We start from the raw sequence: 72,089 nt of genomic DNA, 5'->3' as shown, positions 1-72,089 counted from the left end.
ATCCCCACTCCTCCTTTCTTTCTTATTTTTCTTGTAATTATTGCAATGACATACTTTTTTAGAAAGCTTTTATTTAATAAATATAAATTTCATAAGTACAGCTTTTGGAATATAGCAGTTCTTCCCCCCATACCTGCCCTCCCACTGCTACTCCTGTCTGACCTCCTAGTCCCTCTCCCTTCCCATTCTTCATTAGGATTCATTTTTAATTAACTTCATATATAAAAGATCCACTGTATACTAAGTAAAGATTTCAACAGTTTGCATCCACACAGACTCACAAAGTAGAGAGTAATGTTTGAAAACAAGTTTACCATTAGTTCTCATAGTACAACTCTTTGGCAGAAGTCCTACATGGGGAGTAAGTGCACAGTGTCTCCCATTGTTGATTTAACAATTGACACTCTTATTTATGACGTCAGTGATCACCCAAAGCTGTTATCATGAGCTGCCAAGGCTATGGAAACCTTTTGAGTCCACAAATTCCATGACATACTTTCAATTTACTTTATAATTACAAATTTAACCCTCCACTAAGTAAAGAAATCAACAAATATGTAGGAAAAAACACTGTTCCTCGGGAGAATTTGAAAGGCAGAGCAACAGAGACAGGCAGACACAAAAAGAGATTTTCCATCCTTTGGTTCACTCCCAAACGGCTGTGATGTTTGGGGCTGGGCCAGGTCAAAGCCAGGAGCCAGGAACTCCATCCAGGTATCCCTTTGATGGCAGGGATCCAAGCACTGGGGATATCTTCCACTGCTTTCCCAGGCACATTAACAAGGATCTAGATAAGAAGAATATCCAGGACTCCAACTGGTGCCCATATACGATCTGGTGTCAGAGACAGCTACTTAATCTGCTGTGCCACAGCACCCACCCTTATATTTTTCAAAACATTTGATTAGCGTGTCATACTTAGAACATTTTATGGGACACAGTGCAAAATTTAACAGACAAATACAGCATAAACAGATAGAATCAATCAGCCACCTAACCTCCCCTACGCTTCTCTGGGATTTTTTTAACTTTTATTTAATGAATATAAATTTCCAAAGTACAGCTTATGGATTACAATGGCTTCCCCCCCAATAACTTCCCTCCCACCCGCAACCCTCCCCTTTCCCACTCCCTCTCCCCTTCCATTCACATCAAGATTCATTTTCAATTCTCTTTATATACAGAAGATCAGTTTAGCATATATTAAGTAAAGGTTTCAACAGTTTGCACCCACATAGAAACACAAAGTGAAAAGTACTGTTTGAGTACTAGTTATAGCATTAAATTACAATGTACAGCACATTAAAGACAGAGATCCCACATGAGGAGTAAGTGCACAGTGACTCCTGTTGTTGACTTAACAAATTGACACTCTTGTTTATGGCATCAGTAATCACCCTAGGCTCTTGTCATGAGTTGCCAAGGCTATGGAAGACTTTTGAGTTCACCAACTCTGATCATATTTAGACAAGGCCATGGTCAAAGTGGAAGTTCTCTCCTCCCTTCAGAGAAAGGTACCTCCTTCTTTGATGACCTGTTCTTTTCACTGGGATCTCACTTGCGGAGATCTTTCATTTAGGTCATTTTTGGTTTTTTGCCAGAATGTCTTGGCTTTCCATGCCTGAAATACTCTCATGGGCTCTTTAGCCTGATCCAAATGCTTTAAGGGCTGATTCTGAGGCCAGAGTACTGTTTAGGACATCTGCCATTCTATGAGTCTGCTGTGTATCTCACTTCCCATGTTGGATCATTCTCTCCCTTTTTTATTCTATCAGCCAGTATTTGCAGACACTAGTCTTGTTTATGTGATCCCTTTGACTCTTAGTCCTATCATTATGATCAATTGTAAACAGAAATTGATCACTTGGACTAGTCAGATGGCATTGGTACATTCCACCTTGATGGGATTGAATTGGAATCCCGTGGTATGTTTCTAACTCTACTGTTTGGGGCAAGTCAGCTTGAGCATGTCCCAAATTGCACATCTCTTCCCTCTCTTACTCCCACTCTTATATTTAACAGCGATCACTTTCCAGTTAAGTTTCAACACTTAAGAATAACTGTGTATTGATTACAGAATTCAACCAAAAGTATTAAGTAGAACAAACAAACAAACAAATACTAAGAGGGATAACGTATTAAGTTGCTCATCAACAGTCAGGGTGAGGGCTGATCAAGTCACCATTTCTCTTAGTGTTCATTTCACTTTAACAGGTTTCCTTTTTGGTGCTCAGTTAGTTGTCACCAATCAGGGAGAACATATTTTGTCCCTTTGGGACTGGCTTATTTCACTCAGCATAATGTTTTCCAGAATCCTAACAGGTATCACTTTTCAGTTAAAATTTAAACACCTAAGAATAATTGTGTGTTAATTACAGAGTTCAACCAATAATACTAGAACAAAAAAAAAATACTAAAATGGATAAAGTATTACAGTGTACATCAACAGTCAGGACAAGAGCTGATCAAGGCACTGTTTCTCATAGTGTCCATTTCACTGCAACAGGTTTCCCCTTTGGTGTTCAGTTAGTTGTTGCCCATCATGGAGAACATATGATATTTGTCCCTTTGGGACTGGCTTAATTCAATCTGCATAATGTTTTCCAGATTCCTCCATCTTGTTGCAAATGACCAGGTTTCATGTTTTTGACTGCTGTATAGTATTCAATAGAGTACATGTCCCATAATTTCTTTATCCAGTATACTATTGATGGGCATTTAGGTTGGTTCCAGGTCTTAGCTATTGTGAATTGAGCTGCAATAAACATTAATGTGAAGGCAGCTTTTTTGTTTGCCAATTTCATTTCCTTTGGGTAAATTCCAAGGAGTGGTATGGCTGGGTTGAATGGTAGGGTTATATTCAGGTTACTGAGGAATCTCCAGACTGACTTCCATAGTGGCTTGACCAGTTTGCATTCCCACCAACAGTGGGTTAGTGTCCCTTTTCCCCACATCCTCGCCAGCATTTGTTGTTGGTAGATTTCTGAATGTGAGCCATTCTAACCGGGGTGAGGTGAAACCTCATTGTGGTTTTGATTTGCATTTCCCTGATTGCTAGTGATCTTGAACATTTTTTCATGTGTCTGTTTTCCCTTTGGATTTCCTCTTTTGAAAAATGTCTATTGAGGTCCTTGGCCCATCTCTTAAGTGGGTTGTTTGTTTTGATGTTGTGGAGTTTCTTGATTTCTTTGTAGATTCTGGTTATCAACCATTTATCTGTTGCATAGTTTGCAAATATTTTTTCCCATTCTGTCACTTGCTTCTTCACTCCCCTGACTGTTTCTTTTTCAGTACAGAAACTTCTCAATTTGATGCAATCCCAAATGTTATTTTGGCTTTGCCTGCCTGTGCTTCTGGGGTCTTTTCCAAGAAGTCTTTGCCAGTACCTATATCTTGCAGGGCTTCTCCAATGTTCTCTAATAATTTGATGGTGTCGGGTCGTAGATTTAAGTCTTTAATCCATGTTGAGTGGATTTTTGTGTAAGGTGAAAGGTAGGGGTCTTGCGTCATGCTTCTGCAGGTGGAAATCCAATTTTCCCAGCACCACTTATTGAATAGACTGTCCTTACCCCAGGGATTGTTTCTGTTTTGAACCTACCAAATCCTGTTCTCCAGCTCCTCATGGAGTGTGTGACAGATTACCATGGTCTGTATTCACCCCACTGTGCTGTGGAGCACCAGAACCCAGTACTCTTGACTGTTTGGGTACCTGTGTTCTGACTTCACTCTATCTCTTCTCTCGCGCTTCCCATTCTCAGAATTTGCTTTCTAAGTTCAGATAGATTTTGTATTTCAATGAATGTGATGGAACATGTGGTATGATTTGTATAAACAGTGTGAGCTAAAAGCTTCCTGCTAAGAATGCTCAATAGTTAGAGATTCTCCTCCTAGCAAATGTCTTTAGATTATTTGAAAAGAGGTCCAATGATGGTGTTAATAAAGTTTGAGAAGGTCACCTCCCCTGTTTGTCTGATCTCAGTAACATGTCCCCGGTAAAGGGAGTGACTAGAGCTCAAAACAGCTGCTTTAACTCTTTTCTCTCTTACTTTAAATCAAAATGAGTGGCCTTTTTCTTAGGTAGAAAAACAAAACTAAAACTAAATACTGTAAATGAAGACATAGATAAAGGTTGTCCTTCTGCAAATCTGGGTTTATTCTATTTTCCAATATCCTTTTAATTAATACTTTATTTTTGAAACACAGGCAAAATGCTTAAATTTGTAAAGTTAACATCTGTTCATTAAAAAGCTTCAGATAATACAAAGCAATCATTGAAGAAAAAAATCACATCTAATCCTGCATTTCTTTGATAAAATATTAGAATTTAGATGTATATTTTTCAAAATAAATAATTTTATATTACATGTGCTGTTAGGTAGTTTTTTAAAATTAATAATATTGTTTACATATTTTATAATATATGTCAAATTCAAAATTTTCCTTGTGATGTTTTTAAATTTCAAACCAAAACATTTCCAAATGCAGGGTGATAGGGGCCAGGGTGTGGTGCAAAAAGTTTAAGCACCACTTGCAATGCCAGCTTCCCATACCAGATTGCCAATTCAAGTCCCAGATACTCTGTTTCTGATCCAGCTTCCTGCTAATGTACGTGGAAAAACAGCAGAATATGATCCAAGTACTTGGGCCCCTGTCACCTATGTAGGAAACCAGGACGGAGTGCCTGGCATCTGACTTTGGTCTGGTCCAGCCCTGGATGTTTTGCCCATTTACTAGATGAACCAGCAGATGGACAATCTCTCTCTCTCCCCTTCTCACTCCCCCACCAACTATCTTTCCTTCTCTTGCTCTGAGTAGAATATTGTGTCCCATAATTTTTAGGAGTTTATCAACATTGTAAATCACCATTTTTAATGACAAAGCTTATATTTTTCTATATTCAAAGGATAAAAATTTTAATTATGTGAAGAATATGAGGAAAATAAAGCTGTGTTATCCAATATGCTAACCATTTCCTTATGTGGCTACTTACATCTGAGTTAATGAAAATGAAATACATAATTCAGCTCCATTGTTGCAGTAGCCACATTTCAAGTTCTCAATAGCCACATGTTGCTATTAGCTGCAGTATTTTCACAGATTTAAAAAATTCCATCATCACAAAAAGTTTTGTCAGTGAGTGCTGAAGTAGAGTTCTGAATATGTCAAAATTTAAGTTTAATTTATAAAGTACCAAGTACGTGTCAGATATCATGTTAGGCACTTTTCACTTTTCCAAATGTTTATTTATATTCACAAAAAGGTTGTGGGATGAATATTATAACATCCATATTGCAGGGGTTTTTTTTTATTGGCAGTCATGGAAATGAAATTTGATTGGAAGTATGAGAAGTGAGCTGTCCAATCTCCTGACACTGTAGCTTTTCATCCTATCAGTGGGGACACTGTCCTCGTGGTACATAGAACTCTGAGTTCTGCTGTCAGAGCCTCAAGGACACCTGACCCTTTTCATTTTATGCTGGTGATGATGTCTTAGAGAGAAGCAGTTCTCTTCACTCAGTTCTTTATGGCCACATCCCCTTAATTTGCTTAGGTTCTTGAAATTGGGCCTTCAACTGCTTCTCTGAAGTCAGAATATAAAGTTCTAGCTCCTCAATATTGCTCAGAATATTGCCCCCTGCATCATCTTTTATCATTCTTTACTTCCCAGTATGGATGTCAGGCTTGTCAAGTTGAATTGTAACTCCACAAGGAGACATCATGTTGACCCCTACTCATGTGTATATTGACCCCAAAATATCTTTTACCTCTTTTGATCTGATATTTCTTAATGAGTTTTTAAAAACTATTGATCTTTTGAAAGGCATATTCACACAAAGAGAGAATTGGAGAGGAATAGGAGGGAAGATAGGGAAAGAAAGAACTATCTATCTATCTATCTATCTTACTCCCCAATAACTGCAATGGCCAAGGCTGTCCCAGGCTGAAGCCAGGACTCTGGAACTCCATCCAAGTCTCCATGTGGGATCAGGAGCTGATCTTCCACTGCTTTCTCAGCTGCATTAACAGGGAACTGGTTTGGTAGTGAGGAACTAGAACTCATATTGGTGTTCATATGGGATACTGGCATCTCCAGTGGGGACTTAACCTGCAGCACCACAACTCTAGCCCCTCTTGTTGGCTTTTTATAACTCAACTCACAGGATGCCTCATTTTAACTGCACAATAATTTAGGAATCCCCTAGTGTGTGCTTATAGTGCCTTGTTCTGTCTTGCATAAAGCATGCTTGGCATACAGTAATCAGTAATTAATTTGGTATTCATTCATTGACTATACTCACCTTGAAAACAGGACCTAAGTGTTAATCTGTCACAGTACCAGTCAATGGAACAACTTTATTTTCCAGATAGGAGTTGTCGTACTACCTGAAGATAGGAAGTATAAAAAAGGAATCTTTCTCAGGCCAAGTCAGTCTCAATGAATCAGAGAATGCTCATCTTTTGCCTGTAACTCCATCTGTTCATCTTCCCCCCAAACAGGTGAGGACAGGCGCCCGTCTTCGTGTGGTCCTGATTTTTTAAATGATTTATTTATTTATTTATTTGAAAAACAGAGTTAGAGAGAAAGAGAGAGAGAGTGATCTTCCATCCACTGGTTCACTCTCCAAATGGCTACAACTGCTGGAGCTGGGCCAGTCCAAAGCCAGGAGCTTCATCTGGGTCTCCCACATGGATGCTGGGACCCAAGCACCTGGGGCATCTCCTGCTGCCTTCCCAGTTGCATTAACAGGGAGCTGAATTAGAAGTGGAGCAGCTGGAACTGAAACTGATGCCCATATGGGATTTTGGTGCCACAGGCGGCAGCTTTACCCTGTATTCCACAGTGCCAGTCCTGGTAGCGCTGATATTAAAATGATCCTTTGAACACCTTGGCTATTCACTTCAGAATATCAGGGGAAAGAGGAAAATCCCCTTACAGAAGCATCTGTAAGTGGCCCAAGAAGTTGGGAGCATCAGGCTTCTTGGTTAATGTCATCCTTTTCTGAGGCTGTACGTTCTTAGGAGAAAGCCTTCGATTTTCTCCCCCACCAGCTCCCAGCCTGCTGCTTGAATCTTTTAAGATGTACCCCCACTCCTTCATTAGCGCTCCTCTGTGCCAGCGAGAGCTGCTTCCTGTGACACCTGCCATAATGTGTCACAAGCTGACAGGCAATCACCTCGTGAAGGATACTGCTTGGCCACAGGACACGCATCAGACTGACATACTGCTTCTCCTTGATGGGCAGAGAAATTCTTACACATCCTTAGGTAGAAAAAACTGGCATAAAATTCCAGGCTTCTGTAGCAATATGATATGAATAGAGACATTATAAATACAGGAGTTTTGTAACAGCCAATCACCCTCCTGGCCTTGAAATGTGTGACACATGGTTATGGTAATCACTTGCCCTGTTTCCCAGCATGTTGGTTCATTTATCTGTGCATTTATTCATTTATGCATTGAACACGTTTTCAGGGTACTTTCTAAGATACAGGTACTTGCAGGAAGTGCCAAGGAGACCTAGGGGTAAACAAAACAGGGTCCCTGCCATTAAGAACATTTTATTGCATATGGAGACACAAGAATAAAAACATGAATATAATGCAATGGGACAGAAGTTTGAGGGGCAGATACAAAACACTGCCAGGGGAGAACAGTGGAAGGGGGCACTCCTTATGCCTGAGGGAGTCACACAAAGTTTCATTTCCATGGAGAATGAAATAAAAGCTGATTTTTGAAGGCCAGTGGTATTTACTTGGTCTGAGTAGCGAGGAAGTCAATTCGGCAGGGGCAATAGCAGGTGCACAAGAGGCGAGGGTAAAGGATGGGCTGTGGTGTTCCATTGCTGGAGTGCAAAATGAGCACACGAGGGTCACTTGTTTTACATCAGGCAAGAGGGGAGCGTATTGTGCAAGGCCTTGAAAGCCTTACTTATCTGTTTAGACTTTCTCATACTGAAGATGGAGAATCAGCAGCTAATTAGACAAGGTTGAGCACACTCAGGAATTTTAATGTGAATGCATCCCAACTTTAAGGAGCTAGTTGCACTAATAATAAGCTTTTTAAGCTTCTGTATTTTTCCTGTATTTATTTCAATCCTTCCTTGTCTGTGTTTTCATAATGGTTAAATACTCTAAAACACATACTTAAAAGGCTTGTTGATTTATGCTTGTGAGTAGCATGGAAAGAGTTAGGCTTGGAGGGGGTGGGGCAGATGCTGTGACATAGCAGATAAACCTGTCACTTGTGGCAACAGCATCCCATACAGGTGCCAGTTTGAGTACTGGCTGCTTTACTTCCTATCTAGCTCCTTGCTAATACACCTTGGGAAAGCAGTGAAAGATGATCCAAGTGCTTGGATTCCTGCACCCATGTGGGAGACCTGGAAGAAGCTTTTGGGTCCTGGCTTTGGCCTGGCCCAGCCCTGGGAGTTGTAGCCAATTGGGGAGGGAACCAGCAGAAGATTCTCTCTCTCTCTTTTCTCTCTCTCTCTCTCTCCCTCTCTCTTTCTCTGTAACTTTGTCTTTCAAATAAATAAATAAATATTTTTTAAAAAAAGAAAGAGTAAGCCTTGGGAAACTGACTTACTTGGTATAAGTTATGGCAGGTCATAAATACATAATAGACAAAAGGAAAGAAACCTGAACATCTTGGGGTTTGTTCACTAAGGAAAAGAAGGGGCTCATAGGTACCAGTTTGGAACAGAGAAGTGTTAAGCAGACTTTTGGTTTAATTGCCCACTCCCCCTTTTAAGTGAAGATAGGTTTGGTGCCATGGGACTATTGCAGAGCAAGGTTCTGGGGGACAAACACACTTCAGGAAAGAGCCACAGGGTGAGGCTGGAAGACAGGGCAATACCACAATGGCGGATGTCTCAATGCAGACAAAGGTCGATGTGTTGTTGACGGTGTATTTGATTAGGCAACATGTGTCCATTAAAACTTGTTAGTGGGGATAGAGGCAGATGAGAAACACACTGACAAATAGATGGTTATGTGTGTCTTTGTTTTGTCTCCTAAAGGAGATGATGGACCCTAAAATGCAGGGATAGTGTCCAAGATTACATTGTGTAGTAAACAGCACAGCTGTTGGGTCCAGCCAAATCAAACTACTCTTTTATTATTTAACAAGCAGAGAGACCATTTCTATTTGCTGGTTCACTCCCCAAATTCATATAACAGTCATGGTGGGGCCAGAGGCCAAAACTGGGAGTTAGGAACTCAAACAGGTCTTCCATGTAGGTGGCAGGAATCCAATAACGTGAACTATCACTGCTGCCTCCAAGATCTAATTTGATAGGAAGCTGGAATCTGGAGGCAGAGCAAAATATCAAACCCAGAAATTCTGATGGAAATTCTGATGTGAGATGTGGTATCTCACTTTGATCTTACCCAGATCTACCTTTGAATCCCTGTTCTCCTGTTCACTGCTTCTGTGATTCCTGGAAAATTATAATCGTCAACTGTTTGTGTATCATCACTTATAAATCTGCATTAAAAAAAGAGGACTAACAGAATTAATGAGTATGAAATGTGTAACTAGTTTGAGGAATTCAAAGAAGGGTGCCTTTTGCCCTACATAGTTTTTATATTTTGTATATAATGAAGTGCTGGATATTCTACAAACTTGGAAATATTCTTTGGTGACTTCTCTTTGCTGCCAAGTGCAGTAGGATGTTAAATTAATCTTTTGCAACTATAAGACATATTAAGAGTTATCACCAATTGGTATTGAAGGGGATAGTGATTTGTCAGTAATATTGATTCAAGGAAAACCAGTCAAGTGTAAGAGGCATCATTTTGAAATGATGTGACAAATGAATCTCCATCATTCGAATGAGGAGATAGAAACAGGGTCACTGGATCTTGTGGGCCTGCTCTGACATCTAGTGAAGTAGTCATTATAATCCCAAGAATCAGGACTTGTTAGTTGTTTGTGTGAGCTAAGAGTTGGAAGCATGGTCTATAGTAAAAATGGATATAAAATTTGTGTATCACATCAAGCATCAAAGCCAGAGACAGAATGACAATTTGAGACTACTTGAGAAATAAACACAAGGGGTCAAAAATGCCATAAAAAATGTGTTAATGTTTCAAAAACAATATTAGTACATTTTACAATATTTCTTTGAATATGCATATTACTCATTTGTTAGAATTATTCAGTCATAAGCCTTAAGTGCTCATCTCCAAAGGCCAGGAAATTTTATTTAAATTTAACCAAAAGCAGGGGAAATTTTGACATGCTGCTATTACTCCTTTGGCACTCAGGCTTATGTTTAATTCAGTGTTTCATAATTTGTTATGAAATAAACTTCTTCATGCTATGAAAAATTTACAAAATGTGAAGCAAAGGGAGTATATGTCAGGTGCACAATGACATTACTCACTGCTCAAAATTGTTTATGTGCCATTAACTTATACTTGTGTGTTGGAAAAGAATATAGAACTTAACATCTAGATGCTATAGAAACAGAAAGGTTTATATTTAATTTCTACATAGAGCGGGCATTGTGGTACAGTGAATTAAGCTCCAGCCTGCAGCACTGGCATCCTATATGGGAGCCAGTTTGTGTCTTGGCTGCTCCACTTCCAATCCAGCTCTGAGCTCATGCACCTGGGAGGCTAACGGAGAATGGCCCAGGTACTTGGCCCCTACACCCATGTGAGAGACCCAGAAGAGCTCCTGGCTCTGGACAAGCCCAGCTACAGCAGTTGTGGCCATTTGTGTTGTGAACTAGCGGGTGGAAGACAGATATCTCTCTCTCCTCATCCCTCTCCTCTCTCTGACTCTGCCTTTCAAATAGATACATTAAAAAATTCTTTAAAAAAATTTCCAGGTCACAATATACAAGTTCATTTTTCATTGCCTGCCCAACATTTTTCCAGAGACTATGAGAACCTCCAATCTGGTTTTTCCTGACTCTGGCCTCTTATCATGCCACCACATTTATGTGTGAAATACCTTTATAAAGGGAGCAGCATTCCAACTTCAGATGCTTCAGTTAGAGGTCTTTCTCCATCCTACCTCTCCACCCTGTAGCACTGGGATTTTGTGACTCCCATGGCTTTTGTAGTTTCTAGCAGGAGTTGCAATGGTTTACAGACAATGCCTGTCTGCACTTACAGAGAAGTCAGTGGTTCCCAGAGAAGCATTTGCATGCAAAGCTGTGGTGGCCTCCACCACTACCATCAGTAATAAGGGCTCTCATTACGTGGTTTGTAAATATTATTTCCTCTTTTTTGTTCCCATAATCCTAGGAACTTCCCTGTAGTTTTAAATTTCTGTTTAATCTCACCTTTGTTGTCCTCCTTCAATTATTCAAACACCTTTGAAAGAAGTACCCTCTGATAAAATACCTGTTTGGAATACATAGTGTAGCTTCTAATTTTTTGATTAGTCTCTGATTGATTTAAAATTGCAATAGCCTGTGAAGATAGGTGGGGTCAGAGTAGCAATAATCCACTTTGTTTCTCCCAGTGTCTGTTTAAAACAGCTTAGCTACCTGCAACATTCATTTTGCTCAAGTGAACAGGGAGTCCATAGGAAGATCTTCTATGTGCCAGTGAAACTGGACAGCTGCACTTCATTGATCCGTCTTGAGTATCTGCCACTTCGTATCATGCATTACTGTCTCCATTGTGCTCTACTGCAGCTTGCCTGGTTCCCACTGCTGGGCATGTCTGTCTATACCTCATCTTATCTTTTCATCTGGGACCCAAAGCAACATTACTTGTGTCACTGGCAACCAGTGTCCATCATAAAAATGCTCTTTCAACTCTCAGCTGTAAGTCCCATATTAGAATATAAGCAAGACCAATATGCCAAAAAGCTTCCAGCGCATGATTTCTTCAGCAGTGTAGAGGTTTATTTCTGTTGATGTGTTTTCTAAAAGTAAGCAGCCCTGGGCTGATGGTGATGGTTCTCTTTTACCCAGGTTGTTGGACTAGCTCCACCATCCTCAAAATATATCTTTTATCTATCTAATACAACATGGCTACTCCATTATTGCCATTTCCCAGACAGAAAAAAAAAAAAAAAAAAGAAGAGAATACCCAGGACAATGTCACTTGGCTTACAGAAATGATCAAAAGCTGTTACAGACATCATTTCTGCATATATTGCACCAACTATGACTAATTCACATAAAGACACCTATTGCAACAGAAGTTGAAAACTTTGTCTCTAGTTGTCCAACCAAATATTCAGTTAAAGCCACAGGGTTCAAGATACCATGTACAAATGTGTAATGTGATGTGGTTTGAACAAGAGCACCTTTTAGGAGAGCCTAGGTGGTGCCTAACCCATGCTTTACCTACCAAGCCATGAATCCCAGTCCATCTCTTCTTTACACAAAATCTCTACTGGTCAAATCATGTGCCCATAAGGTTATTTCTGCATCTCCCCCCGCCACCCCCCGCCGCCCGAAGCACCTTGTGCTACTGTATGCATAGCAACTACTCACCGTAGTATAGTTCTGAAGGCTGCTATTGAAAGATATCAGCAATATATGCCACAGATTCTTCTCTTGAAGGTTTATATCTATATCATGGTAGCTGAGGAAGGAGGGGAGAGGGTGGGAACAGATAACATCCTTTGACCTTCAGTTTTCCCTCTCAATTATTTAACCTTGATGGAAAAATCTCTGTTCCAACCCACAATAGACTTTTTATAAAATTATCTTGCAAGCTACCCATATCCCAGGTATTTCCCACTAATTCCTTTACCTCCTTTATCGCCACCAATAGTCTAAGTAAAACTATTATTCATAAGTGACACATAAGGAAAGTGAGACTCAGAGAGATGGGGTAAATGGTCGAAGGTCGCACAGCTAATAAACCAGTAAGCAATTAGATACAAATTTGAATCCAGCTCTTTATGACTCCAAAGCCATTGTTCTTATTATATCACATTGCCTATTATGTTAAAAGCACTGGTACCTCATGATAAAAAATGAACTACTTGTAATATGAACCCTTTCAGTAGAGAAGTTCTAAGAAACAGGACATCACCAGGACCACACTGTCATTGTGGTTTATACTTCCCATGAACTCTTTCCAATAAACATTTCATTTAAATTTAATAAAGCAGTTAATAAAGCCATAAAGGTTAATTACTAGTTAAGGGAAAAATATGATTTCACTTTGGTGAACATGTGAAAAATGAATCAACTCTGTTTTCGGTTAACCCAGAATTATACAGGCCATAAAGCATGATTATGGATTTAACATGTTAATTCCCAGTAGATTTAATAGCAGTGCTGTGAAATACATGACCAATCGCTAACCGATCTGACAAGGCTTCCGACGGCCCTAATCAAGATTAAATCACTTGGCCCACATGTGGATGCAATATATCTTTCAAGATGAAATGACCGTAATTTTTCATCATGGAGGTAGTATAAATGCCTGGATATAGGATGAGGCAGAGAGAAGGGAAAAGTGGAGAACACAGACTGTGATTTCAATCCAACACCACACTTTGGAAACTATCTTTGAAGAAAATAACCTTTAGCTAATTTCTGTAGTTGAAGATCCTCTCCAGGATATTATTGCTGTAATGATACATGATTTACCTTTAATTGTTGGCATAAAGTAAAACATCTACATCCTTTAAAATATTTGGCTGCCCGGGCCGGCGCCGTGGCTCAATAGGCTAATCCTCCACCTTGCGGCGCCGGCACACCGGGTTCTAGTCCCGGTCGGGGCGCCGGATTCTGTCCCAGTTGCCCCTCTTCCAGGCCAGCTCTCTGCTATGGCCAGGGAGTGCAGTGGAGGATGGCCCAGGTGCTTGGGCCCTGCACCCCATGGGAGACCAGGAAAAGCACCTGGCTCCTGGCTCCTGCCATCGGATCAGCGCGGTGCGCCGGCTGCAGCGGCGGCCATTGGAGGGTGAACCAACGGCAAAGGAAGACCTTTCTCTCTCTGTCTCTCTCTCTCACTGTCCACTCTGCCTATCAAAAAAATAATAAAAAAAAAAATATTTGGCTGCCCAACAATAGAGCAATGGCAGCCAGCCCTCTGTCATTGTGGTATTGGATTGCTCAAAGCTCTAGGCTTCATAACTGTAACTTTGTTCTTCAGAAACAGAAACCTAAGTGATGTTATATTTCCTTTCTCGTGAAATGTACCACCTGGTAGCAACAAAAGAAAAGTGCTATTTTCTTTTGATTACTTGAAGACAAGAGGCCTGAAAACTATGTATCATGGTCCAAATCTGGCCCACTACCTGCATTTGTAAATAAAGTTTTATTAGTACATAGGCAGACCCTTTCATTTTTGGTTCTGTTCATTTTATAGCAGCAGGGGTGACTGGTAATGACAGAGACTGTATTCCCACAAAGTCTGAAATCATTATCTGACCTTTTATGGAAAAAAGTATTCTGACTACTGGTTGAAAGCTTCATTTTCTCTGAATTCTAATTTAAAGGCATCATGGTTATTTCAGGGTCTCTCTCCTATTCATATAATTACTTTTTCTCAATTTTCTGAAGACTTACAGCAACACTCCCGCCTACTTGGTGTTACAGTGGTGAAAACTACACGTGGGAGCTGGACTCTGCTGCACAACCAGTGCTCAAAAACAAACTCACTGCCCTCTCACCAACATCTTGTTATTTTACAAATACAGTAAATGATGTATGACGTAAGTGAGTGAGATGATGATAACCACAGGCACTATCTCTGTGCTGCTTAGGGTCAGAGGCCAGCTCTGCCATTGTTAGCCATATGACCTTGAACAAATTCTAAAGTCCTCTGTGCCTCAAATTCTTCGTCTATAAAATTGAGATCATGATAATGATAATATACCCACCTCATATGGTTCTTGGTAAGATTAAAAGAGGTAAGATAACCAATATGTTTAGAACAGTGATTGGCACACTGTGAGCACTACACCTGTGCTGGCCGCCATTACCCCCATCTCATTGTCATCCTTATTGTCGTTGTTAGCACTGTCATCATCATCATCATTAAAAGGGTGTTTAGGTCATATTGGAAAGGATTAGCCCATTTCTCACTGGCTAGATCTAAAAGTGCATTTATATTAGGTAAGAAGAAAGTGTAATATTATAAAAATTTAATCAGTTCTATGCTCAAGTCAAGGTCTTCCACCTTCCATTTATTTTGATCTCCAATAATTTGGTTTGCTTCTCTGAGTCTCAGTCTCTGCTTGTATAATATGTAGTTGGTGATGCAGATCTCATCAATGAATTTGGGATTAAGCCCGTTAAAATATGTAAAGGCTGTGGTCGCTGTTCTTGGTACATTGTGTGTGTTCAGTAACTGATGCTTCCCTCCTCTTCCCTCCTGTTTCTCTTAAGTAGCCTGACCCTCCTGAAAGTCTCTTGCTTCCTGGTTTCATTCTCTAAGCACTAATCAGGTACATTCCCATCACCATTGCACAGTTGTCTTCCTCTGTTTTATTCCTCTTTGTGATGGCAAATCTTGGGCATCAGCCCAGATAGCTGATAAAATATTATCTCTGGGTGTGTCTGTGAGGGTTTTGTTTTTTTAAGATTCTTTATTCATTTGACAGGTAGAGTTACAGACAGTGAGAGAGAGAAACAGAGAGAAAGATCTTCCTTCCATTGGTTCACTCCCCAAATGGCTACAACGGCTGGAGCTACACCAATCCGAAGCCAGGAGCCAGGTGCCTCTTCCCAGTCTCCCATGCGGGTGCAGGGGCCCCAGTACTTTGGCCATCTTCTGCTGCTTTCCCAGGCCACAGCAGAGAGCTGGACTGGAAGAGGAGCAGCTAGGACTAGAACCAGTGCCCATAAGGGATGCCTGCGCCACAAGCAGAGGATTAAGCTAGTGTACCACAACTCTGGCCCCGTGAAGGGGTTTCTGAAAGTGATTAGCATTTGTATCAGTAAACAGAGTAGAAGATCCCCCTCACATCTCAAGGGTACACTCTCTCCCCTCACTAAGCTAGGATATCCTTTTTGTTTGTTTGTTTGTTTTTTGGCCAATGGAATGAGAGTTTCTGGTCCTCTGACCTTCAGACTCTGGGACATATGCTAACCCCCTCCCTCCTCCCTACCACCCTTTCGGGTCTTTGGTCTGGACTGGGAGTTACACCACCATCTTCTCTTCTTGCCAGGCTCTTGAACTTTGAATTGAAGCACACCATTTGTTCCCTGGGTCTCTAGCTTTTAGATGGCATTCCTATAATAAATCTCTTATAGATGAGATACTCAAAAAGTTCATGAACAAATGCATATGATGAAAAATGATAAATGGATTTCAAAATATTGGCACCCAAAATGGACTTTTCTTTTAATATTTTTCATTGTTGTGGGGAGCAGCACTCCCAAATTATGTTGTGGGGATGGAGAGCCCTGGCAGACTCAGAGATCCCCAACTAGACTTAGTTCAGATTCTTGTATTCCCTTATGTTAGAGTAGAACCAAGAGTCATAGACAGAGGTGAGCAGAAAGTCAGGATTTATTGAAAGGCAGAGAGATAGTATACAGTGAAGGGAAGACTGGGTCCAGATAAGTAAGATAAATATGACAAAAAAAAATTTCTGCTATTACAATAGAATTTTGGAGGCACAAAAGAAAAAATTGTTCACTGGTAAGTTTGAAAGTTGGGAAAATATCAAGAAAACCTTCAAACAGAAGGTGTCCCATGAAGTAGGTGATCTCTAAACAGCAGTGGAGAAAAGAAATTCCCAAGCTAAGAAGTCAGCATAACAATGAGCCTTAATGGCCTTGTTTGGTTGAGGAACTAACATTCTACTGGTGGTATTGAATTTTGGAGAGGGAGAGAAGTACCTGCTGCCATGGAGACTGCCTTGGAGGGTTAAGCAAAGGAGGGACTGATCACTGCCAAACATCAGTAATGGCTATCGCTTGTTCAAACATTCAGAATCTGTGTTTATGTACATTACTCGTCTAAGTTCCTAATAAATAGTAAGTATATAAGCAGAATTTTCATTTTTCAAAATATTTTTGTCTAGTGTGTGTTTTATAAAATAATATTTACATGCCACTGCTATGAACTCTAAAACATATCAATCATACCACTAAAGAGCTTTACAATTAGAACATTATTAAAAATGTTGAAGTACTTGCATTCAGACACCTTATAATTCACCATGTTGAACCATGTCCATGAGACAAACACCATTCGTGATAGCATTCCCAAACCGTGTCCTATAACTTGAGATCACTTAAAAATCTGACAAAATTATCTACAGTACTTAGGTGTACAATATTTCCAGTAGCTCAATTTTCATTTATTATATTTGACTTAATTAAATAAAACATCAAAAATTCATAGAATATTAAAAATTAAAGGAGATCTAGAGATTCTTCAGCAGAGTATTGCCAAGTCCAGATTATATTATGTCAGGAAGACATTTAAAATCCACCTGAACCCCAAAAATGTGATAAAGAAGTCTAGGTGAGTGTGAAGGGTGAATCTAGTCAAAAGCACCAGACTGGAGAGGTGTTAGGAACGTTTGGATTCAAGGCAGAGGCATTTTTTTAATAGAGCATCAAATCAGTGGCATAACAAAGTGACTCAGTTTCATTCAGCTGAGATGAACACTGAATCGCAGAGAAGTTAACTTAATCTGAGGCCATACAGTTCAATAATACTAGGCCAATTAGGGAAAATATGTGTATTGAATAGTTACCATAAGGAAGACAACAAAAAAAGTGTTGTGAAAAAATCTATTTGGCTAAGACAGGAGAATTAAATCTGTTCTATTGGTAAGAGATAATGTATGCAGATGGAATGATATGTGTATATACATGATTTTATATATGTGTGCATGTGTATACAGATATCTATATATATATGTGTGTGTGTGTGTATGTATATATGTGTTTGTGTTTTCTATCTTTCAGATAGAGGAGCAGATTGAGACTAGAGGGTCCTTACTAAATAATTTGATTTTATCCTATGTGCAACAACAGAATCAATAGAGCATTTTAGGCAGGTAAATTACATTAATAAATTTGCATACTATAATAATAGTAGCAGTGTAGGTGATTTCCCAGAGCCAGAGGCAGGGAAACCAGTTAGGAGGATACGTTAATGCTTCCAGTGAGCACGGGTGGAAGATCTTTCCTCAGCGGTAACTGGGGGGGTTGATAAATTCACATTAACTACAATATGCACAATGGAGCAATTATTAATATTTTTATATTCACACATGGAGTGAGTATTTTCAGACACTGTATTTTGAACCACCTTACCTGCTTTTCATTACATAGATGAAAGGAGTATCAGCTCAGAGGGCAGTGGAGAGGCAAGGACAGAAATAAAAACTGGCCCTAGGCCTCTAAGGTTCTAACTGACCCACATGCCATAGAAGATACTGTGTGAACTGAAGCGTAGGTATTGAAAATCATTCATCTGCCTCCTCCCAGCTGGCTGAGATGAACCCCATTAGCATCAAAAGGACAATTCAGGGTGAACTTGGGAATGAAGAACTGTTTTTTATCCTTACAAATAAATAGAAGTGACCCCTTTGCTCCTTACCCTCCACAGTTATGTTAGTGTTCTGGATTTTGAATGAAAAAGTGTTCTCAGGAGCAGAAAAGACTCGGTGATTAAGGGTCATAAGTGTCTCTGAGTTAGATCTGAAAAGCTCAGTCAACCATAATAAGCTATAAAAACGCAAAACATGGGCAGTGAGACCTACAGTTTGGCTCTCAGCTATGTTGTTTGTTAAAATATAACCTCTTTGAAACTCATTTTCCTTATTGATAATCCAGGCATAATTATACCAGCCTTATTCTCTATGGTAAGAATGAAATGACAGTATTTGGAAATGTGTGAATATGGGTAAATTAAATAACGCAACAAAAAAGTAGATGGGGTTGACTACTTGTGGTTAAGATCATTGACCCCGGGGCCTGGCATTGTGTGTAGTGGATGAAGCTGCTGCCTGTGACACATCCCTTATGGGTGCTAGTTGCTCCACTTCTGATCCAGCTGTCTGATAATGGCCTGGAGAAAGCAGCAGATGGCCCACGGACTGGGGCACCTGCCACTCACGTGGGAGACTTAGATGAAGCTCACAGCTCCTGGCTTCAGTCTGGCTCAGCCCTGGCCATTGCAGCCATCTGGGGAGTGGAGATGGAACATCTTTCTCTGTCGCTACCCTTCTCTCTCTAACTGAATTTCAAATAAATAAATAAATATTTTTTTTAAAGAAAGATCATTGACCTTGAAATTGAGGCTCTCTGGGTTTCAGTCCAGAGTATAACACTTGTTAGCTTTCCTCATCCATAAATTGTAGATTAAAGAAATAACTCATAAAATGTGTATGTGTGGGTATGTGTACCTGGGAAAGAAATGGGTAGAGAATTACAATCTTATTTATTGTTACTGTGTTACCATTAAACATTTTTTTTCTTTTTCCCATCTAAGAATAGTTATTGTATTATTTAAGGATATAATATTTTTGGTTCATTAGCAAATTTCTGGGACTCTTTCATGAATTTTAGAATCTTTCAGTTTTACAGGGAGTTCAGAAAACATCCAATTTTCTCATTTGTAAATTCCAGCCTCTATGAATAGTTCCAAGGATGAGAACTCCTTCTCTCCACTGGCCTCTTGCACTTCTATACGAGGGGTCTTCAGAAAGTTCAGGCAAATGTGTACTATGAGAAAGCTACACAGGATTTCTAAATATGGTTGCACCAAAATAAAACTTCTCTTTTAATCTCATTTTCCATGAACTTTAAAAAAATAAAAAATATTACTATGAAAGGCAGAGCACCATAGAAAGAGGGAGAGGCAGAGAGGGAGAGAGAGTCCTTCCAGCTGCTGCTTCATGCCCTAGATGGCCACAACAGCTGAGTGTGGACCAGGCCAAAACCAGTAGCCAGGAACTCTATCCTGGTCTCCCACATGGGTGGCAAGGGCTCAAGTAACTGAGGGGTCTTAGGCTGCTTTCTCAGGTGCTTTAGAAGGAGTGAAATTGGAAGCAGAATAGCCAGGACTCAAACCAGACCTCCAATATGGGATTCAGCATTGCAGTCTCTGCCATGCCACAACACCTGCCCCTCCATGTACTTTGTCTAGTACTCTCATAGGTCTACTCTTGAAAGAACCCAGTAACCACTCTGACAGGACAGTCTTTCTGATTAAGCAGAAATTGCTTCCTTGCAACTCTCTCCTGAAAGGAAGACAAATTTGCTCTCCAAGTCATGCAGAGAAGTATGCTTTCATAGAGAACACACACTTGTGTATTGAAGACATTTAGACACTCAATTTGATTTTCTGTACCCAGAGAAATCCTCTACATTTTTGAGTAGAGCCTAACATTACAGGCTTATTAAGGATACTCTTGCTTTTGATCCCAGTAACACTTTGCTTTTTTTTATTAACTGTGGTATTATGAACTATTACCATTAATTTTCTGTTCCTACTATCAAGAGTTTGCATATATTCCCATCAGCCTCTGCCATGAAAAGTTTATCTCACAATGGACAATAGATTCTCACTTGATGAAAATGTTCATTAAACAAATTATAAGAGATGTGGCAATGTATTAAACCTCAATGGATTAGTACAAATTTATTTAACATAGATTTTCAGGAACATATCTTGTTTATTTTTTTTAAGATCAAAGGGAAATGCTGTTTCTAAAATAATAAGTTTGGATTTTGAGTGACTTCTGTGGGTTCAGAACTGCCTGGTATCACTTCAGTTTGCAACTTGATATCTTCCTTCTTATTTTGTCTTTTAGGACTTTCCAGCTTGTCTTTCCTTTTCTTCAAGTCACTCATTTTTCTTGGTACCTCTGTCCAACAAATTCACCTAGAAGATCCCTACTCATCACTAAAAATCATACTTGTATATCACTTGTCTAACAAATCTTCAGAAACTTCCCCAAAGAGAGTTGTTGCTCCTTGCCTCTTGCAGACTTAACATTGGGCCACTTCCCAGTGAATTTTCTGCTTGCAAGTGACTGAAAAATCCTGATTAATTAAAGTATGCATATAGAAAATGTATTGACACAAAATGGGGAAAAATATAGGGAAATACCAGAAGTTGGCCACCACTGGACTCATTGTGTGGCAGAGGGCAAAATACTACAATGTGCTTGGCTTGGGTATAGTCGCCATCACTGAGCCAGGCTACTATTGTGGATGGTGAATCAGAATTATATAAGAGCATGGCAGCTTCTAACAAAAATATTTAGATGTCAGAGCGTGAGAGCACAATTTTCAGGAGAGAAATACGGGGACAGCTATGTCAGAAATCCCATAGATATTCATCTTTACCTGTTTGTTTATATGCTTTTAACTTACTTATATGCCTAGTTATTTTCACAACTAGACTGTAAAACTCTTGAAGGCAATGATTGTATCTTAAGCTGGTGATCTTGTTTTATTTTCAGGGACTAAATATGTGTTTGGTCTGAAACATAGTGAATTCAATATATTTTTTTTAAATAACACTTGTGTTTAGTAACAATTAATAGGCATAACTTGTATTAAGTAATTTGTATTCATATTGTTAGTATAGTTTTTTTGGTGTTTGGAATTTCAGGCAGTCAATCTTCATGGTTAAATTTATAAATTAAAAATAAATCATGATGTACAATGTAATACTTTATCCATTTTAGTATTTTTTTTGTTCTAGTACCATTGGTTGAACTCTGTAATTAACACACAATTATTCTTAGGTGTTTAAATTTTAACTGAAAAGTGATCCCTGTTAGGAATTTGGAAAACATTATGTTGAGTGAAATAAGCCAATCCCCAAGGGACAAATACCACTTGTTCTCCCTGATAGGTGACAACTAACTGACCACAAAAAGGAAACCTGTTAAAGTGAAATGAACACTATGAGAAACAGTGACTTGATCAGCCCTCACCCTGAATGTTGATGAGCAACTTAATATGTTATCCCTCTTAGTATTTTTTTTGTTTGTTCTACTTAATACTTTTGGTTGAATACTGTAATCAATACACAATTCTTCTTAAGTGCTGAAACTTAACTGAAAAGTGATCACTGTTAAATATAAGAGTGGGGATAACAGAGGGAAGAGATGTGCAATTCGGGACATGCTCAAGCTGACTTACCTCAAATGGTAGAGTTAGAAACATACCAGGGGATTCCAATTCAATCCCATCAAGGTGGCATGTACCAATGCCATCTCACTAGTCCCAGTGATCAATTTCTGTTCACAATTGATCATAATGATAGGACTAAGAACCAAAGGGATCACATAAACAAGAATAGTGTCTGCAAATACTAGCTGATAGAATAAAAAAGGGAGAGATGATCCAACATGGGAAGTGAGATACACAGCAGACCCATAGAATGGCAGATGTCCTAAACAGCACTCTGGCCTCAGAATCAGCCCTTAAGGCATGTGGATCTGGCTGAAATGCCCATGAGAGTATTTCAGGCATGGAAAGCCAAGACACTCTGGGGAAAAAAAAAAAAAAAAAAAAAAACTAAATGAAAGATCTCCACGAGTGAGATCCCAGTGGAAAGAACAGGTCATCAAAGAAGGAGGTACCTTTCTCTGAAAGGAGGAGAGAACTTCCACTTTGACTACGGCCTTGTCTAAATATGATCAGAGTCAGTGAACTCAAAAGTCTTCCATAGCCTTGGTAGCTCATGACAAGAGCCTAGGGTGATTACTGATGCCATAAACAAGAGTGTCAATTTGTTAAGTCAACAACAGGAGTCACTGTGCACTTACTCCTCATGTAGGATCTTTGTCCTTAGTGTGCTGTACATTGAGATTTAATGCTACAACTAGTACTCAAACAGTATTTTTCACTTCATGTTTCTGTGTGGGAGCAAACTGTTGAAATCTTTACTTAATGTATGCTAAACTGATCTTCTGTATATAAAGAGAATTGAAAATGAATCTTGATGTGAATGGAAGGGGAGAGGGAGTGGATTTTGCGGGTTGGAGGGACGTTATGGGGGGGGGGAAGCCATTGTAATCCATAAGCTGTACTTTGGAAAGTTATATTCATTAAATAAAAGTTTAAAAAAAATAAATCAAGTATGTTAAGAATTCACTTCTTAAGAATAAAAGGAGACACGAATAATATTTACATATGTAACCAACTTAATACACATGTTCTTCAATAGGAGTTTTGAATTTCATTATCAGACTTTTAGTTCCAGGTACATAGTTTTCAGTAACGTTTTTAGATTACATTCATACTCCCAAAGACCCTTGCTCTCTAGTTAAGTGGAGTAACTTGCTTTTCAAACTGTTTACATCTCTGTTTCTGATACTAGTCTCTTCTGTGGTGTTGGCGCAGTGACATCTCTGAAAACTTGAGTTCTGTTTTGCTGGCATTGGCCTCCTAGATGAAGGTGTACAAACAAAAAACCGACTCATTTGCTTCTTATCACCCAGACTCCCCAGTTCATCCCTGACTTCCTCTGTGTTTTGTGTGCCTTGATACTCACAATTGTGTTTTCCAGGCTTAACTGCTCTGGTTCTTCTAGCCCTAGGAAATGTGATTTTTTGGTTCATCACTTGCATATTTGGGGATCTATGTTTCTCATTGTGGAGGCAGATGGGTTTGCTACAGTGGCTACCAAACTGAGAAGCACTTTCACCTTTAGACACGTATTTGGGCCTACTCCCAACAGTTGAAGAAATCTTCATGGATTGGCCTGGGGTAGAGGTTGCCTGCCCGCAGGTTGATTCATTGCTATGCACTTTCTTTTCTTTTGAGGGCTCAGCACATATATTCTTGGTGAAGTCTTCATTTCTGTAACTTCTCCTTGGAAAGAAAGTACTTGTGTCTCTGCTCATAGATCTCTTTCTGGGGCCAGCACACCAGGATTTAGATCTACGAGTACTGGACCTTGATCGCCGCTGGGTTCTTCTACTGGAGTATGAACCAGCATCTACAAATTGATAGGACTGTCTGCATTTCAAACTTCTTTTTCTAAAGGAACTCAGCTTTCTGCCATCTCTTTTAGAAGAAACGGTATTTTCTGAGATGCAGCTCCAAGAAGGGTCTCTCTTTCGAGATTTGTGACGTACTGAGGATCTTTGTCCAGGCAGTCTTTGAAAGATCACAGATGAAGAATCTGAGTATTTAGTTTCTTCTCCTTCATTTTCCTGGACATTTATTTGCCGACCGTGGCTCAAAACCCTTCTTTCTCTTAAACTGTGTCTCCATGTTTGCTCCTCATTGGAAACTGCTGGAGTACTGGAAGTGCATGTGATAGTTTCATTCTTCCTTGGATCCTGTACATGACCAGGAAGCAACTTTATCCCTTGTGTCTTTTTCTCTTGCATTTTCTTTTTGCACTTTGGTAGGTTTGGGTCCCTTTCTCTTCGGGTAGCCCAATTAAGGAGATTATTATTAGTGGAAATTGTGACTTTATGATCACCTGAGTCTGGTTTGTCTTTGATCCAAATATCAATTTTGCTTGCTGTTTTATGGTGGGCTGGTGAGATTTCAGATTCTTTCTGGGAAGAGTTACCATTGGGAAACTCTATCAAGCCAGATACAGGCCTCTTATTTTTCTGACTCTCAGTGTTCTCAGACTGCTTTGTATCAGTTTGAGTTATTACAGCATGATCCTTCGGCGAAGGCAAAATAGGAGCTGATGCAGTTGACTTCATTTTTGTCCAGGGTTCAGGAGCAGGACACTGATAGATGGCTCGTTGGTCGTATGTCTCCATGTTGTAAGGAGAATGAACAAAACTGATAAATTCATGTAAGAAATGGCGGGTGTGTTGTAGGAGATAAGGCTCCAGAAGGTGAATAAAGGACTCACTGTCTAAATCATATATTGTCATGTGATGGATGATGGCAGCTAGAATATTCTTCACAGTATATCCATAATCTCCATACACTGCTGTTAATTCCCGTTTGAGCCAGGGAACCAGTCGATGTAAGCTACCAGGATTTCTTTTGAAATAATTAGCTGAAAAGAGCTTTTCAACTCTGTAGCCTTGAACATGTGTCACCCAAACTCCAGAATAATACAGAGCTCTTCTAAACTTCATAACCACCTGATCTCTAAAGTGGCCCAGGGACATGGAGTCGGATTGGAACTTCCCAAGGTCTGCAAATTCCTGCAGTAACTCTTGGATAGTCAGCTCTTTCAGTGGCCTGATTTTCCTTGTGCTATTTTCAAAGTTAGGGTTAAGATGATTGTTTTGGGAAAGGCCCACAAAATTTTCATTTTCTGAGGGAAGAAATAGTGATTCTTCTTTGGTATCAATCGCTAGCCTGGTGGGACAACACTGAGAAAGAGAGCAGTGTCTTCTGGATGTTTTCCTTGATCTTGAATACGATGAGCCAGTACCACTCTTACTGGAAGAGGGAGTCCAATTAGCTTCATTCTCAGGACCCTCCACACAGTTAGGACACTTGCAGTGGGATGAGAGCTCTAATGGCATTGCCCTGAACAGCTGCAAGTGAGAAAAATATGGTTCAAATCAAAACCACACCTGGCATGAAAAATACCTACTAAAATCACTACTGTATATTTCTAGATTGCATTTTATCTGCTAAAATCAGTGCTAGAATAAAACTCAGAAAGGAATCATTGCTTAAGTTAATAATAATGGGCTCATAAAGCTCAATATAGATAGAGCAGTAGAGATAAGGGCACACCGATTTTCCTCTTCTAAAATTAGTTTTTGCAAACTCTGAAAGCAAATTGGAAATAAAACATCAAAATTCATCAAAATTTAAATATTTAACCCTCTGATCTAGCAATTCTAACTCTATACATTTAATCTATATATACAAATAACCAGCATACATATGTTAATCTTTTGTTACTCAAAAAAAAAAAAACCTGAAAACAATCTAGATACTCAATAGAGAACTTGTTAAATGATGATTTATCAATTGTATTTAAATTATGCAGTAATTAAAAAAGAAATTTGAGAGGAAATAAGCAGATTTATAGAAGTAAAGAAATAAATAGGAATGCAGAAAAAAAATGAGTTTGGAGATCAATAGTTGCCCATATCTGGTGTTCCTGAACTTCAATTCTAATAGAACTGATAGTTGCAGATGATAGGAAACCAGAAGTAGAGTCTAAATGGATCAAAGATCTAAATATAAGACTGGAAACTATGAAACTGCTTTGAAAATATGGGATAGTCACTTCAAGACTTTGGCATAGGCACCAGGTTTTTATGTAAGACCCCAAAAGGACAGGCCACAGATAGAAAAATAAGATAAGTGGGAATATATCAAAATAAGAAGCTTCTGCACATCAAAGGAAATGACACAGTAAAGTGACAACCATAGAATGGCAGAAAATATTTGCAAACTTATGCATATAACAAAAGGTTAATATCCAGAATATGGAAGGAACTCAAAAATCTCTGCAGCAAAACAATCCAGTTTTAAAAATGGACAGATATCAGAATAGACACTCCTCAAAGAAATGTAAATGGACAACATATACATTAAAAAATGTTCCATGTCAACAGCTAACAGGGAAATGCAAATCAAAAGCACAGTATATCATTTCATTCTAGTTAAAATGGCTATTATCAAAAAGGTAAAATATAACAAATGCTGGAAAAACGGTGGAGAAAAGGGAACCCTTATACACTACCGATGGGAATGCAAATTAGTACAGTCATGTACTGTACAGTCATGTACTAATCAGAATGGAGGTTCCTTAAAAATATAAAAGCAAATCTGTCATTTGACCCAACTACCCCACTTCTGAGTATATGTCCCAAAAGAAGAAATCAGCACATGAAAGAGATACTTGCCCTCCAGTGTTCACTGTGCACTACTTACAATAACCAAGATAGGGAGTCAACCTACCTGTCCATGAACGGATGAATGGATAAAGAAATTGTGCTATTTATAGACAATAGAATATCATTCAGCCATAAAAATAATGAAATCTTGACATTTTCAGTAAAATGAATAGAACTGGAGAACATTATGTTAAGTGAAATAAGCTAGACACAGTAAGACAACATACCATATGTTCTTTCTTATGTGTGGAATTTAAAAAAAAAAAACTAGTCAATCTGAACTTTGAATAGTGATTATCAAAGACTGGAGGTAGGGTGGAGAAAGGAGTGTTGAGAGGTAATGGTAGGCTTCAAATACAATGAAAAGAGAAGGAAATGGAAAGTCTGGTTGCCTGGTTTGATCAGCTCATGTTGTAAATATATATTGGCATATTACACTGTACCCCCATAAAAGTGTAGAAATATTACATATTAATAAAAAAATTAAAAAAGAAAGAAATGTAAGTGGGTAATATAAAATAAAATGTTGAATTTCACTGGTAATCCAAAGTGCAAATTAAAAGAGGATACCTTTAATAAGTAATTTTTTAGAAACCAGGTAGTTTCTAATCTCTATTTTTTTGAAAGATTTATTTTTATTTGAGAGCTAGAGTTACAGAGAGTGAGAGGGAGAGACAGAGACAAAGGCCTTCCTTCCATTGGTCCATTCCCCAAATGGCTGCAACTGCCAGAGCTATGCCAATCCAAAGCCAGGAGCCAGGAGCTTCTTCCTGCTCTCCCACATGGGTGCGGGGGTCCAACTGCTTGGGCCATCTTCCACCGCTTTTCCAGGCCACAGCAGAGAGCTGGACTGGAAGAGGAGCAGCCAGAATGAAAACCAGTGCCCACATGGGATGCCAGCACCATAGGCAGAGCATTAACCCACTGTGCCACGGCGCCGGCCCCAATCTCTATTTCTAAATCATGGAAAAATATCTTTTCCATTTTCCATTAACTTTTTTAATTTCCCTCATTTTAGTGTTAATGTTTAATTAAAATTTAATTCATAAAAAAGAGACAAAATTTATATATACGTGGAAAAATTCTGGTCAGATATATGAGAAATAGTAGTTCAGAGGTGGGTAGCAGAATATGATGGAAGGACAGAAAAAAAGGTATCAGTCATTTCCAACTTATAGTCATGGTGTTTAGTTTTTTGAAATCATGAACATGTATTTATTCACATTTTAAAATCCAGCTAAAGGGGGCCAGCATTTTGGCATAGAGGTAAAGCTGCCGCCTGCAGTGCTGGCAATCCCATATGGGCACTAGTTCGAGTCCCGGCTGCTCCACTTCTGATCCAGCTCTCTGCTATGGCTTGGGAAAGCAGTAGAAGATGGCCCAAGTGTTTGGGCCCTGCATCCGTGTGGGAGACCCGGAAGACTGGCTCCTAGCTTTGGATTGGCCCAACTGTAGCCATTGCAGCCATTTGGGGAGTAAGCCAGCTGATGGAAGATCTCTCTCTCTCTCTGCCTCTGCCTCTCTGTAACTCTGCCTTTTAAATAAATAAATATTTTTTTAAAAAAGCTAAAAATAATATCTTCTAAATTAAGTTGTCCTAAATGTGCTAAATTTGAAAAAAAAATGTATCTTGAAATCTTAGTCTACAGATTTTCTGCATTTAGGGTGGGATGTTTGATTAAAAACTGCTCAGGTTTTTAGTGATGAATATTTCACATTTAGTCTGATTTCATATTTTCTTTTACATTTTTCAATGATGGAATCTATGAATTTCTTAAAGCCATAAAATCCTAGAATTGGGAAGAAAGTCAGAAAACTCTAACAGTTTTCTAAACTTTTTAAGGCAAAGAACTCTTCTCATAAAAGCGAACCCAGAAGTGCAACATGTTAAACTTAGCTCAGCCATGTCAGTTCCCCACTCTCTCTGCACGGCCTACTCCACCCCATCTATAGCACTCAAATGTGGCCCCACAGAGCTCTACTGTCACGAGAGAGCTCATGTTTGCATTACTGGTATCTACTCTACATCTAACTAGTGCAGGAACCAATTGTCAATTGACCCTTGGTTTCTGCTCTAACACTTTCCCACAGATTTATATATTCTAAAATGAACCTCATTCCAATTTATTGGTCATACTTGTTGTAAGTGTAAAAAAGTTTTTTATTGCCTCTAGCTGAAATCTTTCATTAATTTCAGAATATTAGCCTAACTCTGCCCCGGGCCTATTCTCCCATTCTTCTCCATAGCAGCCCAATTCACCCAACTAGGGCAACATCTCATATGTGAATGCAGTTCTTTTATGCCCTTACACACCACTCCTCAGTACACTAGCAATGGGGCTCTGCACCCCAGCTCACTTTCAAATTCCCTAAGGATCTCTTCTATCTGTGCTTGTGCTCCCTCACATGAAAACAAGACTTCATGCCATTTGTAAATTTTTCCCAGAGAGACAATGCTCCTATTTCCTGGGACTCCTTAATTTCCTGCCCAAACAGTACTGTTAGGGTCTGCACCAGTCTTTTTATGAATTCATGCTCATTAGCAGACTACATGGCCCAAATATAAAAACTTAGTAGTGAGGGGTGGGTATGAAGTGAGTGGACAGAATTTTTAAATGAAGATGAGGGTGCAAGAATCTACTTATGGTTCCAGGTGGTAGAGAAAAGGGACAGATGCAAATAAGGGGGTCCTCTATTTCTACTCTTAGGTCTATCCCCCACAGATATTTAGAACAGACCCTGTCCCTAAATGTTTATTTTCCTAATCTTTTCATTTCTAGTTTCTCCAAGCCCATTTTTATATTTTAACCAGTTCTCATGAATATTAGGCCATGAGATTAAAAACAGCCTGTGTCTAGATCCCTCCAAGATATATAGTTCTATTAATTATTACTTTTTAAAGAAATATAGCTTGTCGTATAACTCATTCCTTCTGTTGAGGGTTCTTGCCATCTTTTCCGGACATAATGCTTTCACTAAATCTTCATTCATCTTGAAAAGCAAAAATGACAGAAATTACATTATCTAGCAAATTTACCTCCCAGAGGAATTGGAGGTGTCCACACTCATTTGAGCCTTAGCTGCTGGATTAATTTGGTTGTAATGCATCAGCTCTGTTTTGTTTGCCTTGGAGACAGAATTTAGAACACAGGGCAAGTTCTGTTACGCTCTGCCCCAGATTTGCCACAAAACTTGACATCTTTCATTTCTCAGTAGTGTCCCAGCTGACTTTACTATGCAATCCCTGGGTAATACAGGATCCATGATTCAGAGGGTGCCAGAACTCTAATTTTCTGATAGACCACTTAGAGCCAACAGTGTAACAAGTGATTTGACTCAAAAGAGGAAAAGACTGCTAGATGAACTACGACTTTTTTTGGTGAACAAATTTCCCACAGCAATAGTTGGATTGAAGTTATTTGGATTTCAATTATTTAATTGAAATTTGTAACTTTCTTTTAAAATTTTTATTTTTAACTTAAGAGACGGAGTTCTCCCATTCAATGGTCACAAATGCCAAATGCCTGCAACAATTGTGTCTGGGCCTTCACAAATCCAGGAGTCCAAAACTCAACCTGGTCTTCCCATGTGGGTGGCAGGGACCCAAGTACTTAATTCATCACATGCTGCCTACCAGGGTGCACATGAGCAGCAAGGTGGAATTAGGAGCAAAGCTGGAACTTGAACCAGGCATTTCTGAGATGGGATGTGGGTGTCCTAAGCAGCATCCTAAGAGCTAAACTGAATGCCTGTCCCTCACTTTTTCTGTAAATGAAAGATATTAATAAGCCTGTTAGTGCGTATGCCAGGTGGGTTAATCAACATCTTAGTTGTTTACCAATTTTTTAAATCCAAAATGATTAAAATTTGTGATTTTTCAAAGACCCAGTTGTATGAACAGCACATTTGGAGGTCATTTAAAATAAAATGTTGTTTTTCTGACTGTTGTGCTCCTTTAAGTTTAATCATGCTTAACTCAGGTTACTCAGTCTCTCTGAGACCCAGGATGAAAGGAGTGTAGCTCATGGAATCTTTGGAGAGGATTAGCTGAGCTATACTGTGTTAGTGCTTGACCTGCTAACACAGTGTAGTGTTAATTCAATAAAAGCAGGCATTTTAGTGTTATTTTAAATGGGTTTCATTAAGAATGCCCAAGATGGCTGGCACCGCAGCTCACTAGGCTAATCCTCTGCCTTGCGGCGCCGGCACACCAGGTTCTAGTCCCGGTCGGGGCGCCGGATTCTGTCCCAGTTGCCCCTCTTCCAGGCCTGCTCTCTGCTGTGGCCAGGGAGTGCAGTGGAGGATGTCCCAAGTACTTGGGCCCTGCACCCCATGGGAGACCAGGAGAAGTACCTGGCTCCTGCCATTGGATCAGCACAGAGCAGCGGCCATTGGAGGGTGAACCAACGGCAAAGGAAGACCTTTCTCTCTGTCTCTCTCTCTCACTGTCCACTCTGCCTGTCAAAAAAAAAAAAAAAAAAAAAAAAGAATGCCCAAGATAGTGCATCACCTTTTTCAGAAACATGTTTTGTATGATTGCATAATCCATCTGAAAAGAATCTGATCCCCCTTCAACTGTAGGGCAATGTGAGTACAGAGCCACATATTCCCCTAACCTTCAGATCCATGCTCGCATTATAAAGAGAATGGAACATGGACCCTGTTTCTATTCCAACCCTGGGCATGTTCATAGATCCTTCCCGAGCCTCAGTTTACTCATCTGTGGAGTGAAGCTTACAGAAAGTTCAGACAAGATAACAGATGGTCAAAGTACACTCTCAGAAGATACATACCTATACACAGCGTCTAACATAGGTAAAAAAAATTTTTTTAAAAAATAGCAAATATCTACTTAGAGAGAGAAAGGAATGGAAGGGAAGAGAGCCAGAGGGAGAAGGGGGAGGAACACAAGGAAAGGTCATTCTAGTCTGTTTCAGCTTTTTTATATGTCAGTTCCCCATCGCCCCCTTTTATTACCCCACCATTTTCTTCCATTCCTTTTGGTCTTATTTTCACTTCCTCAACTACAGAATTCTCAGAATTCTGTTACAATTTGGAAGGGAAGAGGTTGCTGGGAGGGGGATGCAGTGGCACCCAAAATGAGAGTATTTCAGGCTTGGAAAGATCTTAAAGTGGCAGTAGCACAATATGATGAACAATCAAGCTAATCAGTGGTAATTAAAGAACAGATCATTAATTTTCCCACCAGACACCCTGGTTAGTTACTTGGAAGATCCATTCGTGGTTTTCTCCAGGTTCCTTGGCTTTAGAGCAGAGTTCCCCTTCTTGAGCACAATTAAGATAAGATGATTCTGTTATGGATTATAGAAAGTTAGGTACCATTCCTGGCCTCCATCCACAAGATGCTAGTAGCAGCCTTCCCACAGCACTATAACAACCAAACATGTCTCTAGATGTTGCCAAATGTTCCCTAGGGTAGGGAAATTAGCCTATCCCCAACCCCTAGCTGAGAACTACTGGTCTACGCTACAAAATGATTGTGTTTGAAACAGTTTACTTCACTGGAGTTAGAACAATTCTACTACTCTGAGCTGTAAGATGTGCGTTTATGAGAGGATCAAGTGTGATGTTGCTAAAAGAACATAAGCTTTGAAACTAAAAAAAAATCTAAACTTGGATTTTGAGTTTTTAAAATTTGGATTTAAAATCTGAATTTGCTTTTTTGTAAACAACTTAATTTCCCTGCTTTTTGGTTTTGCTTTTGCTTTTCTTCTCCTCCTCCTCCTCCTTTTTTTTTTTTTTTTTTTTTTACTGAATCCATATATTAGGACATGGATGGAAGCCTTCTTCATAGCACTTATTGATAAGATTATTCTGGTAAAAAATTTTGAGATTCTGGTCTAGTTTTTTTTTAAATATTTATTTATTTTACTTGAAAGTTAGATTTACATAGAGAGAAGAGGCAGAGAGAGAGAGAGAGGGAGGGAGGGAGGGAGGGAGGGAGGGAGGGAGAGGGAAGAAGAGAGGGAGAGGGAGAGGTCTTCCATCCTATGGTTCACTCCCCATTTGGCTGCAACGGCCTGAGCTGCGCCGATCCAAAGCCAGGAGCCAGGAGCTTCCTCTGGGTCTCCTACATGGGTACAGGGGCCCAAGGACTTGGGCCACCTTCTACTGCTTTCCCAGGCCACAGCAGAGAGCTGGACAAGAAGTGGAGCAGCCGGGTCTTGAACCGGCACCCATATGGGATGCTGGCACTTCAGGCCAGGGCATTAACCCACTGCACCACAGTGCTAGCCCCCAGGTCTAGTTTTCTTAATGCACATTTCCCATGAACTTTTGGAAGACTCCTCATATGATATATGTGTGTCTATTTCTTCTCTATCCTATCAGAATATAGGCTCCATGAAGAAAGAAGATTATATTTGGCTTATATATCATCACTGTGTTCCCATTGTTTAGAACAAGTCAGGCACGCAGAAAGGTCTCATTTGTGTGGTTTTCAGTGTATTTTCTACAAATAGCTCAAAATCTAGTGTCTAATACATACATAATAAGCATCAATGATCATACTTAAAAGTCAGTTCTCAGGTGGGCATTTGGCTTACTACTTCGGATACCCACAACCCATATTGCAGAGTCCCTGGTTTAAGTCCTGGCTACTCTTCCTCTCTTCTAGCTTCCTGCCAGTGGCACCCTGGGAGAAAACAGGTGATGGCTCAAGTACTTAGGTCTCTGCCAACTACATGGGAGACCCAAATTGAGTTCTGTGTTCCTGGTGCAGTCTTACTTACCTTGCTTGTTGCTGGCATTTTTGGAGTGAACTACGGATGAAAGATCTTTCTGTCTGTCTATCTCTCTGCTTTTCAAATAAAATACTTTTATAAATTCCATTTTCATTAGTTGAAGTAGTTAGGCCCTCTGAAGTCACTCTGATCACTGAATTAGCAAAAACTGAACCATCAGTCCTAGGCAAACACATGGTTAATTTCCTTTGAGGCTCTGATAACATTTTCACCCATGGAACAATACAGAACCTTGTTTTATCTGTTTAAAGACATCTTATTAAAAATATATTATTGATTCTTTAGCATTAAACTCATAGCCAAGTGCACTATAACTCACATCTATCTGAACTAAATTCATCTAATATATGTATTTTCTGTGGCATATCATTGTTTTATTTTCTTGTACTTAGGAAAGCTAGACAGCATTTTATATAGCAATGAAGACATTAAAAAGTACAAAACACAAAATTGAGCATACAAAAACACCATGGAAAGGAATCTTGTTTATGTGTGAGTTGAAATAGGAAGGGGAAGTGTTATCCCGTTCTACTTCAGCTGCACAGGTGCAATTTGTGTGACTCAAATTTTTGCTGCTCTGTGCATGTCCACATGATCATGACATTAAAATGCCATCCTCATTGATTTGGGGGGTTACAAACAAATTTTAGAAAGTGAGAAGACTTATAAATACAGAATCTGCGAAGAATGAGAGTTGGTTATATTTGTGGCAAGGTCAGCTTCTGATACAAGTAAATTCTTACTGACTTAGTGGACAAGAAGATTAAAGAAGCCTCCTCTCAACCTTGGTAGTTTCCTTTTTATACCTAGCAACAGAACATGGCTAATCTCCCGAAGGTAACTTCTTCACCAGCCCACAGGAGGAAATGGTGACTATGACTTCCTGATTTGTTCCAGTTCCATGTTTATTGTGAGCCTTTATTCTCCACATATTTGGGTGTTTTCCAGTTAAATTTCTGTTGTGCATATCTAGTTTAATTGTGTTGTGACCTGGGAGCATTCTCTTTTTGATTTCTATCCTTTAAAATTTGTTAAAGTGCTTTTGTATGGGCCAGAATATGGTCTATCTGTCCACATTCCCATGTGAGCTTGAGAAGAACATATAATCTGGTGTTGTTGGATGGAGTATTCTATAAATGTCACATTGATCAAATTGATTGATAGAAAGGCTTAGATCAACTATATCCTTATGGATTTTCTACCTGCTTAATCTATCAATTACTGAAAAAAGGAGTGGTAGTAAAAACTCTGACTATACTAGTACATTTTTTTCTCCTTAGGGTTCTACTGGTTTTTATTTCATGTATTTTGATGCCCTTTTGTTGAGTGCATGTCTTCCTGGAGAATTTATACCCTTGTCATTATGTAGTGTCTCTCTTATCTGATAGTTTTCCTTATCTGAAGTCTGAAAACAATATATGTATCTTAGCTTTTTCTTTTTTTGACTAACGTTAGTATGGTATATCATTGCTCTTTTTACTTTTTTTTAAGGATTTATTTATGTATTTGAAAGGTAGAGTCACAGAGAGGCAGAGGCAGAGACAGAGAGAGAGGTCTTCCATCTGTTGGTTCACTCACCAAATGGCTACAACGGCCAGAGCTGAACCAATCCAAAGCCAGGAACCTGGAGTTTCCTCTAGGTCTCCTACATGGGTGCAGGAGCCTGAGGACTTGGGCCATCTTCAACTGCTTTCCCAGGCCATAGCAGAGAGCTGGATCAGCAGTGGAGCAGCCAGGACTTGAACTGGTATCCATATGGGATGCAGGCACTGAAGGTGGCAGCTTTATTTGCTATACTCAGCACCAGTCCCCCTCTTTTCACTTTTAATATTTTATATTTAAAGTGGGTTTCTGGTACTCAGCAACTAGTTGGTTCCTATTTTTTTATCTACTCTGACAGTCTCTTTTATCGGTGTATTTTAGACCCTTTGTATTTAGAGTGATTATTTATATAGTCAGATTATTACTTATCATGTTTTTACTGGTTTTCCATTTGTTGAAATTGGCTATTTTTTATTTTTAATACTACATTTTGATTCTCATAAATACCTCATGAGGAAACTATCCTGTACTAATCCATATTTAGAGATAAACCAAATCTATAAAAGACAAAATGACACGGCCAGAATTTGGAACTTATGAATGTTCTTTATATAACTAAACACTATCTCCTATATACTTAGAAATTTCAGCAATGAAACTCTGATAAAGCCCCCAAACCAAGAAAAACTATACTCCCAAAGTTTCTGAAATCTTTATGTTTCCCCAATCTTCCTTCTCTCCAAAACCAATTTGGGATGGAGATGTTAAGAGCACAGCATCTTTTCTCTGGTTAAGCCTAAACGGCATGGGTTAAATAGCAGCCAGTTATTTAATATTTCTTAAGAGGGTTAGCATAAGGACAAGAGTATAAGGAAAAACAAGTTTTTACTTTACTCATGGAAGACTAGAATTATCCAAGGAAACCAAGCATCTGGTTTTCAGGGTGCCAGGTTTCTGAAAGATCAGGAAAAAAAAAAATTTTAGCCCTACGTTCAGCCAGGCTGTTCAGTTTTATTTTCCCATTGATTGAGGTCATTTAAAATGAAGTGTTACAACCTGGCTTTTGAATCACCATCTATTTTTCTATAAAAGCGCCTGCTACTGCTTCCATAGGGAAGAGAGGAAAGATAGGACTGGCCTTGAGCCCAAACCATAATTTTAGTAATTACTAATCCAAGTGACTACAGCCATAATTGAGTCATTCAAAGCCAAATGGTAGCAATAATTATTTTGTCAAATTTGAATAAAAGAGCTTTTTTGGCGGGAACAGGACTAGTCGAGCTAAGGAGGCCTGAACAGCCAGCCACAGACAGGGAGAACTTTACCAAGCAAGCAGAGTCTTCCCGGCACCGTGTTCTCTTGTGTGACAATGATAGATGTTCCTCGTAACAGATTATGGCCTTGTCACACTTAAACTAATCTCTCTTTGGGTTTTCATGCCCAACTCATTCCCTGGGGCAACAGTCATCAATTTACATGGAGAGGTACCCAGAGAAACACAATAGCTATTTATTACACTTGCTCCCAGTGTATACACAGTGACTTCAAGGCAAGCATGGATCCACACTTCAATGGGGCCACACCTCTGTAGTATCATAAATAGTGTCAAGAAGTGTTGTTAAGAAAATGGATGGATGAAATGCCAGTGAGAGACTCAAGTGAAATATAGGAGCCAGTGAACTCCACCCACACAGGACCACCTCAGTGTGTATAGGAACTCAGCATGGCTTAGACATTACCCAAACTGCCCAGAGCTACCTGCTCACCTGTGAATGGCTACCTCAGCATGCTAACTGGAGAAACAAAAGCTACATTAAGTTAGGGAGGCAGAAGCCAGAGGGGCAGAGTTCATGTGCTTAATTCCTCTTTTTTTTTTTTTTAACTAACCAACCACAGTCTGTGAATCCAATTATTTATTTTATTACAGACGTATTGCATATTCTCCCTTCTCAGGTTCTATACTCCACTCGGATTAGGCAGCACTGTCTACTCAAGGCTGTTTGCCACAGCTTTTCTAGGGAACTTTCCTTCCCCAAATCATGCATTTCTCAGACGCTGCTGAAAATGCAGAAGAAACTGCCATTTTCTTTGATGGTCAGAGAATGCATTGGGAAGCAAATCCTCCCACGTCAGTGGATTCAAAGTCCAAGGTCCTATCCCTTCAAAAGGGTTGGGATTCCTCCCCCTTTCCAAATCTAATTTGAATGCAACCATTACTTGTTTGCTGTGAATAATTTTGCATGTCTCCCAAAACATTTTTGCATCTTCCTATTCTTGTCAGTATTACAATCTAGAACAAGGCTGACAAACTACGCCTTTAGTTCTAACCAGGTCTCCTCCTATTTTGGTAAAGAAGGTTTTATTGGAATGACTGCAGCACATCCATTTGTTTGCTTATGTCTGTGGATGCTTACTGCTCTTAAGTTGTTACAGAGGCTGTGTGGCTCATAAGTTTGAAAGTATTTACTGTCCAGCCCCTTGCAGAAAACATTTATAGAATTCTGATCTAAAATGTGATCACCATCCATTTGAATAATTTCCATAATTTTTTCCTCAACAAATATTTTCCTCTTTTGCAGATACTCCTGTCATTTTCATAGAGTAAGCTAGAATTAACTATGCACATCTTATCCTGGATAGCTTTACATACCTTTTTCCCACGTAAGATTCTTCTCTTTATGTTGATATCTCCTGTCACTTTTATACAGCTAACTTGAATTGATCTATTTTACCCTTCTTACTATTAAATTTCCACTAAAATTGCTTCAAGTATATAACTGGAGTGACTTTTAATCAAAAATGGTATGAAAGCTGCCCAAGATGCCAATAAAGGATGGGAAAGGGAGAGTTATGAGTAAAATCCAGAAGTTTAGAAAAAAAAAAGTATGTGTATTTCAAAGTTAACACTATTCATCATATTTCTCAGTTACCAGTTTGATAAAGCTTTAAACTGAAGCCAAAGCTACCCTTACAGACAGGTTGATTACCTTGCAAACTTCAACCGTTAAATCAGAAAATAAAACTAATTTAAGAATTTAACAATAACAGCAACCAAAAATACAGAAACAAGGTGAAATAAAGAGAAAAGCAAAGAATCCTGAACCAGCAACCAGAAAGATCATTGGTAAATAAACTAGAGATGGCATAAAAATAATAATGAGAAAATGATTTCAAGAAATAAGTAAAATTCAATCAGTTAGAGAAAATCATAGCTGTAGTACTTTGCTGATATAATCCATTCTCTTTCTACATGGCCATACAGCGGTGAGACCACCTCGGGAGAAAGCAATCCCTACTGAATTTAAACAGGACTTGCCTCATGTACTTGTTATGTTCTCATCCTTCCCATTCCTCTCCTGCCTGTCTTGCTGCAATTGATACAAAAACAGTGATTTTGTGCTGGGCTACAAATTCTGGGTGGCTGTGCCATAGCATTCCTTTAGCATATCAATAGGAACTTGTCTTCTCTGAGCCTGGTAACACACAAAGGATAAATTTTCACCCCAGGAAACACTAGTATTAGGTCATGTAAAGTAATGCATGAATTTTCTCCTTAGGCTTCATTTGCAATAAGACACTTAGGCTGTGAACAAAGGAACATTTTTCATGAATAAAATTTTGGGAACTTTTACTAACCTTCACGTGGGATTTTTAAAATTCTCTCCTAGATCGCTGTACTCATATCACTTTCTATTTCCCAGATTTTAGAACGTTGCAGCTCAAAGGGAACTCGGAGTCTCGTCATTTTTTGTCTTGATACTTTTCACATGCTGTCCCTGCAGCATGGGGTGGCATTCTATTCTGTGCTTGGCCACCTCTCACTGCACACTTCAGCATGTGTTTCACAGCCCTTTTACGGTCTCTTCCTGACCACTTGAGGGTGTTGCATGTATTTCCTCTGTAACTTCCATAAATCTTTGTGTCTTTATGCATATTAGTGTCAAGATGCCTCTGGGGTTACTGTTTAGGACATTTTCTGAAGCCCCATTGGCCTGGGTTTGAATCTGTTTCACCCCGTCACAGATGTCTGACCTCCAGGGATCCACACATCAGTTTACACATCTGTGAAAAAAAATATGTGTAAGGTATATGGAATGGTTTCTGTACCTAAGTAAATGCTATAATGTACTGGTTACATTAAGGTAAAAGATAAAATAATTGCAAGTGTTTTAAACTTCTGCTTTATATTATGAGCTCTTTGAAACAGGATGTTATTAATTTGTTCAAAGAATGAAAAAACACTTCACGCTTTTAACAAATTTAGTGAAGTGTAAGAAAACTTCACAAAAAGAAAATGAATATTATGAAAAAACCATGGATTTAAAAAAATTTGTGAACCAAAATAAATTTTTTCTTCTAATTCCATTTTTCCATTAACTTTTTGAATAATTTAGATGCCATAAAATTTACCCATTTTAAATATATAATTCAATATTTTTAAGTAAAAAGATCTCAAAGTAGTATAACAATGACCACCATTGAGTTTTAGACCATTTCTATCACCTCAGTAAACTTTATTATCTCCACTTACAGTTTGTTCCTTTTCTCTTTCCTGTTTTATGATTGAGGAAACTATTACCCAGAGAAATTATTTGATGTCCTCAAATAATAGAAACAAGTGTGGTAAACAAGTCTAGAACTCAAGACTCTTGGTATCCTCTGTGTCCAAACCCATCTCACTATACCATGCTCTCTGCCAGGATAAAAGCAACAAGCATTAAATTTAAGTACCAGGCATTACACTGTCTTTCTCTATAAACAATAGTCATATTATCACTGTTGTTATTAGCATTTTCATCATTATCATTGATGAGCATTATAATATACAAGACTCATTGTCTATCTGTCTATGCATTATGCAGTATAAATTATATCCTTTGAAACAGAGGCCACCACACCATGTGGCAGCTCCAACCATTCCTGCGTCACAAATGTGCTCAAAGACGTTGCTGTTAGAGCCAGGCCATTTCCAGATTATTTGCCCAGCTGCCAACTCAGCAAACTCCATTTGGAATCTTAAACTCTATCAATAAAATGGTGATGAAAACAGGAACATACATTAGAAATCTCAATCCCACAGGGGGCAGGTCATTGTAGCCAATTTTTTTGCTTAACAAAATAACATTGAGGAATAGAAAAATGGAAACAAAGAAAAATCAATAAGTCTGAAGTGAAGTCAAAAGCAGCGTGGCTTCTTTTCCTTGATTGGATTTGATTTTTGATATGTGAAGCTTTCTCTACTAATCAAGATATCATTAGGTATTAAAGGTCTATGAATAGTGAAGTGCTTTAGTCCCAGAACACCACCTAGATTTTCCGCACTGTTGTCTGTGCAGGGCAAAAGTAGATTTTCCATAAACTCTGTGTACCAATGATGTTTTGGTTAATGCATTGAGCATTAACCGAATGGACTAAGTCAGCTCTCAGACAGCTGTTCATTACTCACTAATCAAAGATGATTATTTTGTGAAAACAAGCATTTTTCAAAATACTTTAGCAGAGATCTACTCAAAAAGAAGATAATGCTGGCAGATCACAATGAAAATAAAAAGTGGATGTGTAGTCCTTACATCATGCTAATTAACAGCTTGGCTGTTCTAACCTTGAAAGCACTCCGTTATCACAGGCCAAAATCCTGGCCATCAACATTTTTGTAATGCAGCTGGCACTAAAAAAATCATACAAATAACTTCCAGCAAAGGCTAATGGAGACAGACACTAATGTCCCAGACCAGATTGAAAATGGAAAACTGGAACCCAAAGCAATTAGACCTTTCATTATGGAAAAAGTAACTATGGCCATTCAAGAGTGACACGATTAAGACATCCAATTGCTTCTCGCAAATGCACTGCCACCATCTTTCATTCTGCTTCGTGTGAGGTTGAACCTTCACCTTGTCAAAAAATCCGTAGGGATCTGTGTAACAGTTCTGGCAGCGGTGCGGCAAGAGATGATGAGAATGCTCTATTTATGGATGGCATTGCTAACAAGGATGCTTCCCTTTATACATACACTTAACATTTTGTGCATGTATTTAAGGATCTGGCAAACTCTGAATTCTATTTAGGTGGGTTCCTAAGGTAAGAATTTTAGTAAGTATAAAATATGTGATATAAAAAGATTGTCCAGGGAGGAATTTAAAAAAAAAGTGCAGAAATTACCAACCTGAATAAAGCAAGCAAATTCAGCAAATATCTAGTGCCTGCCTAATAAAGGCCACGTACAGTGCTAAGGTCTGGGGCATATAGGCAAAGAAATCACTTGGCCTTTGAGAATTTCCTGTTTTAACAGAGAAGGTATTTTGGTAAAGAGATAAATTCCATATGAAATATTAACTGTTGAGACAGTGAAATGGTCAGACTACAAAAGAGAAGTGGAATACAGCATTGAGATGAAAGCTGGAAGAAGGGGTAACGAGGCACTGAATGAATGACCTCGGGGAGGTCACTCTGGGTTTCAGTTAATACAGCGCTGTGCTTGCGTTTCTGGAACTTAGGATATTTCTGTTACCCCACGCCATGACCTGTATCAACCACCAGCTCCTGTCACAGAGAAGCGGATATGCATTTAATGTTATGTTTATGTAGGTGTGTTTGTTGCGGGGTAGGGATGGCTATGAACCATCTTTCTGCGGATGAAAAAGAGAAAAATCTCAGGATTGAGTTTTTTTGTTTGTTTGTTTGTTTTGACAGGCAGAGTGGACAGAGAGAGAGAGAGAGAGAGAGAGAGAAAGAGAGAGAGAAAGGTCTTCCTTTGCCCTTGGTTCACCCTCCAATGGACGCCACGGCCAGTGCACTGCGGCCGGTGCACCGCGCTGATCTGATGGCAGGAGCCAGGTGCTTCTCCTGGTCTCCCATGGGGTGCAGGGCCCAAACACCTGGGCCATCCTCCACTGCACTCCCTGGCCACAGCAGAGAGCTGGCCCGGAAGAGGGGCAACCAGGACAGAATCCGGCACCCCGACCGGGACTAGAACCCGGTGTGCCGGTGCTGCTAGGCGGAGGATAAGCCTGTTGAGCCGCAGCGCTGGCCTGTAACTCTTTCAAACAATCTTAAAAAAAATGGAGATTAAATAGACCAGCACAGATAATTGTAATTTACCACAGGGGTTGAGTAAACTTATTTGTACATGCCATTTGCCTAAAATGTAAATAATGTGTATCTATATTTCACCCCATGTTATAATCACATTAGCTAAGAGTACGGAGAGTGTTACTCCAGATATCTGTGTCTAACAGGGTTGACTGATGGTGGCTGTATTAGTTCCCCGCTGCTGCTTTAACAAATCACATACATTCGTGGCTCAAAACAGTGCAAATTTATTATCTCACATTTCTGTAGTTCAGAAATCCAAAGTAGGTCTCTCGGGGCTAAAATTAAGGTGTCAGCAAGGCTGCGTTCTTTCCAGAGGCTCTGGGGAGGAGCCATGTCCTTGCCTTGCCTACCTTCCAGGTATAGAGGTTGTCTGCATTCCTTTGGTCCATCTTCAAAACCAGCAGCATCTTCAAATCTCTCTCTAGCCTGATTCTCCTGCCTTACATTTTTACCTCCAAGGGCCTTTGCGATTACAGCAAGCACACCCAGATAATCCATCTCCCCATTCTCAACTCCATAATTTAATCATCTGTGCCACATAAGGTAATGCATTTACAGGTTCCAGAGATTAGAGTACGGTGTGCTGGCCGCGGCGTCCATTGGAGGGTGAACCAACGGCAAAGGAAGACCTTTCTCTCTGTCTCTCTCTCTCTCTCACTGTCCACTCTGCCTGTCAAAAAGAAAGAAAGAAAGAAAGAAAGAAAGAAAGAAAGAAAGAAAGAAAGAAAGAAAGAAAGAAAGAGAAAGAAAGAAAGAAAGAAAGAAAGAAAGAAAGAAAGAAAGAAAGAAAGAAAGAGTTACAAAGAGAGAGAAGGAGAGACAGAGACAGAGAAAGAGAGATCTTCCTTCTGCTGATTCACTCCCAAACGGTGTACCAGCAGGAGCTGGGCCAATCCAAAGCCAGGGTCAGGAGCTGCTTCTGGGTCTCCCACATGGGTGCAGGGGCCCAGGGATGTTGGCCATCTTCCACTGCTTTTCCAGGCACATTACCAGGCAGCAAGATCAGAAGTGGAGCACCCCAGACTCAGTCTGGTGCCCGTATGGGATGCTGGTGCTGCAGGCCAGGGCTTTAACCCACCACGCCACAGCGCTGGCTCCCTCAACTCCATTCTCACACTGAAGCTGAGATTTCTCTTTCAGGACTTTGGATTACTTGGGTATCTCTCCTGGGGGAAGACCCAAGTTGTAGTTCCTAGTTACCTGGTAATTAGCTAGCTGTTCTACCTTGGATGTTTCCCTTGAATTCTATCTCTAAGATGTACTTCCTTACCTAGCTAGAATAGATTATCATAAATAGAGAACTACTAATTCTTACCTGCTCTTACAAGCCATCCTTCTTTCCATTTTTCTCCTCCAGGTGCTTATCCCTTTGTAAGTATTATATGCACATAAATAAGAGGTAAATTATATATACATGTATATGCATATATATATATATATAAATCTTATGCACTTAAATACATGATTCTGAAAAAGACTGCACAGTCTTCACCAGAGTAAACAAAAATGGTCCATGGCACAAAATAGTTAAAAAATCATTGTGTGAACCCAAATTCTGATGATCCTGGCTCATTCAGAGTCTATGCAGGTGTAGGAAGAAACCTGACTTCAGAGGCTGGCTCAGCACTTCCCACGTGACAATGGGCAAACTGCTTAACTATGGTGAACATTTTTTCCTCATCTGTGAAATGAAAGTGATAATAACAAATTGAGGGAGTCAAGGTACATGAATAAAGTAATGGAAGAGCCGCACCTGCATACATAGTAGATACTTAGAAAATGTTCGTTTCTTCTCTGTTTTGCTTCCTCTAGAACTGTTTAAATAGCCTTTCTCAGCTGATAGAATAACAACATTTGTATCAATTTGTTTCCTTTAGGAAATAGTACACTTTCCAGCAATCTCTTACTTGGAATTTTGCCAGCTTGGAAATTATTTTTTTCAGATTTTATTTATTTATTTGAAAGGCAGAAATTACACAGAGTGAGGAAGATACACATACATTCAGAGACAGAGACAGAGTGAGAGAAAGAGAGAGTGAGTCAGTCTTTCATCTGCTGGTTTGCCCCCCAAATGGCCTCACTGACCAAGGCTGGGCCAGGCAGGAGCCAGGAGCCAGGAGCCAGGAGCTTCTTCCAGGTCTTTAATGTGGGTATAGGGGCCTAAGCACTCGGGCCAGCTTCTGCTGCTTTCCCAGGCACTTTAGCAGGAAGTTAGATCTGAAGTGGGCCAGCTGGCACTCTAGCCAATGCCCATATGGGATGCCATGACTTTACCTGCTATGCATGGCGCTTGCTCCAGCAGGAAGATTCTTGTCTCATTTTCTCTTCCAAAAAAGAAAACAATATCACATGAGTATGCAAAGTATCCTGGACTAGGAGACCAGCGACTCCTTTTCCTCGGCAGCCATGTGACCTGAGCATTCAGTGTTTTAGATTCTGTTTCTAAAAAGCAGACAACCTAGAGCATGTCCACTTTTGCCATTTTTTAAAGAACTTTTCTATTATTTGTTAATATTTTCTATTATTTGTTGATATAAATGAGTGTTCCTAATAAATCAGTGTTTTTATTCCAAAAGCACTCTATTTGTTATAAAAGTATTCATTTCCTTGAATTTTATTAACCAAATATAAATAAATATAATGAGAAATTCATTTTCATAACTAAATGGAAAATTCCATTCAGATTTTTGTAATGTCATAAATAACTAATAAATTGCTCCACTCCTTTGCCACTGCCATCTCCATTACCATTTTTCAAAACCCTAAGTGCCAGGGTACAATACAGAACTGGACATTTCTGAAGTTCTTTCATTTCCAAATTCTGTTAAAATTCACGAACAACCTTAGGTGCGTTATCTTTAATCCACCTCAGTAATATTTTAAATTGTCCCTCAGTTTTCAATCATATTAACAAGAATGTCCTGTGGCTTTAAAGATTGTTAGAAAAATTAAGAATATGTTGGTTCCCATGTACTGCGTTTCAGTTAGAATTATGTTTACTCTGCCTTTAGACATTCAAGCTCGTGTACTGAACAGCCAATGACCCTGATTACTGTACTTTGAATGACTGTTTAGAGACCTACATTACTGGGACTCATTAAGGACATGTGCTGCTTAAAACCTGTCATTTGAAAGGACTGCTGCTTTTCTTCAGTTTTTTTTTTTAATGGATAAAATAACTAGAGACGCATATGATACCGCCTTCCCACCATCCAGTTTTACTGTTGTGCTCAGAGAAAAATCACTCTGTTGAAAAGAGTATATTTTTCTAAGCCATGATTTTGTAAGATATAAATAATATGTATTTTTTCAAAGCTCATTGGTATTAGCTCTTTTGGTTTTAAAATTTTATATAAGCTACATCATTCTTCTTTTTTAGATTTATTTATTTGAGAGGCAGAGTAACACAGAGAGAAAGGGAGAAACAGAGAAAGGATCTTCCATCCACTGGATCAGTCCCCAAATGTCTACAGTGCCCTGGGCTGGGGCAAAGTCAGGAGCCTAGAAGTCTATTCCAGGTCCCCCACATGGATGGCATCCCATGCCCTTGAACCATCTTCTGCTGGTTTCCCAGGCACAGAGTGGGAAGCTAAATCAAAAGTGCAGCAATGGGGCTGGCGCTGTGGTGCAGCAGGTTAATGCCCTGGCCTGAAGCGCCGTCATCCCATATGGGCACCAATTTGAGTCCCAGCTTCTCCTCTTCCAATCCAGCTCTCTGCTATGGCCTGGGAAAGCAGTACAAGATGGCCTAAGTCCTTGGGTCCCTGTACCCACATGGGAGGCCTGGAGGAAGCTCCTAGCTCCTGGCTTTGGATCGGCGCAGCTCTGTCTGTTGCAGCCAGTTGGGGAGTGAACCATCGGATGGAAGACCTCTCTCTGTCTCTCCTCTCTCTGTGTAACTCTGACTTTCAAATAAATAAATAAATCTTAAAAAAAATAAAAAAGAAGTGCAGCAGCTGGAACTTGAACCTGTGCTGTAGTAAACAGCACAGCTTAATCCACTGTTCCACAGTACCATCCCCCATACTTTAAAAAAAAATTTATTTATTTGAAAAGCCGAGAGAGAGAGAGATAACTCTCATTCTCCAGCGTATTCCTCAAATGGCTGCAGCAGCTAGGGCTAAGCCAGGCTGATGTCAAGAGCCAGGAATTTCATCCTCGTCTCCCACTTGGGTGGCAGGGACTCAACTACTTGAGCCATAATGTGCTGCTTCATAGGCTTATTATCAGAGAGCTGGATCAGAAGCAAAGTAGCTAAGACTCAAACTGGCACTCAGATATGGGAAGCAGGTGGGCAAGCAACAGCTTAATGCATTGTGCCACAACAACTACATCAAGCATCATACTTCTTGGTTATTTTGTACCTTGCTGTTTTATGTTCAGTGTTATATTTTATGCTTCGAGATTTATCTACATTGATACTTATATTAGTCAGCTTTTCATTACTACAATGAGATACCCAAAACAACTAACTTTATAAAGGCAAGAGTCTTATGTTGGCTCACAATTCTGGAGATTCTAGTCCAAAATTAGGGATGCTATTGGTTGGTCTTGATGGAAGATAGCAATGGTGGAGTATGGGTGGAGGAAGGATTACATGATGAGCTAGGAAACAGGGCCAGTGACTGGGCCCAAATTAGGCTTCTATAATAAACTCTCTTGTGAGAACTACTTTCTCAGGGAATGCCCTGAATGACCTAAACATTTACCATAAGGCCCACCTCCCACACACCATAATTGATTGTTCCCACCTGCTTAGTACCATTAACTCAAGACTTTGAGATTTAAAAACCTGCATATGTTTTGGACCCAAATCATGTTCATGCCATAGCGATGGGGCAGGTGTTTAGCCTAGTGGTTATGAAACTGGTTAAGATGTCCACATTCCCATTAGAGTGTCCGGATTCATTTCCCAGCACTGGCTCTTGATTCTAGCTACCAATCAATGCAGACTCTAGGAAGCAGCAGATGTCAGCTCAAGTGTTTGGGTTCTTGCCACGAATGTGGGAGACTTGGATGGAGCTTCCAGATTTGGCATGGACTACCTCTGGCCATTATAGACTTTTTTTTAAAAGGATTTATTTATTTAACAGGCAGAGTTAGAGACACAGAGAGAGATCTTCCATCTGCGGGTTCACTTTCCAAATGGCCACAATGCCTGGAGCTGGGTCAATGTGAAGCCAGGAGCCAGGAGCTCTTCCAGATCTCCTATGCTGGTGTGGAGGCTCAAGCACTTGGGCCATCTTCCACTGCTTTCCCAGGTCATAAGCAGAGAGCTTCACGGGAAGTTGAGCAACCGGGACACAAACCAGCACCCATATGGAATGCTGGTGCCACAGGTAGAAGCTTAACCTACAGTGCCAGTTCCCATTATAGACATTTGAAGAGTAAACTAGTGGGTGGGGGTTCTCTCTCTCTCTCAGTGTGTGTGTATGTGTGTGTGCCTCTCAAATAAAATAAGAAAACATAGATATACATGTTTATTTTAACTGAAATTATATTCCCTTGCATGTATGTATTCCATGTTCACTCTTATAATTGATGCCAGCACCCTAGTGCCAACTCAACCCCATGTAAACAGACTAGGGCCCCATCAGTCTACCATATGAAGCCAAACAGGCATGCCTTCGAATATGGATTAACAAAACAAACAAAAACAAACAAAAAATGATACCTCAAGTCAAGAATTTTACTGTTCCAAATATAAATTGTCCTATTATTTTTCAGTTCTCTCTAAGTCAATATAGAAAGAAAATAGAATATTTCATATCTACAAAACACCTAGAATATTGCCAATATGTAAAGTATATTATTTTCATTGTAAAGGGCAGGGCAGGACAGACCTCAATAGCTGCCTAACAAAGGAATGGAAATGCAAAGATAGGAGACTGACGGCATGTAGGCATTTCTCCTGCAAGTTTTCATAACTTCACCCAGCTAGAACCCAAACTGTATAATTAGGAAATCAAATTTGCATTACTTAAATTACTTTGCAGTGACTAGTATTTTGTGATCCTAAAATCCTCTAGTCTTAACTTTTTTTTCATCGAAGCAATTGCTTTTTTCGTTAATGGAAATTTTATTAATTATGGTGTTATTCAATTATAGTATGTAGAGAGTATTTAGAGTTTTTTGGAAAAATAACACAATCTTGTGTGAAATGATTTATTAATGATTTAGGTCATTATGAAAATTGCTTTCATAATTATCACCTCTACTTACTTTATTTGTCAAATGCTGTCTAGTGATTCTAGGAAAATTTAAATTTAGGATTAACTCTAAAAAGTTGATGGCTACTAGCCAAGCAGAAGTGACTTCTGAACTAGTTGCACAGTTACTAGGGATGATGATCACTCTTCATTTTCTCTTGAAACCGATCAAAACATGAAAGGAAGGCAAAACAATTATTTAAGAGCAAAACGCAGATTGTAAAATGACAATTACCAATGTAGTTGATTTTATATAAATGCTATGATGAGTATTTTTAAAGTAAAAGAGTTGCTTTTATTCATTATTTGTTTTGTATTAATACACTGTAGGAGGAACAAGAATAATTTCTTTTGCTCAATATCATCTGCATTATTTTTAATCCATAATAAATGAATTATTAGTCCTATTCCTAAGTTTGTTCTGAGATTTTATTAATTGGCTTTGAAAGAAATTTGGAAACATGGCTCAGGCATTTCCCTCTTTCCCCCACATTCACACATACGATAATTACAAGTGCACTGGGAAAGGATTCTTCCCTATTAATGAAAGATGACAGTCTAAATGTAATTATTTAAGATTTTGATGTCAAAGTGTTAGTCTAATACATTGAGATTTATCAAATAAACTTATTAGATATTAACATTTTAAAAGATACACAAAATGAACATTTGGCATAGAGTTAAGATCCCACTTGGGACTACCATATTCCATATAGGAGTACCTGGCTTTGAGTCCCAGCGCCTCTCCTGATTCCAGCTTGCTACTCCTGCACATCCTGAGAGGCTGCAGGTGATGGCACAGGTAATTGGTTCCCTATCAACTGTATGGAAGGCCTGGATTGAGTTCCTGGCTCCTGGCTTCAGCCCAACCCAGCCAGCCATTGTCATTTGGGGAATGAATCAATAGATCGGAGCTTTCTCTCCCATGCTTGTGCACTCTCTCTCTCTCTCTCTCTGCCCCTTTACATAAATAAATAAATCAAAATTTACAAACAATATACATGTCCAATGTCTTAATCCAATCCCTACAGCTTTTCAATATTTATGTAGAAACAAATTACCTAAAATAAATTCTACCACTTAAATTTATGCCTTAAGGGCTCTCTTTATCATTACAGTTGAGAATTAACAACAGAATAACACATTTGTATTATTATAAAATTCACAAAACTTAAAAGGCTGTAACCAGACATTCAACTACTTGTATAATACTTCAGCCAACTGTTGAACGTCTCAATGCAAAATCAGGGCAAAAGTAATAAAATGTTGATTTTTAGCTTGTCACATCAAGGAGAAGATGGGAATCATAGCAAATAGGAGTGAAATAATGAGGGGGACAGGAAAGGGAGGAGAAGGAAACAGAGAATCAAATTCATAAAAGGAAAATTATTTGTGTATGATAACATCTGAAAGTTTATCATTCTGTTATGCACTTTGAAGATAGGATATGAATGAGAGAGAGGTTGTCACTTTGAAGAAAACAGTGACAAAATGTCTGTATATGTTATTAACTAGAACTAAATATACATGTACTCTGTGACACAGCAATTCTACCCCTGGGTAAATACCCAACACAAGAAGGCATCTACAAGAATGTTCATTTTGAGATTTGATGATTGTTTACAGCCCTGCTCTCTATTGTTGGAGAACAGTGTTTTTTCTTCTCCTTTACTTAGTTCAGGGTTAATATTATAAGTATAAAATAAACTGAAGGTAGATAATTGTAAAAATTAAATGAAAGAGTAAGAAAGGAAGAAGGGCGAGTGGGAGCGTGGGCGGAAGGAAGGTGTAGTGGGAAGTATCACTATGCTCCTAAATTTGGATATTTGAAATGCTTCTTTGTTCAATGTACCAATGCCATCTCACTAGTCCAAGTGATCAATTTCAGTTCACAATTGATCATAATGAAAGGACTAAGAGTCAAAGGAAGCACATAAACAAGTCTAGTACCTGCTAATACTAACTGATAGAATAAATAAAGGGGAGAGTGATCCAACATGGGAAGCGAGATACTCAGCTGACTCATAGAATGGCAGATGTCCTAAACAGCAGTCTGGCCTCAGAATCAGCCCTAAAGGCATTCCGATCTGGCTGAAAAGCCCATGAGAGTATTTCAGGCATGGAAAGCCAAGACACTCTGGCAAGAAAAAAAAAAAAACCTAAATGAAAGATCTCTGTGAGTGAGATCCCAGTGGAAAGAACAGGTCTTCAAAGAAGGAGGTACCTTTCTCTGAAGGGAGGAGAGAACCTCCACTTTGACTATGACCTTGTCTAAACAAGATAAGAGTCGGAGAACTCAGAGGGCTTCCATAGCCTTGGAAACTCATGACTGGTGCATAGGTAGATTACTGATGCCATAAACAGGAGTGTCAATTTGTAAAGCCAACAACAGGAGTCACTGTGCACTTACTCCTCATGTAGGATCTCTGTCCTTAATGTGCTGTACATTGAGGCTTAATGCTATAACGAGTACTCAAACAGTATATTTCACTTTGTGTTTCTATGGGGGTGCAAAACTGTTGAAATCTTTACTTAATGTATACTAAACTGATCTTCTGTAAAAAAAAAAAAAAAGAAATTATCAATTCCCAACTTGACTCTCACTGGGATTAAACATGACAATAGGTCTGATCTGATTTCATCATCATTTAAAAAATCATCTATTATTTTTCACTTTATGTTTCTGTGTGGGAGCAAACTGTTGAAATGTTTACTTAATGTATGCTAAACTGATCTTCTGTATATAAAGAGAATTGAAAATGAATCCTCATGTGAATGGAAGGGGAGAGGGAGTGGGAAAGGGGAGGGTTGTGGGTGGGAGGGACGTTATGGGGGGGAAGGCATTGTAATCCATAAGCCGTACTTTGGAAATTTATATTCATTAAATAAAAGTTAAAAAAAAAAAGAAAGAAAAAAAAATTTGTTCACCTTAAAAAATAAAAATTTGAATTTGAATTTGAATTTGAACCAAGTCCTAAAACTAAAAATCTTATACATGTCTATCAACAATAGGATAGATAATTAACTAAGATATCCAGACAGTGGATAACATACAGCAGTAAAAAGAATGAACTACTAATATATGAAATAATAATAATTAACTCACAGATATAATGCTGAGTGAAAGAAGTCAGACTCAGTAGGTTCTGTTGTATAAGGCTGTTTTTATACAAAGCTCAAAAACCAGGAAACTAATTTATGATTATAACAGCCAGCGCAGTGGTTTTCTTTGAGGGGTATTGATTGGGAGGGGCACACGAGACTACTCTGAGATACTGGAAATACTTAAAATCCTGATTTGTCTGGTGGTTATGTGGTTGTGCCCTCATATATATAAATTCATGTTTCTGTCTGCTGCTAATGCACTTTATCATATGTAAGTTATACATCAATGGATAATAACAATATGAATATGGTTTTTATAAGCTAGCTGATGCCAACCACAGCATAGTATAATCCAAAATATGTAGTCATCAATAGAGTATGAGTTCTGACCCATCAGAAGAAAGGCCCACCCAGACAGCACGCCTGCCAGGGCACAAATAACTGCTATCCAGAACTAACTGAAAGTCAACTCAGAAAGACAGTAATTCTGGCAGAGGAAACTGTCCTTTCAATGTTGCTTAGTCCATGCCTTACCTGATAATTTCCGCAGAAGTCTACACTTACTTGCCCTGGTTGACGTTTTCCTTAAATCTCCAGATGTCTGGCCTTTTGTTCCAGTTCCAAACTGTTCTCTTCCTGGGTGCCATTGTTCCTCCATTCTTCCCTTACACAAACACATGCTATCTCAGGATTCTTAAAATAAGGGAAACATTTAGTGTGGAAAATTTCTTTCTGCCTAAACTCCACCTTATCTGCCACATCAAGTTAAATTGTATGCCTTACCTTTTTGCTTTACAAAAGTACTTGGTTTAATTTCTTACTCCTTCATTTACCAGTTTACCTGTCTAAGCATGTGTCATTATCTTTAATCTTTTATTCTTCACATTTTTAATTTTATCAAATGCATAAGAAAATCTTCTGTTACCTTCTTTCTCCACTCTCTGTTTCACCACCCCGGATGTAAATTGTTTAGATAATTCCTTTGTTTAGTTCTCCTGGTGCTTACCTAAAGGTTATAGATCATACACTTATACCCAGGGTTTTATTTTTTTTTCATCGACTTTTGACAATGGATGCACTTGTGTTCATCTTCTAGTTCTGCAGCACCTTCAATTACTGGTGCAATGTCTGGGAAATTTCAAGCTATAGGAGTTTTACCTCTCCAAAATGAAAACAAGAACTCTCAGTCTCCCGGCCTCCTTCACAGACACAAGACATGTTAGGGGACAATATGTGAGTTCTTTTCATCCAGTCAAACTTAACAGTAGGGGGTTGAATTTGGAAGTAAGTGAGTGACTCGAGAAAATGGGCTTCAATCAGTTTTTGTGCTAAGTTGCAGGGGTAGTGGATTGGAGTGGCAAGTTCTGATGGCAACACTGGTACTTTGTCTAGAACAGAGTGTGGCTGCCACAGTGATAAAAATTTCCTTATCAGATTAGTTTTTGCTTTTGTGGTCTTGAACATTTTTCTTGAAAGTGTAATCCCAAAACTCATTATTTTACTATTCCAAAAATATGTCAGTTCCTCATTACTCTTTTAACAATTGTATTGGCTATTCAGCTAGAGTTAGTTTCTAGTTCTACAAATACAAGTAATTTACCTACCTCTTTAATATGAATTATGAGGTTTTAGATCATTTACCCTAAAACCCATCCTCCATCTTCCTGCTCTCTGTTAGAAATTTGTATTGTTCTTAACACTTTTACTGATAATCTATGTAATTGTTTCCATCAGTTTGCATCAGTCTCCCTTAATTTCATTTTTTGTGTGGCTTAAACATTAACATTCTCTTTTATTCATAATAGATAATGTTACTATAGGAGTATTATTATCATATTTATTATTCATTGAGGCCACATCTATTAAACATGGAAAACAATTTTTTAGGTTTACAAATTTTTTTAATTATGTTTAAGGTACTCAAATTTCATATGTTTCCTATATACAGATTTAGGAACATAGCAATACTTCTCACCCTACACTCCCTCCCACTCACACTCCCTCCCTTCTTCCTCCTCCATCTCCTATTCCCATTCTTAATTCTTACAAAAATCTATTTTCAGTTAACTTTATACTCCTAAAATTAACTCTACACTAAATAAAAAGTTCAACAAATAGTATGAAGAAAAAAACACTGTTCCTCAACAATTGAGACAAGGGCTGTTAAAAACATCAACTCTCAAAATGTCGATTTCACTCCTATAGATTACCTGTTAAGTACTCTATTAGTTACCATAGAACAGGGAAACCATATAGTATTTTGTCTTTTTAGGACTGGCTTATATCACTAAGTATAATGGTTTCCACTTGTATCAATTTCATTGCAAATGACAAGATTTCATTATTATTTACCACTACATAGCATTCCAAAGTCTATATATATTATAATTTCTTTATTTTATTTAAGGAATACAAACTTGTTCACCAAGTTGAAAGCATGGTGATTTTTACCCCCCTACTTCCCTCCCATCCATATAACCACCCTTATTCCTTCTTCTCCCTTTCCCATTCTTATTTTTTAAAAGGTTTATTTTATTTATTCAAAAGAGTTAGAAATAGACAGAAAGAGAGGTGTTCCAGCCACTGGTTCACTCCCCAGATGGCTGCAGTGGCCGGAGCTGTGTCAATCCAAAGCCAGGAGCCAGGAACCAGAAGCTTCTCTGGGTCTCCCATGAGACTTGGGCCATCTTCTACTGCTTTCCCAGGCCACAGCAGAGAGCTGGATTGGAAGAGGAACAGCCGGGACTAGAACCAGCACCCAAATGGGATGCCAGGGCTTCAGGCCAGGGCTTTAATCCACTGCACCACAGCTCCACCCCCCATTCTTATTTTTTACAAAGATCAGTTTTCACTTAATTTCATACTCATAAGGTTAATCCTACACTAACTACAGAGTTTGTCAAATAGTATAAAGAAAAAGGAAAAACAGAACAAAAGCAAACAAGCAAGAAAAACATTGTTCCTTGACAGTCAAGATAAGGGCTGTTCAAAATCATCCCATCTCAAGGTGTCAGTTTTGATGCTATAGATTACCTTTTTAGTACCATATTAGTTACTACAGCTCAGAGAGATCTTATGGTATTTATCTTTTTGCAACTGGCTTCTTTCACTAAGTATAATGGTTTCTAGTTGTATCCATTTTGTTCCAAAAGACAGGATTTCAATTTTTTTAAAGAATTATTTTATTTATTTGAAAGACAGGGTTAGAGAGAGAAATAAGTAGAGCCAGAGAAAGAGAGATCTTCCATCCTCTGGTACACTCCCCAAATGACCGAAATAGCCAGAGCTGAGCTGATCCGAAGCCAGGAGCCAGGAGCTTCCTCCGGGTCCCCCACATGGGCGCAGGAGCCCAAGGTCTTGGGACATCCTCCACTGCTTTCCCAGGCCATAGCAGAGAGCTGGATCGGAAGTAGAGCAGCCGGGACTTGGGATTCGAACCGGCGCCCATATGGGATGTCGGTGCTGTAGGTTGGGGCTTTAAACTGCTGCACCACAGCGCTGGCCCCAGGATTTCAATTTTTTTTTTTTTACCACTGTAGTATTCCATTGTGTATGTATACCATAACTTCTTTATCCAGTCCTCAGTTGATGGACATCTGGGTTGATTCTATATCTTAGCTATTGTGAATTGAGCTGCAATAAACATGGGAGTACAGATAACTCTTCCATATGCTGATTTCATTTCCTTTGGGTAAATTCCCAGGAGTAGGATGGCTGGGTCATATGATAGTTCTATATTCAGATTTCTGAGGTATTTCCATACTGTCTTGACTGCATGGGTTTACATTTCCTCCAGCATTGGATTAGGGTACCTTTTTCACCACATCCTTGCCAGCATTTACTGTTTGTTGATTTCTGTATGAGAGCCACTCTAATTGGGGTGCACTGAAACCTCATTGTGGTTTTTATTTGACTTTTCCCTAATGGCTAGTGATCCTGAACATTTTTTTATGTGTCAGTTGGCCATTTGAATTTCCTCTCTTGAAAAATGGCCATTTGAGTCCTTTGCCCATTTTTTAACTAGATTGATTGTTTTATCATTGTTGGGTTTCTTGAGCTTTTCATAGATTCTGGAAATCAATTATTTATCAGTTGCATAGTTTGCAAATATTTTCTCCCTTTCTGTCGGTTGCCTCTTCACTTTGCTGAGTGCTTCCTTTGCAGTGCAGAAGCTTCTCAGCTTGATGTAACCAAATTTGTCTATTTTTGCTTTGATTTCCTGGCTTCTGGGTCTTTTCCAAGAAGTCCTTGCCTATGCCAATGTTTTGTAGAGTTTCTCCAATGTTCTCTAGTAATTTGATGGTATTAGGTCATAGAATTAGGTCGTTGATCCATTTTGAGGGGATTTTTGTGTAAGGTGTAAGGTTTAGGTCTTGCTTTATACTTCTGCATGTGGAGATCAAGTTTCACTAGCACCATTTGTTGAAGAGACTATCATTTCTCCAGGGATCGATTTTAGCTCCTTTGTCAAAGATAAGTTGGCTATAGCTGTGTGGATTGATTTCTGAAATTTCTATTTTGTTCCATTGGTCTACATGTCTTTTTTTTTGCCACTACCAGGCTGTTTTGATTATATCTGCCCTGTATTATGTCTTGAAATGTGGTATTATGATGCTTCCAGCTTTGTTTTTGTTGTATAATATTTCTTTAGCTAATCAATGTCTCTTGTGTTTCCATATGAATTTTAGAATTTTTTTTCTAGATCTGAGAAGAATGTCATTGGTACTTTGATTGGGATTGCATTGAATCTGTAAATTGTTTTAATTGTTTTCAGTAGTGTGGACATTTTATTGAATTTGAGTCTTACAATCTATGAACATGGAGGATTTTTCAGTTTTTTGTGTCTTCTATTTTTTTCTTTAATGTTTTGTAATTTTCAACATAGATATCTTTGACATCCTTGGTTAAATTTATTACAAGGTATTTAATTTTCTTACTTTCTAACTGGAAGATATTAACACTCCTACCCTTTCTCCCACTTTTCATCTAACTAAGATCTTTTGCAGCTATTCACTTCTCAACTTACATAATCTTCACTTGTACTTTCATGTTTTCAGATAATATTCACATTTTGTTCTGTAGCTAGACTTCTATTTTTTTGTATACTAGCAGGTTGACTAAAAATTATAGGTCATTGCCTAGGTTAACTTGGTTAGCTTTTTAAGTCTGTGAATGTGTGAGGCCATAGGGTGTACTAGAATCATTTTAATTTTTTTAAAAAAATATTGTTATTGGCCGGCGCCGCGGCTCACTAGGCTAATCCTCCGCCTAGCGGCGCCGGCACACCGGGTTCTAGTCCCAGTCGGGGCGCCGGATTCTGTCTCGGTTGCCCCTCTTCCAGGCCAGCCCTCTGCTGTGGCCAGGGAGTGCAGTGGAGGATGGCCCAAGTGCTTGGGCCCTGCACCCCAAGGGAGACCAGGAAAAGCACCTGGCTCCTGGCTCCTGCCATCAGATCAGCGCGGTGCGCCGGCCGCAGCACGCCGGCCGCGGCGGCCATTGGAGGGTGAACCAACGGAAGGAAGACCTTTCTCTCTGTCTCTCTCTCTCACTGTTCACTCTGCCTGTCAAAAAAAAAAATATTGTTATTTTGATTTTGCTTATTTATGTGGCACAATTTAATAGTTCAGCACATATATTCAATATGTTAATCATATTAGTTAACAGTTCCATCTATGTAAACATTTACATATATTTTTATTAACAATAACTGTATATATTTATGATACAGTGTGACACTTCAATAAATATGTATACTGAACAAATCAGGGTAATTAACATCTCTCTCTTTATCATTACTTTATGATTGTAGCCTTAGAGCTCCTGTCTTCTTTTTGAAACCAGTATCATAACCTCTATATGATGTAAAAAGAAATATTACTAGCTTCAGGCCAAATGACTTACTATTTCTTATACCCTAATAATTTCTTTAAATCATATCACTTTTCAGTTTATTTGCTATTTGAATGACTTTTTTTATTCTTTTACTATGCACCTTTTTACAACTTTAAATTATTTTCATTTTTGTCATGCTTTCTACCCCCCCCCCACTTTCTTTTGTCTTTTCTCTTTTACTGAGACATCCATCCTTTTACCATAACCTGTATTGCTTATCTTCCAAGTCTTCTAGAATGAACTTACTGTTTCCTGGATTAGCTCATCTTTCAATGTATTGATTGACTGCCTTATTTTCTTTAAATGTATCCTTTAATGATTCTGCAAAACACTAATGAGAGATAAAGTTATTACTTTCTTGAATGCCTAAAAATATCCTTTGCTAAATATCAACTTCTGGGGCAGAAAAGTGTTTCATTCAGAAGTTTTAAGCATCACTACATCATTTTCTGGTAGACACTCAGTCTTGCTGATGCCAGACTGAATCCGCTGTTTCTCAAACACTCATGAGTGGCTGATTTTTTTTTATTCATACTTTTAGGATCCTCTCTTTAGGTTTGATTTTCTAAAGTTTTAAAGTCAAGATCGTAGATGTATAGATTTTTATTTACTTATTGACTATGGAGTGAGCCTTTTCAGTCTCAAGACTCATGTCCTCCAGTTCTGGGAAAATTTTTCCATTATTTCTTTGTTAATTTCCTTGTCTCAATTTTCTCTGTTCTTCTCTTATGAAAATCCTGTTAGTGGAGTATTGCATATTGCAGCACTCCATCTCTTCTCTATTCCTTAGGTTATTTTGTTCGCCTCAATATTTTGTTTGCTTATTCTTTCTTTTTATACTACTCTCCATTTACATAGGTGGTTCTGGATCACCCTCTTCCAGTTGAATAGAGGAATGGGATACCCGAAACTCTTAAGAAGTAGTTATATTGGCCGGCGCTGCAGCTCACTAGGCTAATCCTCCGCCTAGCGGCGCCGGCACACCCGGTTCTAGTCCCGGTTGGGGTGCCAGATTCTGTCCCGGTTGCCCCTCTTCCAGGCCAGCTCTCTGCTGTGGCCAGGGAGTGCAGTGGAGGATGTCCCAAGTACTTGGGACCTGCACCCCATGGGAGACCAGGAGAAGTACCTGGCTCCTGCTATCGGATCAGCGCGGTGCGTCGGCCGCAGCGCGCCAGCCACGGCAGCCATTGGAGGGTGAACCAACGGCAAAGGAAGACCTTTCTCTCTGTTTCTCTCTCACTGTCCACTCTGCCTGTCAAAAAAAAAATTTTTTTTTAAAAGAAGTAGTTATATCTACTTCACACTTTCACTGATAAAGAGTTGAAAACAGGCAAAACTAAACTCTGGTATTCAAAGTCAACATTGTTCTTTACTGATGGTGATGTAGTGACTTGGAAGGACATGATGGAAGCTTCCCTGTAAGTTCTTTGCATAGGTATAGCATTGATGTTTTAACTTCTATTACAGCTGTCCATCAATATGTCTCTCCATCCTGTAGAATAGCACTATTCAATAGAAATATAATGTAATCCATATATAAAAATTTACATTTTTAGTTTCCATGTCAAAAGAAGTTTAAAAAATTAATTTTCAAAATAAAATTATTTTAATAAATGTTTATTTAACACAACATTCTATTGTTATAATGTGTAAATAACATAAGTTATTGGGATGGTTTATGTTATTTGCTAAAAAGTAAGTCTTTGATAGCCAGTGTGTACTTTCCACTTAAGAAACATCTCAATTTGGATTAGCCATATTTCAAGGTTTCAATAGCCACATGTGACTACTTGCTATCAAAATGAACAACACAGATTTAGAATGAAGCACAATGAGGCAGTGGCTATTTTGTCTCTTTACATCTTTAGTAATTAAGAGAGTAGCACCATATTTTTACTGTTTCTTTAGATGTTTGAAAACAGATATAATACTTGTAAAGCTCTCTTAATTTTAATTCATTTACTCCATTTTGAGATTTATCATGAGCTGGGCCCTATACTAGATGCCATGGATTGGCAAAAGGTATAAACTGGAAAGATAATCACAAAGTGATCTCAAATTAGCCAACTAAGACTAATGTGTTATTAATAGCCAAGAGAAGAGAAAATTAACATTAATTTCAGAAATAAATGCAATTACATTTCCTTATCATGCTTAATGGTAAATATGTTATGATTCTACATTAATTCTCACAAAGAGGCTAAGAGAATAAAGTTTGGTTAACAGCAGACTTGAGTCTGAATTTACTTCCATCAATTTTTTAGCTGAAAAATTCCTAAAACAAGGATAAAGTTTACCTTAGGTCCCAGAGCTCTTTTTTTTCCCACTTCCTAAACATGTTAATTCAAAATAGTTTTAAAATTATAGAACTAAATTTTGAGACATTAATACAAAAATTTCCTATGTTTACTTCCCTCATTCCCTTATTAACAGCTCATATGAGTATCTTTGTCCCAGTTAATGAACCACCTTGGCTTCCCCTATTCTTTTTATTCCAAAACTTTTATCCTTTCCATCCCTCCCAGTCTCAAGTAATCAGCATCCTATGCCCAGAGGGAACTTATCCTTTAAAAATTTTAGCTTCCACATATAAGAGAAAACCGTATTTTTCTTTCTGTGTCTAGCTTATTTTACTCAACATGATGTCCCCCAGTTACATTCATTTTGCTGCAAATGATAGGATTCTATCCTTTTTTATAGTTGAATGATATTCCTCTCTGTGTGTGTATCATATTTTCTGTATCCATTCATCTGATGATGGACACCTTGGTTGGTTGATTCTATATTTTGGCTATTGTGTACACTGCTGCTATAAACATGGCGGTGTTTACAGCATACAACTCATAGAATGAGTTCATGTCTTTTGGATTTATACCAGGAAGTGGGCTTGCTGGATCATTTCTATTTATAATTTTTAAAGAAATCTCTATACTGTTTTCCACAATGCCTGCAATAATTTGCATTACCATCAACAATGCATAAGTAAGTGTTCCCCTATCTCCACACTCTCACCAGCATTTGTTACTGTCTTTTCAATAATAGTCATTCAGTCAATGAAATGATATCTCATTGTGGTTTTGATTTGCATTTTTCTGATGGATAGTCTTTTTGACTATTTTAAATTATATTTGTTGGTCATTTTGTATTTTCTTATTGTGAACTGTTAGAACTAACAAATTCAGTAATGTTGGAGCTTACAAAATCAACATATAAAAACCAGTAGCATTTTTATATACCAACAATGATCTCACTAAAAGAGAGAAAAGAAATTCCATTTACAATGCTACCAAAAAAAAATCAAATATTTAGAATACATTTAACCAAATAAGTGAAAGATTCTTTAGGGGACATTTCCCTTTCTGTTTGCATTTTACTGGTCCTCATCCTCCCATCAGGCTCCCAAGACCCAGAGCCCAGGCAATTCAGTTAAGAAGGAAATCACTGTGCCTCCAAAAATGGTTTTGGGCTTTCCGTGTTGCTGCTGCTCCTACCTGCCTTTCCTGGGCTGAGCTACGCGGGTCTTTGTGGAAGTGAGCTTGCTGCTCGAGAAGGTAGCCTCTGAGGAGCCCCAGCCTAGGGGTGTGGACCCATCTCTTGCCCTTCCTCAATCTAATCCTTTAGACTCTCACACGATCCAAACCAAATTTTACTGGCAGGAGGTACTCGCAGATCACGATTCCATGTTTGCTGTGCCCCTGAGCTGTCTGTGCTATGGAAACTTCCATATGTCTTCCCACGTCCTGCCTCGGCCTGCCAAGGTAGCCAATCCCACAAACACACTGTGTGCTGGTGCTCTCTGCTACTGGAGGGGCAGAGGAGCCAGGGTGTGGTCCTGCCCAGCCTCCCAGTGGGGTCACTCCCAGGCTCTCCAAGCTTTGTCACTGCCTGCAGAGGTCTTCGCGCTGAGGCCTCATTCATTCTTAGCTCTCAGCCGTTCTTTCTGAGCTGAAGTGCTGCATTTAATTTTTAACCAAATCATGTCTCTTACCATGACTTTTGTAGTCTTCCCTCATACTTACATAAGCAAGATTATAAAGTTATATAGGTGTTTGTTCATCTGTAATTTTAATAGATTCCTTTTATCTTTTCGAAATTCAGTCCTAAGAATTAGTGCATTTAATGGAAAGGAATCTTGTCCGAAGGACACTTTGTACCTAAGGGAGAGTGCTGTGAATTCAATGGGAAATAACTCCTGTTATTCCTGCCTCCCTTCAACCAACTACAACCAAGCCCATGGCAACCTCTCCCAAGTATGACTGTTCAAGAGTATAATGGGAATAATATTTCATTATCACTGTAGTAAGTTTCCTGTTAGACAAAGTGAGAAAGAAGGCAACTTTTCCCTTTTCGCACTTAATCACTGCTGATTGAGCATTCCCTAGCACATGAGATGGTATTTCTTCCCAAAGCCAGAACCAAGTGAGCAAAGGAATAAGAACCTTTGCTTGAACGTCCCAATATTATAAAATTGGTGGCACAGAACAACAGAAGGTTACTGTCTTATCATTCTGGAAGCCAGAAGTCTAAACTCACGATTTTGCTGGACCATGCTCCCTGCGAAAGCATGAGAGAAGGATCTGTTTTAAGTTCTTCTAGCTTCTAGAATCTCTTTGGCTTGTGGCAGCAAAACTGTAATCTTCAGAAGGATTTCTCCCTTTGCCCCTGTGTCTATCTCTGTGTCCAATTTTTCCCTTTTTATAGAAGCACAGTCATATTGGAATTAGCTTACTTTACTCCAATAACTTCCTCTTGATTAATTATATCTACATGACATGACCCTATTTTCAAATAGTCATAAGGTCTCTTTCTGAGTTCTGAGGCACTAGAGCTTAGGGCATCAGTGGGGTAGGTGGCACAAGAGACATAATTAATTCTTTACAGCCCTTTATAGATTGAGCTGATTCTAGTTGGCCTCTCTCAACAGGTCCTGTGTTAATTTATAAGTGTAACTGGAGGAACATACGTTGGGTCAGCTCAACTCCATTACAGAAACTATAGTATCGGTGAAGAATAGACATCAAAGATCTCTCTACCCCTGCATTGGTTAAGTTAGACAGATCAGGAGCAATGGAAAGTTTAATAGAAAACAACAAGCCAACCAACCTTTTTTAATAAAAGCTTTACTTATTTATATGAAAGGCAGAGTTACAGAGAGGAAGAGGCAGAAAGAAAGATTTTCTTTCTACTGGTTCACTCCCCAAATGCCCACAATAGTGGAGCTGGGATGATCCAAAGCCAGGAGCCAGGAGCTTCTTCCAGGTCTCCTATGTGGGTGCAGTAGCTTAAAGACGTGGGCCATTTCCTGGAAATGGAGCAGCCAGGACTCAAACTGGTGCCCACATGGAATGCCTGCACTGCTGGCAGCAGCTTTACCAATTATGCTACAACACCCGCCCTGCCAACCAACCTTTAATACAGCCTCCTAAAGAGATCAGTTAAGCAAGCGTCTGTTCTTACAGTCAATATGATTCAGAAAATAAATACATAAACTAGCTTTGTAGAATTGTCTCATGAATGAATATAGTCCATTGTTGAATGATAAACCCCATTAGCAAAATTGTATGGATTTCTGTATACTAGTTTCAGGGGGAAAATTATCCCCCAAAATCCAGCAGCTGGATTCTATTGTGAAATTAAATTACTAGAGTCTTACTATGTAGAATAATAGAGAAACACTAGTTAAGGAACAATATAATTAGCAAGAAAGAATCAGACTCTTTCTTTCCTGTTTCTTCATCAACCAGTGCTGAGCCAGCAGTATGTTCATATTGTTATGACTTCCTCGTAAGTTGTGTATGTAGTGCAATTTAGAATGAGAAAACCTAATTTCAAAACTTGGTATTTTACTTAATGAATCAGTGACCTTGGCTCTTCAATTTAAACATTCTGTGACTTAGTAAACTCTCATCTGAAAATAGGAATGTATTTACTTCATAGTGTTAAATATGTTAGTTACTCTTCCTATTTGAAAAGACCAGTGAAGTAGAAAAAGTATAACTAGAGCAAAATAGAGAAAAATATTATGGTAGCCATCAGCTTATAGGCTGCTGATAGGCAGAGAGGCTCCTTTTTGTAAACATTTGGACATATCTGTGGAAGTGCTGTTGTAAGAGTTGAGCAAGGAAGGTCTGAGATGCAGATTGGGACAAGGACAGTAATTTTGAATTATTAATTTTTATCGGTCTTGGTTTTTCTCTGTATTCTGGCAATACTTGTCTATGCTTGGCAAAAAAGTTAATATTATTCCTTCTCTATACATATAACCTTCGTAGGTAGACTGTAGTGGTGCTTATTTGGTCTTTTATGAAGTCAAACTGTTTGTGAGAATTTTGTCTTTGCTCAGGGATAAGAATCAATTTCATACTTGATAAAATATCAAATATCTCATTATAGGGTGGACATTTGGCACAGTGGTTAAGACATGACTTGGGATGAGCTTATCACAAACTGGAGTATCTGAATTCAAGTTCTGCTTCTGGTTCTGCTTCCTAATCTGTCTCCCTTCTAATGTGCACAGTGGAAAGCAACAGGTGATTATCCAATTACATGAGCCCTGGCCATACATATGGGAAATTTGGATTGAGTACTAGAAATTTGGGAAGTAAAGTTGCAGATGGGAGATCTCTATCTGTCTGTCTTTCAGATAAATTAAACAAAAAATTTTTAAAATATTATTATACATCAGGAAGGAATAGTCAGTTTTTAGAACTCTAAGATCCATCATATATCAATAGAGAGCTGAAAATTATGCTATGTGTTCTAAAATAAGATTATAACTTCTCTACACTGTAGGACTTGTACAAGGATTAAATGTTGTAATCCCTGTGAAGTGATACATGATAAACATAAGTGAAAGGAATTTGGGAGAATAAAAACAAAAATTAAGCCCTCGTATCTAAGTATCCTATTTCAATTGAAAAGGAAATGTGAAAGTATTCATATTGGTAGAGTAGAGAAAAAAAGAAGCCTCAAACAACATTGCTGGTTCACAATTTTGGCATTGAATTTTAACTCCAGAATGTCAAGACTGCTAGAACCTTAGGAATCTTCCTTTTGGCAACTGATTGACACCTCTTTCTTTACGGGTAGAATTTCCCTCACATGTGTGTATCTTTTTCCTAGTATTTTCTTTTAGAAGTCCTGTTTAATCTTTCAAGGGTCAGTTTCATGTCAGTTCTTCTCTGAATTCTTTATACACAAAAGCCATTGAATGTACATGGTGCCTTCAGATTTAACAGAGTAGGTTCTAAAACCCCATAATGCCTTACTTATCGATTCCATTGGAGTGAGATTTCAGCCCCTCACTGGTTGGGATCACAGACTCCTGTGACCCCTTTTAGGCACTAATAACAAGACCCTGAGCTCTGTGAAGGAGCCACGTCAGAATTTGCACTTACCGCTCTGATTTTTTTTTTTTTTTTAAGATTTATTTATTTATTTGAGAGACAGAGTTACAGACAGAAGGAGGGAGAGACAGAGAGGTCTTTCATCTACTGGTTCACTCTCCAAATGGCTGCAAACGCCTGAGTCAGGACAACCTGAAGCCAGGAGTCAAGAGCTTCTTCCAGATCTTTCATGTGGGCGCAGGGGCCCAAGCACTTGGGCCATCTTCCACTGCTTTCCAGGCCATTAGCTGGGTGCTTGATTGGAGGTGGAGTATCCTGGACTTGAACTGGTATCCATATGGGATGCTGGCGCCACAAGCGGAAGCTTAACTTATTATACCACAGCGCCTGCCCCTCCACTCTGATTTTTAATTTTTCTTTACTGACAACTACAGACCCTTTGTATTTTTTTAGTTTTGTGCTCAGCTATTTATTGCTTCTAAATTATATTTCATCCAACACTTTTATGCCTTTGTATCATGTTTTTAATATAATCTGAACCCATCATCTTGCCTGAACTGCTGTATTTACACAATATTTAACTCTTCATTAAAGTTCATTAACCACAGCAACAAAACAGTTATTTCTCAAAGGTGGCATTTTACCCTACATTAAAGGAACAAATGTCCATAATGGCATTATATTTGCATCCTTAATATGGCATGTATCAAAACAGCCTGCACATAGGTGGCATTCAAAAGCTGATTCTGGAGAATCCAATATGTCTGAATAGGGTATCGCCATAGTAACTTAAGCTGCTGTGGGATATGAAAAGAACAAAGGGAGGACCACATTTCCAGGGGGTTCACTGATGGAAATTTTTGGTGAAGAAGTGGGAAAAAAAAAAAAAGACTCTGTGGGACAAGAAAGACCATGTTGCAGCCAACCACATGAGAAGCTGTGAGCCACCTTCTTAACATTTCAAGGTAGGAATAAATTGCCATGACCCCACTGCTCAGTTTTAGCTGACATGGATTTCCATAGTTATCCACTTTTAATTCAGCCACAAGAGCTGAGTGGGGTCTGAGCAAGACCCAGGCTTGGAACAGTAAAGCCACATTGGTTTCCTTTGCTCCCCTTCCCCACCCACACAGAGCACCTTGTTCAGCAGTAACAATCCAAGCAGCATGTCTCTATCTGGCCCTAATAGCATCATAGTCAGAGTTAGGGCAATGTATGGAGCAAAGGACAGATCCCCTGCATCCTACAACTGTGGGAGTTTGGGGGTGGTAGCCCCAGAGCTACACTCATGCGCTCTACATGCATTGGGGTGATTCACTTTAGCTTCCGGGGGCTGACACCAGAAGCAGCCCATAAAAAAACTCTGCTCCCACTCTGGGAGACCTGGGTAATGACCCTACTATACCCTGCAACACCAGGACTGTAACAATTCATTCTAAATTTCTCAGTGCCACTGGACATAGGGAAGAATCTACCTGCATTCCACCTCTCTGGACTTCTACCAGAGGAAAACCCCCTGTATACTCTTCAAACGATTCCAAAATATTGAGTAGAATGGAACTCTGCCAAACTCTTTCATGAGTCCAGCATTACTTTGATACCAAAACCAAATAAAGACATGGCACAAAAAGAAAACTACAGACCTATATCCTTGTTGAACTTAGATGCAAAGATTCTTAACAAAATACCAGCAAATAAAATCCAAAACCAGATCAAAAGATATATCATGACTGAATGGGATTTATTCCAGAAATGCAAGCATGGCTCAACATTTGCAAATCAATAAATGTCATAAATCACATCAAAAGAATAAAGAACAAAAAGGATAAGGTCACCTCAGTAGATGCAGAGAAAGCATTTGGTAAGATTTGACACCCTTTCATGATAAAATCCCTCCACAAGATAGGTATAGAAGGATTATTCCTCAAAATTATACAGGCTATATTTCACAAACCAATAGCCACTATCATACTGAATGGAAAAAAAGCTGAAAGCACTTCTCCTCAGATCTGGAATAAGACAAGGATGTTCACTTTTACCATTCCTATTCAATATATTACTGGAAGTTTTAGCAAGAGCAATTAGGAAGGAGAAATAAATAAAAGGCATCAAAACTGGAAAAGACAACATCAAATTATCCATGTTTGCAGATGACATGATGTTGTACATGGAAAACACTCCACTGAAAAGCTGTTAGACTTGATAAAGCAATTCAGTAAAGCTGCAGATTACAAAGTCAGCATAAAAACAGTAGCTTTTTTGTATGCTAATGATTAACTCACAGAAAGAGAAATCAAGGGGCTGGTGCTGTGGCATATGGGTAAAGCCACCGCCTGCAGTGCTGGCATCCCGTATGGGCACCGGTTTGAGTCCCAGCCACTCCACTTCTGATCCAGCTCTCTGCTATGGCCTGGGAAAGCAGTGGAAGATGGCCCAAATCCTTGGGCCCCTGCACCCACCACGTGGGAGACCCAGAAGAAGCTCTTGGCTACTGGCTTTAGATCGGCGCAACTCCAGTTGTTGCGGCCAGTTGGGGAGTGAACAAACAGATGGTCTCTCTCTCTCTCTCTCTCTCTCTCTCTCCCTCCCTCCCTCTTCCCCTCCTTCTCTATGTAACTCTGACTTTCAAATAAGTAAATAAAGCTTTAAAAAAGAAAAAAAAGAAATTAAGAAGGGAATTCCATTCACAATAGCCACAAAAAAATCAAATATTTAGGAATAAATTTAACCAAAGATATTAAAGTTCTCTACAATGAAAATGATCAAGCATTGATGAAAGAAATCATAAAGGACAGAAAAAATGGAAAGATAATCCTTGCTCATGGATCAGAAGAATCAGTATCAGTAAAATGTCTAAAGCAATCTGTAGAGTCAATGCAATCCCTATCAAAATACCAATGACATTCTTTACAGAATTAGAAAGAGTAATCTTATAATTCATGTAGAATCACAAAACATCCAGAATAGCCAAACCAACTCTGAGCAGAAAAACCAAGCAGGAGCTATCACAATATCTGATTTCAAAGCATTCTACAAAGCTACAGTTATTAAAACAGTTTGGTACTGCGATAAAAAGCAACACATAGATCAGTGGAACAGAATAGAAACCCAGAAATTAATCCATGAACATACAGTCAACTGACTTTTGACACAAATGTTCAGACCATACAACAAACAGTGCTGGAAAAACTGGATGTATATTTGTAGAAAATGAAATTAGATCCCTACCTCTCACCATAGGCAAAAATTAACTCAATATGCATTAAAAACCTAAATTTAAGACCTGAGACTAGGGAGTTGCTGGAAGAAAACATAGGGGAAACACTCCAACATAGTGGCATAGGGGACAACTTCTTGGACAAGACTCTCCACCCCCCCCCCTAAAAAAAAGACAGACAACAAAAGCAAATCTAAATAAATGGGACTGTATCAAACTCAGAAGCTTTTGCACAATGCAGAAAATGATCAATAAAGTGAAGAGACATCCTATAGAATGGGAAAAATCTGCAAACCATCTATTTGACAAAGGATTAGTATCACAAATATATCAGCAACTTAAAAACTTCAACAAGAAACAACCAATCCAGTTGAGAAAGGGGCAAAGGACTTCAATAGATAGTTGTCAAAGCAAGAAATACAAATGGCCAACAAATATATGAAAAAATCCTCAACATCACTAGCCATCAGAGAAATGCACATCAAAACCACAATAAGATATCATCTCACTCCTATCAGAATGGCTAAAATCCAGAATAAAGAGAGTAACAAATGCTGGCAAGGATTTGGAGAAAGGGGACATTTAGAATGTGAATTAATGTGGCCACAGTGGAAAACTGTGGAAATTTCTTAAAAAAAAAAAACAAACCTAGAAATAGGCTGCCGTCTGATCCAGCAGTCCCACTACTGGGTATATACCCAAAAGGCTTGAACACACTGAGACACACCTGCATCACCACATTTATAACAGCACTGTTCACAGTAGCAAAAATTTGGAAGCAACCAAGGTGTCCATCATCAGATGAAAGGATAAATCGAATGTGATATATGAACAATGGAATATTATTCAGCTATAAAGAAGAATGAAATTCTACCATTTGCAGCAAAGTGGATACAACTGGAGGATATCATGTTGAATGAAACAAGTAGGACCCAGAAAGACAAATACTGCATGTTCTCCCTTATATGTGGAAGCTAAAATTTAAAAACCAAACAAAAAGAAAAAAGAAATGTCTGTGTGTATCAATATTGCTGCAAATATAGTTTTATAAAACTTTGTTTTATACCTTTGTCAAACCAATGGTTAAGAATGTTATACTGTAATAGTTTTAATGATCTGTGATTACTTTAAAACTTACTCTAAATGGGTGAAACAGTCATTGTTCCATTAAATTATTGTTTTTGGTATTGTCTAAATTCCCACTTAACTAGGGTCTTTTTACCCTTGTTAAACATCTTTTTCAGTGAAATAGTAAGTCTTTTAACGATAAGGTAATTTTAAAATATATTATTTCAAAAGCAAAAAAAAAATATAGGAAGGACGTAGGAAAGAGGGTAGGGGACAGAAAGGAGGGAGGGAGGAAGGGAAAATCATTATGTTCTTGGAATTGTATCTACAAATCACATTGAATCTGGTAAAAACTAATTAAGATATTTTTTAAAAGTTGACTCTGGGCCGGCGCCATGGCTCACTTGGCTAATCCTCCGCCTGCAGCACCGGCACCCAGGGTTCTAGTCCTGGTTGAGGCGCCAGATTCTGTCCCAATTGCTCCTCTTCCAGTCCAGCTCTCTGCTGTGGCCCAGGAAAGCACTGGAGGGTGGCTCAAGTGCTTGGGCCCTGCACCCGCATGGGAGACCAGGAGGAAGCACCTGGCTCCTGGCTTTGGATCGGTGTGGCATGCTGGCCGCAGCGCGCCAGCTGTAGCAGCCTTTTGGGGGGTGAACCAACAGAAAAGGAAGACCTTTCTCTCTGTCTGTCTCTCTCTCACACTGTAACTCTGCCTGTCAAAAAAAAAAAAAAAAAAAAAGCTGACTCTGGTGATTTATCACTTCCAACATTTCCTGACATCAGCCCTTTCTCTGCCTCAGCTCACAGATATTGTGTTTCTGCCCAAAATAATGTATGTACTTTGCCGATATCCCCCCAAGGTGATGGAGAAATGAAGAGCCGTGTATATTCAGTAATGAAAGAGCACTAGAGGTAGGCATTATGGCACAGCCAATTAAGTTGCTGCTTGAGATGTCTGTGTTCCATACTGGAGTGGTGGGATCATCTCTGCCTCCACTTCTGATCCAGTTCCCTGCTAATGTGCACCTGAGTGGAAGAGTGCATCCTAAAAGGCTCGATTGCTTGGTTCCCTGCCACTGACTTGGGAGATCCAGCTGGAGATCCTGGCTCCCTACTTTGGCATGGCCCAGTCCCAGCTGTTATGTGCACTGGGAAGTGAACCAGCAAATGGGAGCTCGCTCGCTCGCTCTCTCATCATCATCATCATCATCATCGTCATCATCATCTTGCCTTTCAAATAAAGTTTTGAAAGACTTTAGTTTGCCCTAATTTTAGTACATCTGGATCTCCATTCTCATGATAATTCTTTAATTTCTTGACACAGATAATGATTATGACTTTTTGCTGCTGCTTGGTAGAATTAAGGTGCAGCCTGCCTCATTTGTGAAGGCAGGCTTACTAGAAGTGATTAATAATGGATAAAAGACAGCAATTAAATGTATTAAAATGAATTATAACATTTTGCAGAAATCGAATCTGGTGTTAATTTGGTACTTACTAATGGCATGTGGAATTCTGTTTAGCTTCATTATTTAACTTTCCAACTACTTTTAAGACCTAAGCCAATTTATGAGAGACGGTTGTTGATATATGAAATATGTAGCTGTTCTAGATATTATAAGTATACTCTTCCTTTTAGACTCAGCAAGCTTCTAATAATGTTCCATAAATAGTTAAATTCAATTCACTTGCCTTTTACTCTCAGATTTATCCTGTACATCTTAAATAGATGTATGCAATCTAATAAAAATAATAAGGCCATCAGGGAAAAAATAACATGCATTGTTCAGTAGGATGGCTTACTCATGACTAAAATGATATAGGTAAAATTCAGTCAATAGAAACTATTAGATTGAAACACACTTGGGAAAATAGAAGATGTCCCAAGAGTGTGGGCCCTTGCACCCATGTGGGAGACCAAGATGAAGCTCCTGGCTCTTGGCTTTGGCCTGGCCCAGCCCTGGCCATTGCATCCATCTGTAGAGTGAACCAATGGATGGAAGATTCTTTCTCTCGCTCTCGCTCTTGTTCTCCCTTTCAAATAAATATTTTATAACATCATAGAATGAGTTATAATTTTGTAACACTAAGTAACTATGTTTTATAAGTTATGATTCTCAATAGCTGTAAGAGATAAAATTACTAAGGTATCCATCAACTTTCTGATGACAAATGTAAGAATTCAAACTGGAAATGGTAGGCCTTTGAGACAATCACTCTGGGCAGATTCCATCTAGCTGTGGAAGCTGAAAAAGTCATAGAATTTCTATGACCCCTTCAATTTCTGAATCTTTAAATCATATGGCAGAGTATGTCAACAAAAATGTTAATCTTATAGTGCTATAGTGCACATTAAACATGGTATTATAAGGAAAGTGCTTCATATGGTATCCAGCATAAAATGGGTCTTCATTGAAAGTTTATCCCTTTGAAACTGAATTTTCAGATTCCATGTTGAGCTTTTGTTTCAGAGTATGTATCTCTGCTTCTCCTAACCAATGTTTTATCTCTGCATTGTATCAACTATTTTTCTTATATTCATCATTTGAGCTCAAACATTTTGTACAGTGTATCTTTTTATTATAGTCTGTCTTTAGCTCTTTTGTTCTATGGCCAATTCATTTTGCCTTAAGATGGAGACTTGCAACATCAACATTAATTCAGTAAGTTCTGTGTATATACTTTAAAAAAAAAGATTTTTTTGTTTATTTGAAGGGCAGAGTTACAGAAAGCAGAGGTAGAGAGAGAGAGAGGTCTTCCAACCACTGGTTCACTCCCCAGATGGCCCCAAGGCTGGAGCTGGGCCTATCCAAAGCCAGGAGCTTCTTCAGGGTCTCCCACACAGGTGTGGGGGCCTAAGGACTTGGGCCATCATCTACTGCTTTCCCAGGCTATAGCAGGGAGCTGGATTGGAAGTAGAGCAGCCAGGTACTCATATGGGATGCCTGCACTGCAGGCAGCAGCTTTATCCAAATGCCACAGCTCCAGCCCCTGTGTATTTACTTTTAAAAATGATTCTTGAGATTTGCAAAGGTGATCCAAGGCCAACATGGCTGTCCTCTGTGGGGAATACAGTTTCGTGCTTCTGACGGGTGCTGCCAGCTTTGTAGCACAGACCCCGAAAATGGGTACCTCTTCAACTGCAATCAG

General features: G+C 38.9%; 1 protein-coding gene across 2 annotated transcripts; it reads right to left on the bottom strand.

Moving 5' to 3' along the window:
- Positions 1–23,077: 23,077 nt before the first annotated feature.
- Positions 23,078–29,843, bottom strand: LOC100338705 (E3 ubiquitin-protein ligase Topors-like). Of its 2 annotated transcripts, none has more exons than XM_008258012.4 (2): positions 29,739–29,843; positions 23,078–25,381 (listed from the first exon to the last, which is right to left on the bottom strand). In XM_008258012.4, the coding sequence occupies exon 2, from the start codon at positions 25,367–25,369 to the stop codon at positions 23,156–23,158; it is 2,214 nt and encodes a 737-aa protein (XP_008256234.2). In that variant the 5' UTR covers positions 25,370–25,381; positions 29,739–29,843; the 3' UTR covers positions 23,078–23,155. The 2 variants fall into 2 exon arrangements, with proteins under 2 accessions (XP_008256234.2, XP_069911150.1); XM_070055049.1 differs by lacking the exon at positions 29,739–29,843 and adding an exon at positions 29,595–29,721.
- Between the last annotated feature and the right edge of the window lie 42,246 nt (positions 29,844–72,089).

The sequence above is a fragment of the Oryctolagus cuniculus genome, chromosome 1, assembly GCF_964237555.1.
Source record: "Oryctolagus cuniculus chromosome 1, mOryCun1.1, whole genome shotgun sequence".
Lineage (NCBI taxonomy): Eukaryota > Metazoa > Chordata > Mammalia > Lagomorpha > Leporidae > Oryctolagus > Oryctolagus cuniculus.
This window is presented reverse-complemented; position numbering and strand designations above follow the sequence as displayed.

Excerpts from the sequence above, each read along its gene's own strand:
- LOC100338705 (XM_008258012.4), bottom strand. The coding sequence starts at position 25,369 with ATGCCATTAGAGCTCTCATCCCACTGCAAGTGTCCTAACTGTGTGGAG.